Source organism: Typopeltis vanoorti, chromosome 8 (genome assembly GCF_054136105.1).
Source record: "Typopeltis vanoorti isolate ZY-2024b chromosome 8, IOZ_Tvanoo_1.0, whole genome shotgun sequence".
Lineage (NCBI taxonomy): Eukaryota > Metazoa > Arthropoda > Arachnida > Uropygi > Thelyphonidae > Typopeltis > Typopeltis vanoorti.
The window spans coordinates 35,871,744-35,943,832 of NC_143556.1; positions in this window are offsets into that span (position 1 = coordinate 35,871,744).

The following is a 72,089-nucleotide window of genomic DNA, read 5'->3' on the forward strand; positions in this document are numbered from 1 at the left end:
CAACATCCCAATAAAGATGGTAAAAATAATTCATGCTTAGCGACAGACATATGCAAATTAAAATAAACGGAATTATATCAACCAGGAGCAAAATCCAGGCAGGTGTACCAGAGGACTCTTCTAGCCCTACTTCTATTCTCACTATACTTAGCTGACATCTCACAAAACCCAAGAACAACTATCACTGCATTATATGCAGACGACATAGCAATACTAGCAAGATCTCTCAGCTCCTCCAACTGGCAATCAGAAGACTTCAATGTAATATCAATACACTGGAGAAGTGGCTGACAGACTGAAGGATCCAAGTAAACCCCCCAAAAAAGTTCAGCCATACTATTTTCCAGAAAGAAAGTACTTAGCAAAAATGACATTCGTCTCTTAGAAGTTAAGATTCCATGGCAGACAGAAGTCAAATATCTTGGAGTGCTACTAGATAAAAAAAACTCCAATTCAGCAAACATATCAAGCTCATAGTCTCGAAGACATCCAAAGTAATTGCTAAGCTTTACCCCATGATCAATCACAGAAGCAAACTCGATATACAAACTAAGTTACTTATCTTCAAGATGATAATACACCCGGTCATCACCTACGCTTCACCTGCATGGAGCCATACCTCTGAAACAAATATCCTAAAATTGCAGAGAATCCAGAACAAATGTCTGAGGATGATTCTGAACGCCTCATGGTTTATCAGAAACTCCCAGATCCATAGAGAAGTCAACATTCCTTATATTTCTTCCCTTCTCCATGATCTAGCAGGAAAGTTCTGCACTAAGACAAGAAATCGCCCAAATCGGACTAGTTGAACACAACTAATCTTACTGTTCTCACAGGGCGAGCATAACGCTCAATAACACGCCACACAGGATTTCCTCTACAGACAAAGATAAGAAAAGCATATGTATGTGCTTCACCCATCCAGCTAGTAACGTTCTGAGTATATGCTGTGCGTTATGCGAAAGCGATATTTGTGAAAAAAAAACATTAGTTCCAAAATTCACAACTAGGGGAATTGTGAACACCAAATGCTTAGAATTTTCATATCACGCAACTCGGCAGGTTCCAGGACTGTTTAAAACGATGGACATGGACTTTTTTCTTTCATTCTTGTTAATATCGTAAACAGTGATGGCAAGATCTCTCAGATCTTGCCACAACGTGCTTTGCTCGAAAAGCTGAACTACCTAAACAACTGCAATGCTGTTGCCGCACTACGCAAATTTCTTCATCTGAATAAATGTCGACGAGGTCAACTATCTCCATGTGCTCTTTGACGAATGATTAGCCGTTTTGAAGAAACGGAATCGTTGGGAGTTAAACCTGGTAGAGGTAGCAACTTCATTCACTTTTTGTGAGTTGATTGGTTTGCGATCAATTCACATGAGTAGCGCCCACAGGAGTTTGAAAGTCGATTGACATTCGCTTTAACATTCCTTACTCGAGTGGAGTTGGACGCTGTCCGGCTGTGAATGATTTTATGGGCATATGAGGCTCACTTTCATATGAACGGAGCTGTGAATACTCACAATTACCGGGTATGGGCTACGCAAAACCAGCAAGCGATCCAACAAATTCCTTTGCATTCTCCCAAAGTTACTGTCTGTTGCAGATTTACAGTTCGTTTATCATTGGACCATTCTTCATTGAGGACATTCACCTGTTGGGTCCTTACTTGCTCAGTTACCCGAGAGGAATCCCGATATGATAAACAATTTTGTTGTGCCCCAGTAGAGCCTGTGCATGTATTCAGTTATTTTCATACAGGATGGGGCCATTCCATACATCAGTCGATCCATACAGGAGGTTTTTCGAGAACATTTCATGGAAGCCAGAGTGATCCGCAGTGCGTTTTCCACTGCATGGCTGCCTCTTTCATTTGATCTGATCTCCCTGTGACTTCTGGTTGTGGGGATTTCTCAAAGACGAGGTTTATTGGGATCATTCTGATAACTTGCGTGCATTGAAAGACAACATTAAGGTAACATCCGTCCTAAACAGCTGCGTTCTGCCGTTGAACACTCTGTGCAAAGGAAGCAGTTTGTGGACATACCTGGAAGGACAGCAGATTGAACAGTACAACCCGTGAATACATAATGGGAGAAGTGAATTAAAAATGCGTTATTTATGCTTGTGTCGAATTTCTACTTCTTACATCACAGATACATTACATCATAGAAAAGTTACCATATCTACATCATACAGCGCTCCTTGGTGGTGAAATTTGGAACTACTCAGGTATCGTTCCCTCATGGTGCGCAATGTATTTTTGCAAAGTTTCGCATTATTTCGATCACTGGGTGGCGCTGCACAAGGTCTTAAACAGGGATATTTTAAATTTAATCATTCTGTATTTAAGTTTAATGTTGTTTATGCAGTTAATCTCTTTTTCATATATTAATATGATTTCATATGATAATAATTATAATCTAATTAAATAACCTATAATTATCACATAATTAAATTCGTTTAATGAAAAAAAAATAGAAACTATGACAATAAAATACTTCCATATCGAACACTGGCAGTTACAATCTGAGGTTTTAGTTCAACATGGTAAACATAATATAGAAGAAAATAGCGAGGTGTGAATATGGGTCACACATTCAAAGGATTGATAACAAAAAAGTACGCGATTCCTACAATCGATTATAATCTTTTCTTACCACATGAAATATGACTTATGTATAAAATAAAAATATTTCTAAATTTATTTGGGAAAGAAAGAAAGATAAAATGTTAAGCTATGAAAAAGATATTGGAATTGAACGAAAGGGACTTGAATATTTTAAATATCAAACCACTTCATGTAAAATGTGATACAGTCTACAGTATTTATAAGGTAATATTCATCCTTATTTGATGGTATCATAACAAAAATCAAAATAAGAACATCATAAACGTACCATTTGATCATTAAAAGCACACAATGAATTCTAAGACTGATATAATATATCAGTCTTAGACTTCAGAAAGAAGAAACGGCTCCCAGATATTGTACAAAAAGAGAAATGGGCTAATTCTAATTGGAAGCTGGCATATTCAACAAAAAGAAACCTCGTCAGAGTTTTCTTTGTGTTGGCTTATCTAATGATAGGAGTACAACATTTGACGTTAATTTATCATGCAACGTGATTAGATATAAGACTTTTATCTGATAACAATAATAAATATAAATTACTCCTGTATATTGTAAGAGAATGTAGATATCAACTGCGGAAAATAACAAAATAGCATTTTTTATACGGGGTAGCAGTTGTTTTCTCCACAAAAACTCGGATTTTTCATCCAGGGTACAGGCAAATCGGCCAAGAGAACACACGCAATTTACAGACAAAAATATTATTGATGTTGGTGGTGGACGGCAGATAGCATTTTTGTTGATGGTAGTAGTGTTGTTGGTTGTTGGACAACTGAGTAGGGGTAACGGTGAGATGTGTGTGTAGTGAAGTAGAGTGCCCTCTTGCGACGAGTCCTTGGACTCCATTGAGATGTCATGTTATAATAGAACTAGTAATAATAGTAATATCTTTCAGAATATTCCATAAGTGTTCGTGTGTAGCAGTAAAAAGTATCAAAGTGCTCAAAGTTGAAATATAATCAACAGCACAAAAATATCATCATTAGAATCTAACACCCTCTAGTGGTGATAACGAATATTAATCTTTATGTATTTACTTGGGATATGTATTATGAAGAAACATCATATTTTTTATCACGTTAGCTCGCGCGCACACACGCACGCACGCACACACACGCACGCACGCACGCACGCACACACACACACACACGCGCACACACACACACACACACACACACACACACACACACACACACACACACACACACACACACACACACACACACACAAAGATAAACAGTTTTAAACCTGCTTCCTATGATTTTTTGAGTTTCCTATAAAATAAACATCTCAAAATGTGTTACAACCTTATGAGAGGAGTTAATCAGAAAAAGTTCATGCTTAGCTTCGACTGACGTGTGTTTGATTACAGAAGATGAATTTTGCTTCCATCAGATGTGACTTCTTTAAGGTTAGCGATACTTGTAAGGTGTAGAGAGGTTTCTTGGCAAGTGGTGGGGGTAACAGGTTGCCTGTGGGAATAGTGAGTGGATCATCTACGAACAAGCTGGGAGGTCCGATCAGCAGTGTGTATATGGAGTGAGACTTCCACACTGAATGCCCGGACTCTGGTCATTATCCACACAATAACAATAAAATTTATGCTTTGTTCAGGGACTTATCGCAGGCTGCCCAGTCAACCTGAACACTACTCCTTTCTTAATATGATGATTCACTCACCATTTCCATCCACTCTATAGTTCACTCATCTCTTTACGCCTGCCACTGTTTTCTCCACCCTGACACAGGATTTCAAAGGGGAGGGTGATTTTCTCAGAGAAAATCTTTCTTATTTTCCAGAATAAGTTTTTAAAAGGATGTTACTTTAGATGTAAGAAAAGAAATTTCTATTACGGTACCAGACTCTTTAAAAAGGAAAAAAAAAAGAAAATAAATGAGTTAAAACCGTACACAAAAATATTTTTCTGATCATCTACTGGAAAACAATAAACAACAAGAATTATAACATTATGTTATTCCGAGTTGAGTCACGACACCGGTTCGAATTAAAAATTTCCTAAAAAACTGTGCAAATTCGCAAATTATACCAAATTATGACTTTAAGCCATTACAATGGCACTTCATTTAAATAGATGGGATTAAAGAAGTAAATTTCTGCATTGAGACAACGAAGACCCATAAACATAGTAAAAAACTGTGCATTTTAAAATGCTATTTTAATTGCTAAAAATCTGAAGAAAACAAAAAGGAGATTATATTTTCTTCTAATGCGATAACGGAGATATGTCAGTATGTTTTCTTTATATATTTTAAAAATGAACAATTCAAGATGATGGTCTATCCACAGCTTTTCTCTTTTGATTGATTTAATATAGTATGGCATAGATCGAAAATGGGCAAAAACCTTTCGATAAAGTACATAAATAATAGCTGTTTGGGAAGCACTGGCATTCAATATTTAGTATCTGGGATAATTACTAACATTTGTTGGACTATTTCAATTTTGGTTTCAATCCGATTATTTGTAATAACAAAATTTGGGGAATTGCTCATATCTATAAAAAGTTTAAGTTATAAATTCTATTAATAAGTAAACCAATATAAGTATAATAAAAAAGGGCCCCGGGTTCAATTGTTTTACTAACAAATGACGTATTTATAGGGGGGAAAGCTGATGAAAAACATACCTTTTTTTATGACACTCTCTTCCCTTCTATGCTTATATTTTCTTTACAAAAATGATCCCTTATTTGTCTTTCTTTGTTTCATTAATTTCCCGTTTTTAACATTGTTCTATCCCACACTTAATTAACCCTAAATGTGAGACCACGTAGCACAAGTGACATGTTCATTCATGGTGACGCATCGAGCAATTGGCCGTAAAAATTCTAGGAAACCATTCTTTCGATAGACTGGAGGCACCCTGAGATGATCATAAGAGGATAGGTAGCATAAATAGTTTCATTAGCGAATGAACACAATGAGTCTCTTTCGACATCCGATAATCACCAACCTAAAGATCGCCAGAAGCCTCTCCTCCCCCTCTCCCTTTTCCCTTAGGAACTAAACTTCACCCAGACTACTGGCCATCGAGTACTATAGAAACAGACCAACATATCATATATTGATAATAATTGTCTTTCGAGAAAATTTAAAGAAGCCACACTAATGCTTAGGATCCCTATATAGGGAAATAAAAATCAAGGCTTGATTTTACATCAAGTGTGGTCTGCTTTCATCAAACATTTAACTGCCACGGACCTAGGATATAGCACGCGTGAGCCACAAGACGTGGCAACAACTAGCAATGTTCCATCACGCATACAGTAACGAATATATCGGGCATTCGGGTTTCTCAATTATTTGACAGTTGTAAAGTTATTAAAAACATCTAATATGCGTAATTAATTGTCAACAGGCTTTTGTTGTGTAAAACTTTTATTTATCATTACCCTTGATGATGTAAGTCTTACGAAACTTGTCGGGTTTTTTAAGTGTTTATTTTTAATAAACTCTTTATATAAATATGTGGTCTCAATACAGAAACCTATCTACAAAACAATATAAAAATATTTAAAACATTTAAAAGTTTAAACAGTCTTAAAATTATTTATAATTAAAAACAAGAAGGAAAAGTATACTGCATAAACGTATTAGACAGTGTACAAAATTGTCGTTTAAGTACTTGCAGTGTATTTGGCATAAAAGGAACTGTAAGATTTTGTATTCGATCAGGTATCAAATGCCTGTTTATTAAATCTGTATGAGGCGAAAAGATTTCGGATTGTTTATTGGAGAGCTTATTGGAAGCCTGAAGTGGCTTGAAAGAGTTTCATGTTTGGTCTCCAGAGCAAAGTTTTCCCAGATTATGAAAGGGAATTTTCAATTATAAATAAACGAATAAAATGATAAAAAATTTTGCAAAAAAATAATTACTCAAAAGCATGTGATTTGTTAAATATGAAATGAGAAAAAAATAGAATTTCATGAAAACGTATAGTTTATATTGACCATCTCGATAATACCGATACTTAAAATTTTTAAAATTAAATTTTAAAATTTTAAATTTTAAATAAATTTGATTGCTTCAAAATTTGAATTACTTCAAAGGGAAAGAAATTAAAAAAATGTACCTAATCGCTGAAATGATTAAACTTTAAAAAAAATAGGATTAAAATTGTTTTCCTTGATTTTCAAAGCTATGCTTAATTGAAAAAAAAAAGAACAAAAACAAAGCCAACGAGAGAGAGAGAGAGAGAGAGAGAGAGAAGCAAGAAAGCTAAAAACTAAGATCACTGGCGCACTGTAGAAAGAGGTTTTTCCTTTTGAATAACATCCTCTTCTTATGTTTGCTTCTGACTGCATCTACGTATGAGCATGATATTGGAAAATCTTCCCCTAAAGGCTTTTCTCTGTTCAAAATCCAGCACAATACCAGCAGGACATCCCATTCGAAATATCAAAGGCGGAAGCCGCTGGTTGTGGCTGACGTTTGTCTCAGCTCGTTAAAGAAACATCTCAATTGAAAACTGAACCGTGGATCGAGATTAAACACATTCCCTTAGGCATGAATAGAGATAAATAAGTAAATAGAAGCAGTCTCCACAAAAATGTAACAAAAGAACGAGAATATTAAATCACCAATCAAGTTTTCGGTACACATCTACGAGATATTGTAAATCAAATATGGCGCCGCAAAGCACTCTGGGATATCAGGATACGCCAAGGTAAAATATTTAATATCGCCTAGAAAAGGTTTTTATCCGAAATCCACATGCTTTTGACTTTTATTTTATTTAATTCAAATAAGCCAAATCTCTGCATTACGTCACACTTGACTCATAGCACGTTCAAACTAAAAATGTGGATTTCACATCACGTGCTATCCAATTGTTATGCTCGTTATTTTTTTTTCTTTTCTTTTGCATGACAATGATTCTAAAGTTGTTTATTTCAGTTTTTGAGCCAACTATAGTAGAGTAGTTTCTCCAGGAGAGCTCTGGTTGTCAGCGATAAGGATGGTGAAATGATTTAAACAACAATGGTGCGAACAGGTCCGTAAAATAATATTTGAGGTTTCTGGAGTCACATTGTTTTGAAGAGATAAAATTAGCTTTTGCCACTGCATCGGTTGCTTCCATTCAGAAAAATCTCTTTCCTCTCTTTTAAAAATATGCGAAAGAAAACTGCTATTTCATAATCAGCAAGTGCAGCACGCAAATACGCGCGCACGCACACACATGCACAAACAAGGAGCAAAGGGGAGTGGTTCTTCATGTGTAAAAATACGACGTACATCCTTCTAGAAAATTATTCCACACAACGTATTGACTCGGCTGGAAAAGTCTAAAAGTCTGATTTGAAATTCTTCTGTGAGCAAACTAAAAGTTTTTTTTTTTTTTTATCTTTCGTTTTTTTTTTAAGTTAGTGGCGAAAAGAATAAACTGGTTTGAAGAAGCACATCTTGTTCTGATTGCTTCCAGTTTGAGAATCAGAGTTTGAGATGAACTGTTTGTCTATTGAGGTGGAACAGCCTTTTCCTCGGCGATCGTTAGAGAATATTTGCATCATGAATGAAGGCGAGTTTAGCGCGTTTAATACATCAATAAGTTCTACACGGACAGCTTATTTTAATAACATTTTATTCAAAAATGCCTTTATAAAAAAAAACTTGATTATATTTACTTCATAAATATAACTACATCATTGGAAATTAGTAATTTTGCGATATTCTGATACTTGTTTTTTTTTTTTTTTCTGAAGTGATTAAACCGGAGATCCCGGAGGTAAAGGGAAAATAACGGAAGCAAATAGATTCCTTAACAAGGAATAAAAACCGGAGACCCCTGAGATTTTCAGAAGTCTAATTAATGTAAAAGATTTTTATAATTATGCTGATGTCTCATTTATCTAAGGGCTGAAACATAATTTCCCTGAAGGAAGTGGAAAATTAAGGAAGGTCGCGTAATCTAGAAATATTCAAAGACATTTTAGGAATTCTTCTGATGTCATGGGTGGAATTTACATTTTAAAAAATGCAAGCAGTTAAAATAAAAGCTTTCAGAAGAAAACAGATGACGATGTTAAATTATTTTTTAAATAGGTAGATATTTTTAAGAGTGAGTTCTGTTTGTAAGGGATGCAAATCAGAAACCCCGAAGGTAAATATGGGTCTCTAGGAGAATGGAAAATTAGCAAAGGTAAAATTCTCTCAATATTCAAATATAAGAGCTACGAAAGGTAAATCAAAGTTTGGTAAAAAAAAAAAAATCTAAACGCTCTTTCAGAAATGGCATTTGTGAGAAATGGAAATAGAGCTTAGAGTAAACGATAGGAAGGCTTACTAAAATGAAGGGTCCTTTAAATATATAATGATTTTATAGAATCGATGTTTTGCGAAGGGACAAGATAGACGAAAGGAAATGCAAGAACTGACGAAGCTGAAAGAACTTAAAAGATAGCGAATGAAAACAGTAAACAAACTAAAGTGGAATATTCTCTAAGTATGCAGATATATTTCACGAGAAACGATCTGTTTGCGAGTGATAGAAGCTGCAGATTCCCCGTGGGAAGTTCAGGATTGATGAACGGAAGAATTGAAATCCATGATTCAGGAGGGAGAACTAAGGTAGGCAAATGATTAAAATGCTTATTCGAATGAAAGTAACATGCACGTGCAGTTAAGCTATAGCAAATAGCTTTTATTCCACGTACACACACACACAGATGAAGGAAACATTATAGCTTACCAGAATTGGGGACTCTTATTCAATATCATTAATTTTGTTAAAATATCATTTTTTATATATGATATTATATATTATATATGATATGATATATAATATAATATAATATAATAAATTCCGTCTGATGATACAGCTTTCCCCCTTTATACGGGAGTTCACGGTACCATCTAACCCCCCAAATTTTATCCGGGCTCTGGAACCGGCTTAGACTGACGAATCAGACCTATGGCTGGGTCAGTATTCCTGACTGTAATCCGTGTGTGCCCTCGGACCGGTTTGCTTGCTTGCGGGATGAAAAACACCATATAAACTGGCGGAAAAACCCTGCTGTCCACACCCAAGACCGGATAACTTGGCTATGGCTAAGGAAGATCCTTGAGCTTCACACGTCGTTGACGGGAATCGAACCTAGGACACTCCTTCCCCAGGCATATGGTTGCGAAGTGCAAAGCCACTAGGCTAACCGCGCGGACATATAATATACTATAATACAGTAATCCCTCGATTAATGCGCTCCCGATAAGTGCGTAATTTTTTTGCGATACCCAAATTTGATTAGTGCGCCTATACAGATCTTACAAATAAATGTTACAGATTTTAAAAATTTTCTATTCATTTTTTTGGCTAACTATTTTAAAAAATCACTCACCAGAATGCAATAATTTAGTTACCGATTTAAAACATTTCACAAAGTCATTTTTGATGGAATACCACACTAGTTCCATGTATACTATATTCAAAATTTTTACCGCCAAAATTTATATCGTCTGCTATAGTACGCCCACAGATTCGACACTTCTGCGCATGTCGCAAAAAGGAGAATCCATTCCGATAATAGGCTAATCAATCCGTCTTCTGGGATGAGTTGTTTATTATTACACGTCGGAAAATTAACTCCTCTTTTATGAACATTGTAGTTTTTAAAGTGGTAACTTTTTGCTTGTATAACAGATGGGAAATTTTATCTATAAACACGTGATTTCGCGTGTTGGCGACCAATTCGTACGTCCTTCATTTCTTTCTCCCATTCAATGATGACGTCCAAGAGTTAATTAAATCTCATTCTGAAGAATTGAGTGATTCCGACCTGCTAAATTTAGATGCACAGCGGGAAGATCCCGAAGAATATGAAGAAAATTTAACCACTGATAGTCAACCAAATGAGATTTCACAGAAACAATTTGAAAATATTTTTCGTACAATCGAAGTTTTTAAGCAGCAATTCTTGCCGATCCTGATGAAGAGAGAAGCAGTTAAATTTGCAGAAGAGTAGAAGAGGCAACAGGGCCGTACCGTCGGTTGTATGAAAAAAAAAAAGAAACAAAATGCCCCCCAAACTACGTTAGCTCAATTCTTTGTTAAGAAGTAGAATAATAAAATTTATATTCTGAATACGTTTTATTGTTTTTCAGCTTCATCGTTTTTCCTTTAACTAGGCCCTGATACATACCTTAATTCTTTTATAAAAAATGAAGGTTCAAGAAAGAAATTTGAGGAACGATTATACATTTTCCCGTAGGTTATTATATTCGATTAGTGCGTTTTCGATTAATGCACCTGTTTTAAAGAACGCATTAGGTGCACTAATCGAGGGATTGCTGTATAATAATATAATATAATATAATATTAATTCATTATATATTATTATTAATTCAATTTTTCATACTTCCAACTCCATGAACATTACAAAAAACCATAAATTAACACATGAAATAACGACAACTATGAAGTTTATCCTTATAAGGACTGGCTTAAAGGGGCGAAGCAAGAATGCTTTTCATCTTCCCCGTTATCTGTACAGGACAGTGTAGGGATAAGATGTTATTGAGCTATTAAAGCTCTGATCATGGCAGGAGGGTAACAGCAATAGCCGAGCCTCAGTTAGAACTTCATTGGCTACAGCATTGCCATCCATTACCCTCCAAGGGTATTGGATTGAATGAATCAATCACCGCATTTCGCGGTCGATTGATTCATCCAGGGTCCAGCATTGCTGTCCTTATAGTCCTTATAAGGACTGGCTTAAAGGGGCGAAGCAAGAATGCTTTTCATATTCCCCGTTATCTGTAGAGGACAGTGTAGGGATAAGGTGTTATTAAGCTATTAAAGCTCTGATCATGGCAGGAGGGTAACAGCAATAGCCGAGCCTCAGTTAGAACTTCATTGGCTACAGCATTGCCATCCATTACCCTCCAAGAGTATTGGATTGAATGAATCCAACCCCATTGCTGTCCTTAGTTCTTATAAGAACTGGGAGATGGACTGAGTCCTTGATTCTTTATCCCGTCATCTGAATGAAGTAAATCTGTGTGGATGGAGTGTTATTGAGCTAAAAAGCTCTAATCATGGCTGGGTAACGGCAATAGCCGAGCCTCAGTCAAAACTTCATTGGCTACAGCATTGCCATTTGTTACCCTGGAAGTCCTAAAAAGGACTTTTTTCAAAAACCTTAATGATCCTAAAGTCTGACCTATTCCTCCATTGCTGTCCATTACCCTCAGGGTATTAATCATCGCATCTCATGGTCGACCAATTCAGGTGTAATCATATATTTTAAAATTTTTGAAGAAATATTTCAAAAATATAGTTATTAAACATAAATTTTATGTAAAATATAAGTTTCATCATTATTTTTTAAAAAATAAAATTTATTACAAAAATAATCATGAAAAGTGTCTGCAACTATTTTTATTTTTATTTATTTATTTATTTAATTTTTTTTTCTCAAATTAAGTAAATGCTGACGCTAAAATAAACAGCCTAATATAATTGAGATATCATGATCTATTATGAATATACTGACATCTTTTTACTTTAAAAGCTGCAAAAAGAGTAAAACAGATTTGCAATATTAACTGTATTTCATGGAGTGAAATATCGAAACTCCATTCATAGTTTATTGGTTACAAGTCGCGTGCGTTTTGACTGCCCTCAGGACTAACGGTGCCATTACTTTTTCTAAGAAATATTGCATATCTAGCGTGACCATATTCCGTTTGATGGGCGATAGATGTGCAAGGAAGTAATCTCCTTACAGGTTCGAAACTGCAATATTAAAATAGAAACATCGTGATTGGGCCTAGCAGTGAGCCACAGTCCACTTTAGGGTCACGCAATCCTATCGTGAGCGGGGACGACACTTTATTCTGTGGTCATGAAACGGTAATTTGGCAGAAGATGAAGAAACTGATACTACTACTATACGGATGGGAGTCATTTGAAAAATGCCGTGACCTCTAAAGCAGTATAGAAGCAGGTAATATCATGTGAAGGAAAGGTTAAAATATGAAAATTGTTCTGTGGAAGAAAAAACATCTTTCGATATACTATCTGGAAGATTTCCAAACGTAGATAATACTATCGTCGAATCTCCCATTGTTTAAATATTGAAATACAATAAGGAATAAATATTACTACATGCCCAACTGAAATGTTGATTCCATAATTTATAGCTATTGTTATCATTGTAATAAGTACGTTATTTGAAATAATTTGTTATCCACGTGTAGCGTGCTATTTACAACTTGCTCAATTGTTCATGCTCCCATTTCGCGCCTTTATCTCTGATGACGACGTCATATTTAACATCAACATTCAAACAATATATTAGATTAAAAATTTAATTTAAATTAAATGGCATCTAAATATTTTACCGAAATTTTAATTTAATTATTTGATTGATACTATATTTATTACATAATTTTAATTTAAATAATGCTTTTTTGACTAAATAAGATTTTAATTTGAATATCATTTAAATTTCATCCGATTTTTTATAAAAACAGAACACACAAAAATTCAATTTTGTTTTCATTTTTACTTCTTAACAAGTTTAGAATATATTAGTGTTAGTTTTTATTATTTCTTATGGTTTCATATAGAACTATTTATTATTATCTTCAATGAAACTAAAATAAAATAAATAAAAAAGAATAGAATATTAAAAAATAATTAAAATAAATAAATTACACTTAGTTTTTATATAACACCAATCTTAAAATCTTAAGCAAATATTTGAAAATATAAAAAAAAAGGACGATTAGTGATGACAGTGCCATCATGTGGCATTAGTAGAAATTAAAACAAAAATTTTGAAATAATAAATTGAATTCACTTATCTATAAAACTGCTTTCCAATAAATTCGAACTACGAAAAAAATATGAATCAACCGCAATCCGTTAGAAGAGCTCCATAAATCCAACTTAAAATTTGAAGGGAAAAAAAAATAGACCGATGAACAAGTCGACTCCTCCTCTCCCATATCCATGGTAACCACTTTGATTGTTTATCTTTCTTAGCGGATTAGCCAGCTAGCTCTTGCTATCAGAGTGCGAACAATTTTCTAACTTGACACGCAAAAGATGAAAAAAGAAAAAAAAAAAACCGAAGAAGTTGTTTGAGATAGAAAGTTTCATCTCCCATCTCTCTCTCCGCCTTTGCTTTGCCCACCAACCGGAAGTTGAAATTAGTGCACAAAGAACGTGCCACGTGCTGCAGAAATATCACCAGGCAATCAATCATTAAAGGTTGTCGTGGCAAGATTTGTTACGTTTCGTGGCTCCATTGAAACTCACGGTACCGTAATACGACCAGCAAACTGTCGAGAAACGGGCCAGAATGTGTCAGAAAGGCAAGAGAAATAGTTACAGCTTCATAAGAGAAAACTCATTTGGGAAACCCTCTATGGGCATTTGATGGGCAAATTTGAATTACGTTTCCCCCAATTCCCCACCTACGAACTGATGGGGTGGAAGAAATCCCCAAGAGTCATACGCTAATGAAGGAAAGTGTAAATGTCAGAACACAGTTTGCATAACTACTTAAAAGTAATATTAAATACATCAAGTAGGGTACGTTAATAGACATCTAATACTAGGCGTCTCAAGACATATTAATTTGATTAACTAAATTTAATGTTTATTATAAATACTAAGTGGTTCATTTTTTAAGTTTAGGCAATTTTTATAAATAAGTTGAAGCCGTAAGGGAGAGATTTTTCAATATGGTCTCCATTGATAATCTTTTCTTTTCTTTTTTCTTTTGTAGTTAAAGTAGTGCAACAAACGGGTGTGAAAAAAACAAGCATTTTTCTGACAGGACACATTCAAGTCACGTTAATATCGTGCTAAGAAGTGATGCTATCACTTAATTGCTTTAATACCTGAGTCATAATACTAGAAATGTGGGTTCAAATCCGTTTAGGAAGCGCAAACCATTAAAAAATCTTTTCCATTGAAGGTGAGTGCAGATGGAAGTAAAGATTTCCGTAAAGTACGGTTTTTTTAAGCTATAATTCAAAAATTGTTAAGGCTATAATTCAAAGTAATTTCAAATTGCTGCATAGTCCACTGATTTTGTTCTTTACATCGTAGCACTCATTACATGGAGGTTATAACAAGCAACCTGGACTTTTGGACTTAACAATTGAGATGCTATTCCTTCTTCCATTGTATGAATATTTGCGACTGGGAAATTGAGAAAACTGTGTTAATGATATCTAACGGAACTGAAAAAAGGAAATACAAATATGTTCAGTTTGTTCTGAAAGTCCCGTACGCGAATAGTCGTAGTGGGAGTTGTTGGTGGTTCTTTCATTTTATTCAAATGATCTTGGTACTTAGATTCATGTCATGGGGGACAGGGTATAATCTTCAATGTTTCCCAGTTACATCGCTTTAGAAATCATATGAAATGTTTTGTCAAGTGATTTATCGTATTATCATGCGCCATAAACATCAGTGTTTAACAGAAGTATCTGTTGGGGGGGCTGATTTGTTTGGAATTACAGTGAAAACAATAAGACTATGAACTTCCAGTTGCTTGCCTCTTAACGGAGATTATTTTGGCCACAGAAAGGTTTGATAACTCTCCTCTTTATTCTTTAACATTTTATTTCTCTTTCGTAGGACCAAATCAGTATCACATCCAGGGGCGGCTCGTGCATAGGCACTACGGAACTGCAGCACCCCCAATGTTTCTCGATATATAAATATATTCATTAATTTATTTATATTTGCTTCATATTTAATTTTATCATCAACAATCCTATACAATTCTCTTATTTTGTATAAAAAAATAATAAAAATCCATCTTGTAGCACTTAGGAGGGCGAAGGACGCTAACAACACTGTGTTTACCACAGTGTCATATTGCTACGCGTACAAGCATATGCACGTCATAGTGAGATGCAAGCTATTAGCGTAATGCGGCACTGTCTGTCGCGCAGTTCCACTGTTGTTTATATGCAGTTTGTGCCAGTAGTAGAGTTTATACTTATTGTGTTTACTCCGTCTCTTTAAATATTTGGACATTTAATTACAATTAAAGACATAACATTTGTTATAGTTTTTATTTTACAACATTATTAGGGTTATGATATTGGATTGTATTTTTAAGTAATTTTGAATTATACCAAACTGTATAATTTTATCAATAATAAACAATATTTTTTCATGTTTAATTTTTTTTTCTTTAATTTTTAATTTTGATATTTTATCCAAACACGTATACACTGTACTTACAGTATGTGTATGTATATTTCGAAAGTTGCAACACCCCTACGATTTCAAGCCACGAGCCGCTACTGATCACATCTATGCAATGAGTCCACCTACGAAAGGATTATCTCTTGTCCTACATTTGTTACCATGTTCTAGATCTCCAAACAGTTACTGACGATTTTTATTGTTACAAATTAAAAAAAAAATTACAAAAGACACGAGCGCTGCCCAGATGTCCGTATATTTGTCTTTTATTAGTGCATTTGATAAAGGTTTCACTGGCCTGACAGCCGTTTTGAACTCGCTGGTTCTCTTCAGAGATCAGGATGAATCCTTAAGAGAGCAAAAATTTTCATTCAATACCAAACCAATCCTAAGTCAGTGAATTGTATTTTCCATAAGTGAACTCTCAGCCGAATTATAAACATTTCGGAATATACCAATAAAACATAAATCCCACCTTTAACTTATTTTGTGTATTTTGTCGATTGGTGTTCAGTACTGCAGATTCTACGTCATTCCAAATATGGCATATATCTCTTGTTCGTGTTCATGCCAGAGGGACAGCAAAAAAATTGTACAATTCCTAAGTTCCGAATTGTTACTTTAAGTGGCATTTATTGGCAGCTGGTCCCTTCTCCATGTAGAAGAAATGTATCACGCTGAACGATAAATTGGTGATGAGACTACTTAAAACATGAACGAACTGATGCCAGAGATGTGAATAGATCTGATTGGCTAAGAACTTCGTCCATTTCGGACAACAGCGCGGATGCTGTCATCGAAAACAACAGGGGGTGAAAATCAATGTCGTGGACGATCTCTACATTTACGAAATCAAAGATGTCTTCGAAAACTGCCGGCATTACAAATGATAATTACTGCATGGGGGGGGGGAGTCTAGTGCGTTTCTGTTTTGCCTAGGACGCACTTGATTCGACCGCCACGTTTGCAGATGTTTTCCACAAACATCTCTTTAGGTGGTCGATGATCTTCATCTCCTGGTGTGAGAACGCACTAGAATTATTGGAATATATAAATCTTATCTCACTATATACAAACAGAGCTTTATTTCAGGTCCTTACTGGCCTAAAGGGACCACGCTATAGCTATCAACATAAGGCTGATGCAAACAGATGCTACACTTCTTCAAGCAATAAATAGATTCTCTGTTGTCAGCCTAATATTACTGGCCATTCGCTGTTTGAAGACATGTGGCTATCATCGATATAATGAATTATTTGAAGACTTTTTCATGCTTTCTTTCTAAACTCGAGAGCCTTCAACTCTTATATGTCTTTCGTTATTAGATTTGATCCAATAGCCATCCTGTTTGTGCTTTCCCACTAATATATATATTTTTTCTCAGTTGATCGGAGAAGTGTTTTTATTTTTTTATTTTTTTTTCCCGTAAGTTTTAGACGTCACGGCACTCTATGCGTTTCGTCTGTGGGTTTAATGGCGTGGGTTTTGCCTACCTCTGTAATAACAGTGGCAAACCCATTTTCTTTAGATTTATTTTCTGTCTCGAGGTTTCCGGTTTATGACATCTCCCGTCACTACTCGCTTTCAGTTCTCTCCGATGACACGTGTTTCCATGGCGACGACATCCCCGGGAACAATCTTATATAGTCTCCATAGGATTAAGACACGCTCTTATAAGTCTACAGGGTATTCTAATGGGGGGAGAACATCCCGCCTGTAAATCCGCCCGGGTTGGATAACAAACCACAAATACATAAAAGAGATTGAGGGAAAAGGAAGAGGGCTTGGGATTTCTACGTATAAACATTTTTAAGCTTTTTTCTTTTTGTGCAATCTTATGAAGTTTTATATTTGTACCAAGCTTACGTATATCATACATATTCGAACTACATACAGTCTTGTTTACTGCACGAGTTCTCAATCCTATCTGCTTCAGTGTAATTAATCTGCAATCATCATATAGGAAAACACTACAAATGTATTAACAATGTAAAATTGCATATTAATTCAACAGATATATATGCAGAATATTCTCACAAACATTTGCCTGATATCGGCCCTTCTGTCATATGCATTCTCTACATTTATGCTTTGCAACAATTCCACTTGAAATGAACAGATTTTGTTGATATTTAGAATTAGAAATATTCACAACATTTTCTCCAATTGTCTGATTTATGGTTTTTCGAATATGCTTTTTATATTCCCCGTTGTCTGATACCTAGGATTCAATGAAGGGGGGGGGAATTATGAGCTTTTAGCTCGCCCTATGAGGGCATGGGAATTATGTATCTTCACTCGATATTAAAATGGCTTTGGGTCTTTTATGCTTATGGAGATCTTTGTCATTGTACTTTGCAGCTTGTTGTACCAGTTCATTAGGGTGTGCAGTCGTTTCCGAGAAGAACTTTGCTGCTAGAGATTTTAAGAAAGAGGAGATATATGGGATATTTGTGTCCCGATGAATCTGAACGTTTCTGACGAACCAGGGAGTATTTATCATTCGTAAGCATTTGTTTTGCACTCGTTGCAATTTAAGAATATTAACCTTGGAGGTATGGCTCCAAGTTGGAGAAGCTTATGTAATTATAGGGCGAATCACCATCTGGTAGCGTAGCAGTTTGTTTCTTGTGTTTAATTTGCTGTGTCTCTTAATCAAGGGGTAGAGTTGGGAGATGGCTTTAGACACCTTTGCATATATGTTCCTAATATGGTTGTTGAAGCTTAATCTTTTGTCTATTAGTATTCCGAAGTATTTGGCTTCCCAAGGATTTATGGAATTAAACAGAAGGATATCCCCTTTGGGAGATGCTAATCTTCCGGTGAAGAGTATAGCTGTACTTATCTGAGGATTAACTTGCAATCTCCAGTCAGTAAACCATTGTTCTAGTTTTAGAATGTTATCTTGAAGTTTTTTTGGTTATAAGGTATGGATGAAGTGATCTAGCTAATACAGCCATGTCATCTGCATAAAGGGTCATAATGGATGACATGGGGTTATGTGGGATATCTACCATATAGATTGAAAATAGAATCGGGGCCAGTAAGGATCCTTGTGGAATCCCGGACAAAATACGACGTTGGGTTGAGACTGTTCCATTTATCTTGATCTGCATTGTTCTGTCATCAGATATGATTTGATTAATAGTATTATCTTCAATGGAATGTTAGAAATAATGAGTTTATATAACCGTCGATAATGGCAAATTTTGTCAAAAGCTTTTGCGATATCTTGGAATACGGCGTGTTGTCTCCTGTAGTGATGTATTCGATTAATCTGTGAATTTGTTGGGTGCTGCTATGATATCGACGAAATTCAAATTACTTTTGTGGAATGATTTTTAATTTGTCTACTTAATCTTAGAGTCTGGAGATGATGCTTTTTTTCCAGCAATTTTCTAAGAGGGAGGAACATATCGCATTCTGAAGATTGCATAATATTAGTAACATGTACAGTAGTTTTACGAGGTAATAATTTGATAACTTTGTTTGTGATGCCAACAGGACCTGGAACTTTTTTATTTTTGAGGTACTTAATGATGCCAATGATTTCCGATGGTAAAGCAGGCGTGATCAGGCTAGAATTATTGTCAAATTGTTTTAGTGTGCATCTAACATGGCGATGAACTCTGTATACATGGTTGATGTTTAAGTGTTTTCATATGAAGGTCTGCACTGCTTTTCCAAATTCCTTGATATGGCTTCTGCTTTTTCAGAATCCCTGTGTACAAGTCCCAGATCTAACTGGAGAGGGCGAAGAGATTTACTCTTGTTTCTGATATTTTTAAGAGTTTACAGATGGAGTGATCAGTAGGGGTAAAATATTATATTTAGATGATATCTGTATTTATTTTTCCATAGTTGATTTCTGTGATTTTTGAGAGCTTCTCTGACTGAGCTATTCAGTTTGTTAAGGATTTTTTTGTCTTGAGGAGCGCGTGTGCTATGATGTCTTTTTCCTTGCTTTTTTTTTCTCTCTTATTAAATTCATGATATATTCTGGAAGACGATTGGACTTGGTGGCAGCTGTAGTTTCGGTGATTGCTGCTAGAGCTTTATTTATTTGATTTGTTAGTTGTTTTATTGCTATGTCAACTTCTTCCTTTGATCTTATACAGGGTACAGGCCAATGCACTCAGGAAGTACTTTAGATAATTTTTCCCAAGCTATGAAAGAGTGGGAGGAGAGACAGTTCTTGTTTTCCTAGATGAAGGAGAATGAGGTTGTGAACTGACGATAGTTCATGTACTGATATTTAATATTCAGTAGAATGGCAATATCTAGGATGTCAGCTGTGACAATAGGATTGTGATGAGTTGACTCGATGGGCCCTGTCCCAACAGCGTAATTAAATCCTCTGTAACTGAAAAGGATGCGACCGTTCTTATTGGTGGATTTGCTGTTCCAAGATGGATGTTTCAGCACAGATCCTGCCATGAAGGTGGTTATTCACCCTCTTAAAAACATCTTCATGAGACTGGGGAATCGAAGCTTCCGATAACTGAATTTGAGAAAGAGAGGTGGACTAATTATTTGTAACTATCCTCTTGTTTTTTGGATAGTAAATACATCCTCTATAATTGGCTGAGTGAGGGCCACTGCAGTTGGCACATTTGGCCGAGATAGGTTTGGACTTGTTGTAGGTTTTAGTGGGGTGGCCTTCATCACATTTTAGGCATTTGTAATCAGCTTTACAAAGCTTTTGTGCATGACTGTATTTCTGACATCTATGGCACTGACCCGATGAAGCATTTTACTTAAAGGTTCAGGTGTGATCTTGAGCCCACAGATTGATGTTAGATAGTAAATATGTTTGAAAGAGTTTTGAATCTCCACAAGAACTAGTGGCATCGGGCTCTTGTCAGCTCGTAACATTCTGCTAACCTTAACTGGTGGTAGGTCGTGGCAGATGTGCTTCCGTGGTGATGTCCTCTGACACTCCTTGGAGCACCTTTATTTCCTTGAGTTGAGAGAGAATGTATGGCATTCTCCCTCAACTCAAGGGAGAATGAATACCGAGGTCATTCATCTTTTTAGTTAGTTTATGATAATCTTTCAATGTGGCTGGCTCGATCTTTCTGCCATCGTTTACATTTTTTGTCTCTGTAATGGGCTGTAATCTAGCTAGCCTCCTCGTGGTGCATCCTGGATAACGCCAATTGAGGTAGAGCAATTTGGCAGCCAGTCTAACACTTAGTTCTCCTGGCTAAGGCATGCAGTCAAACGATACTGATTTTTCTAATTTTATTGATGATGCTGACAACAAACTGGGATTTAGCCTAAGATGTGTCAACTGAATATCGAGAGAATTAACAGAGCAAAATGTGACTATATCTGCAAAATACTACAAGAAAATAACGGACGTTGTGCTTCTTCAAGAAACATATGCTGAAAACGAAGACGACCTTAATAGAAGAGGAAAAATAACTGGTTGCACTCTGATTGGTGCTACATATCACCGGAATTATGGCATTGCAACATATATCAAGGATGATATAGAAAATGCTTCTGTCCTGACAACGAGATGTGACAAATACCCATTTGTGAGTGTGAAAATTCACAACATAACAATAGTCAATGTCTATAAACCTCTTTTAACATCATGGTCTATAGATGTGATACTTACTTATCAACATCCAACAGTATGGACTGGTGATTTTAATAGCCATCATGAAGAATAGAAGTACCATGATAACAACGACTGCGGGACTACCCTCGTTCATTGGACAGAAATAAATAATATACACCTTGTATTTGATGCCAAAGATAGAAACATCTTTAGATCATCAGCATGGCAAACAGAGTCTAATCCGGACTTCGGTTTTGTTTCAATAAACACAGAAGGGCAAACATTACCACCAAAACGATATGTATTTTCTAACTTCCCACACAGTCAACATCGACCGCTGTTACTGGAAATTGGTATGACACTACCTACAGCAAGATCCTTTCCACGACCGCGCTGGAATTGTATTTTAAAAAAAGCAAATTGGAGAAATTTTGCGAATGAATTGGATAAATATGTTCGGTGGATACCTGCTAGAGTTGCAGAGTACAAGAGATTTGTAGGAGCAATCATATCAACTGCGAAAAAATATATCCCTTGGGGTTACAGAAAAGATTATGTCCCAGGATGGAATGAAGAGAGTGAACATCTCTATAGAGAGTTCCTAAAAAGTGAAGATCCTGAAATAGCAGATGAATTACTACATAGCCTGAACTCATCTCGAAAAACAAAATGGATTGATACGGTTGAAAACCTTGACTTCAAACGATCAAGTAGAAAATCTCGGAATCTTCTCCAACAACTATCCACAACTAATCTACCTAAAAGTTGTGGATAGTTGATTAGCTATTTTCTCATCTCCGCTGACAAAATAGCTAATCAAATCGTTAATATATCAATGGCATCTAGGGACCGTGAACATACCAAGAAAGTTAAGAAAGAACTTAGAGCTTTAAAAATAAATGCCCCTGCTTTCTCACAATATGCCTCAATCTTCACTATAGATGAAATAAAAGCCGTCATAAAAGATATCATAGCAGGCAAGGTCCCAGGCTTTAACGATGTCCATCCTGAATTTCTGATTAATAGCGGGCCAAATACTATAAAATGGCTCTGTGAATTCTTTTCTGATATATTATTGACTGGCCGACTACCTAGCCAGTTTAAGAAGTCAAAAATAGTTGCTATTCTTAAACCTGGAAAACCACCCCAGGAGGCAAAAAGTTACAGTCCAATTGCTTTATTGAGTTGCACCTATAAAATGTTAGAGCGCCTTCTGCACAACAGATTGTCCATACCAATTAGGCAGCATGTCCCGATTGAGCAAGCTGGTTTTAGAGAAAAACGTGGTTGCTGATCAAGTGCTCACTTTAACATCATACATAGAAGCTGGATTTCAGAAGCAAGAAAAAACATCAGCTATCTTCTTGGACCTAACAGCAGCCTATGATACAGTATGGCGTGAAGGTCTTCTATACAAATTTCTTAGCATTGTCCCATGTAAAACGGACTGCACACTTAATTTCCTCCATGCTCACTGAACGTTTCTTTCAAGTTATATTAGGAAATAAAATGTCCCGACAACGAAAACTTAATAATGGTCTTCCACAAAGGTCAGTATTGGCACCCTTACTTTATAACCTATACGCATATGACTTGCCTGCTACCATCTCACGCAAGTTCTGTTATGCTGATGACACTGTAATTGCCATTCGACACAAAAACATGAGTCAGGCTGAAGACGTACTTACAAAAGATCTGAAAACTATAGGTGAATATTATAAAAAATGGAGGCTCCAGCTCAATCCAGACAAAACATAAGTATCAAGCTTTCACCTTAATAATCACATGGCAGATGTCACTTTACATATCTTCTTTGAAGGATGTTTACTACGACACAATAAGTTCCCAAAGTACTGGGGCGTTACCCTGGACCGCACGCTCTCTTACAAGCAACACCTAACAAACGTTTCTGCTAAGTTAAGAACCCGTAACAACATAATACAAAAACTAATAGGCACGACATGGGGAGAAACAGCCGATAATCTGCGGATTACTGCTCTTGGACTAGTTTTCTCTGTTGCCGAATATTGCTCACCAGTGTGGCTAAATAGCACACATGTTAAACTTGTTGATAGCCAACTAAATAATACAATGAGACTGATTTCTGGCACAATTAAATCAACGCCCACACACTGGCTTCCAGCTCTTAGTAACATTGTTCCACCGAATCTGCGCAGGACTAACGCTCTCTTACAGGAGTATAAGAAAATCTTGGAGAACACACCCCTACCAATACATTTAAATCTCCCAGACTTAAGTGTACGACGATTGAGACCAAGACATCCACCACTACAATTAGCCCAACTACTACTACATTCTAACTTTGACTTGAAGCAAAAGTGGTAAGAACAGTGGGAGAGCCATACAGATGACATCACAAAATTTTCTCTCAATGAATTACAAGAAAGTTTTGATGCTTGCTCACCCCCCCCCACGAAAATCCTGGACTCAGCTTAATAGAATACGAACTGGTCATGGTGTATGTGCGGACATGCTTTTTAAATGGGGTAAACGACCATCCCCGCATTGTGATTGTGGAACTCAGAGACAAACTGTGAACCATATTTGTGACTCAGTGTTATCACAGAGCATATTCAGGAGACAAATTGGACTTTTTAAGTGCTACCCCCGAAGCCATGAACTATCTGACCAATATGGATGTAGCCTTTTAATTTTATTGGTTTTTAAAATGACTTTTGACTTTTAATTTTATATGTTATTAAAGTGACGGTGTATTGTACTGCATGTTTTGATATTCATGCCATACGAATAAATAAATTTGTCCCTGTATAAGTTATCTGTAGATCTTTCATAGTGGACTTTAGAGTCGTTCATTTGTGCATTTCCCGCAGGATAATCGGAGGTACCTTCTCTCTTTGGGAGAGATAGAGGGGTCAGTAATGGGGACGTCTTCCTCCATACTGTTGTCCCTGTGCGCTTCTGCTGCTTTGCGCACATGTACTTCTTTACATGTGTGCAAAACTTACACAACTCCAAGGGAAGAAAAATCACCAAGTCTAATTTTTCTTCCCCTGGAGTTGTGTATTCTCCTTCCCTGTCATAGAATACAGGTTCAGGAAACCCGGCCACTCTACTTCGAATTTTTTTCAATAACTTTTGCAATAGTTTTAATGCAAGTTTCCTATCTAGTGTTTCAATGAAATCATTGGGATCAATTTCGGTCATATTTATCGACTTACCTGAGATTTTTTTTTCTTTTGATACGAACAGCTTCTTTGAACTATCACAGTATAAACAATATACGAACTACATTATTTACTATAAATTAATGTAGAAAGAAACACAAACCTCCACCATCCGAAAACTTGCAGGACTCGAAGTCAAGTTATATTTCAAAACGTCTCTCTGTTCTTCAATAACTAGTATGACTGCAATACAAATAAGGAAAAAATAACAAAAAAAAAGGATAACACAATTTAATAACCAGTGTGACTGCAATTCAAATAAGGGAAAAAACAACAACAACAAAAATGGATAACATAATATTTCAACAGAATTGCCAATCCCCATGCTGGGGCGGCTTTTTCTCTATATAATAATATAATATATAATATAATAATAATATAATAATTAGTTCTTATAAGAACTGGGCGATGGACTGAGTCCTCGACTCTTTATCTCCCGTCATCTGAATGAAGAAAATCTGTGTGGATGGAGTGTTATTGAGCTAAAAAGCTCTAGTCATGGCTGGGTAACGGCAATAGCCGAGCCTCAGTTAAAACTTCATTGGCTACAGCATTGCCATTTGTTACCCTGGAAGTCCTAAAAAGGACTTTCTCTCTGTCTCAATAATTTCCTTATCCTTATAAGGACTGGCTTAAAGGGGCGAAGCAAGAATGCTTTTCATCTTCCCCGTTATCTGTAGAGGACAGTGTATGGATAAGGTGGTATTGAGCAATTAAAGCTCTGATCATGGCAGGAGGGTAACAGCAATAGCCGAGCCTCAGTTGGAACTTCATTGGCTACAGCATTGCCATCCATTACCCTCCAAGGATATTGGACTGAATGAATCAATCACCGCATCTCACGGTCGATTGATTCTCGTCTGTCTCAATAATTCCTTATATCCTTATAAGGACTGGCTTAAAGGGGCGAAGCAATATTGCTTTTCATATTCCCCGTTGTCTGTAGAGGACAGTGTAAGGAAAAGGTGTTAATTTGAGCTATAAAGCTCTGATCATGGCAGGAGGGTAACAGCAATAGCCGAGCCTCAGTTAGAACTTCACTGGCTACAGCATTGCCATCCGTTACCCTCCAAGGGTACCAATTTTAGTCGCCTCGTACGACATGCATTAGCTACATTGGTGCTATTCTTATCCCGGCAACCACACGGGGAACCCCTCTCAATAATTTTTAACTTGGATAGAACTATGTTTTTATGTTATACATATAATCTTTCGGTGTATTATTTGTACAATAGAAATTTAATCTTTTATTAAGAGTTTTATCTATATTTGTTTGAAAGTTTATTTATAAAATTAATTTATTTTATTTTTTATATAAAATAAATATTTATAATAATTGAACTAATTTTAGAAATATAAATTCATCAACCTGATATGAAGAAACCGCTAATAAGAAAAAAAAAGGACTTTGTCTCAATAATTTTTATTGGACTGAATGAATCAATCACCGCATCTCACGGTCGATTGATTCTCGTCTGTCTCAATAATTCCTTATATCCTTATAAGGACTGGCTTAAAGGGGCGAAGCAATATTGCTTTTCATATTCCCCGTTGTCTGTAGAGGACAGTGTAAGGAAAAGGTGTTAATTTGAGCTATAAAGCTCTGATCATGGCAGGAGGGTAACAGCAATAGCCGAGCCTCAGTTAGAACTTCACTGGCTACAGCATTGCCATCCGTTACCCTCCAAGGGTACCAATTTTAGTCGCCTCGTACGACATGCATTAGCTACATTGGTGCTATTCTTATCCCGGCAACCACACGGGGAACCCCTCTCAATAATTTTTAACTTGGATAGAACTATGTTTTTATGTTATACATATAATCTTTCGGTGTATTATTTGTATAATAGAAATTTAATCTTTTATTAAGAGTTTTATCTATATTTGTTTGAAAGTTTATTTATAAAATTAATTTATTTTATTTTTTATATAAAATAAATATTTATAATAATTGAACTAATTTTAGAAATATAAATTCATCAACCTGATATGAAGAAACCGCTAATAAGAAAAAAAAAGGACTTTGTCTCAATAATTTTTAACTTGGATAGAGCTATGTTTTTATGTTATACATATAATCTTTCGGTGTATTATTTGTACAATAGAAATTTAATCTTTTATTAAGAGTTTTAGCTATATTTGTTTGAAAGTTTATTTATAAAATTAATTTATTTTATTTTTTATATAAAATAAATATTTATAATAATTGAACTAATTTTAGAAATATAAATTCATCAACCTGATATGAAGAAACCGCTAATAAGAAAAAACAACAACAATGATTTTATTCCTGTTGTTCATCAGTTGTTTATTCCTATAACATTGCAGCGTACGTTTCTCTCTCTTTCTATAGCAAACTTGAGACCAGAATTATTTTTTTTTAGCGATTTTGCTTTACATCAGCCTCTACTCCATGATAACAGTATTCTGTATGGGAAGAGCTGATTGTATTAAGACAACGGGAAATAAAATATTAATGTATACAATGAACTTTTATAATAAAACTGCTGGTATTGTTAATGTGAATTTATTTAGGTTTCATCCTTTTCTTTTTGTTAGATAGTAGAGAGGATGGGGGTGATTAGTAAATGAGACGGGCGACACCCTTCTAGTCTATTGCATAAACACGTTGGCTCATTTATAGCTTTTTAACTCATCCTTTCTGTGTAGGAGATGTACAGAAATAACCTTTGATATACCTCATAAAAATAAATCTGCAGCTATAAATGGGGTGTTCATGAGATATATGGGATATAACTCCCATGAAAGAATGCAATTTTACACACATATAACTCGATGTCAGTCAAGTCGTAATAGTAATGATGCTATTTGTAGCGTCATCATGGAACTAGCAAGATAGTTAAACTTTTTTTTTTTTTTTCAAAACCTCAGTTTCTAGATGGAACCGGACTTCGTCTTAAAATTGCGTCAAATGTTAATTAAAAAACAAGAGGTTATGATTCGAATCATTTTATTTTACAAAAAAGACACTTTTTTTTAAGTGAGTAACAAGTTTTACAAGGACCCACGAGTTTATCTCTGTAGATAAATGCATTGCTGGTACAGTTGATCGTATGATACGCATATTGCCATACTAACTCCATAAAGTATTGTTGTTCGATAGATTGGGTGATAAATGAATATTGGTTACGATATTTGCTTCACAGATGCTTGATGCATCGATTCTTTTCGTCCTGTTTTTTTTTTCCTCATCATCATCCACGGATTCTAGTAAGGCTAATTTATTTTGCTATTTCTACCGTCCAATTACCTCTCTGAATTTTCCTATAATAATTAAAGTCCCAATTGTGATAACATTTGCTTCTAAGGTAATTTCAAAGTAGTAGTTTGCCGATCTAAACTCATTAATTTTTTTTGTCCCCCACTACCGTGTTCATTGGTGTTTTCGTCATGGATCGGGTTAATTAATTGGTTCTAGGCGAAGCAACCCAGAGATCATTAGATTTTCCTTTTTTATCATAGATGAGATTTTTTTTTCCCTACGATAATAGTCGACTTCAGTGGCTTTAGAAAAATGAAAACATTTGCTTAATTTTTTATTTAATGTTATCAGAAATAGATGCTAATACAAACCAGTGAGGACCACAAATGTTCTCTATACACATCAAGTGGATTTTGTTTAATATAAATAAATAATTGAATATTTTAAACCGTGCCCTGGTTTAAATGTATTTTTGCAGAAATCCAATTGCCGAAAAAAATATACTCGGTATTTGCTTCTATCTAACGATGCCCAAAAATAGCAAAAGGAAATTGGTAAGATACATGATTGCTTTTTTGTTCCGGAACTTTGTTTTTCGTAGTTTAAAAAGGTTCTGATTTGATTACCAACTCAGCTTGGAATTTCCAAGTTCTACTGTCTTGTACGGAGCATTGGAAACATCTGTTCTTTCACCAGAAATTGAAACTGTAGATGTTTTTACTCCAAGAATCCACAGAATAAGAAGGAGATAGTAGATGATGTTTGCACATCGAATAGAACTTGGCATATGAAACACTGAATGCAGCTGCGAGCAGGTATGAGGCATAAATCTTCTACAACATACAAGTTGTGAATAAGCTCTGAGCTTACCTGTCTGTAGATAGAATGAGCAATGACTGCACGAGCTGAGAGTAGTCATTAAACGAGTGGGAGGAAAGTTGAATGGAGGCAATTTATTCGTATCGTTCACCTGCTTTGATACTTCAATGTTATGAATTCGCATAAGACTTCTTTACTTTTAGGATTTTGATAAACATTAACTAGATGATTAAATACTCATCTGCCTTGTGTGTTTAGCGATGATATATCTATAATGAATCCACGGCTAGAACGTGTTCAGTCTACAAAATATTTTTACTTATAAAAATGCAGCAAAATATATTTAATTTTTATGAAATGTAATTTGTACTCTGAGATCGAGGTTATTTTCATCTTTTAAAAATGTATATTATTTTGTTCTAATTTCATTGAATATTAATTCTATATAAAAGTATTATTATTATTATTACGTGACACCTCTAAGGAGTCCAAGAATTCGTCGAAGGAGGGCGCTCCACTCTACACAACCGCCATCTACATTACTTATGTCTCTTCTGTTTACACTACACACAAAATTCCTATCTATTCGCTACGTCATTATCCATTGTTTACATACAACGCCATCTATCACCTACCAGTAGAATGTTTTGTCTAAATTTTGTCTAGGATTGAAAAGAAAGGTAAATCCACTTGGCATTAATTTGAAATGCCCAAAGAATGAAGATTCTGAGAAATGCACTGATGTTGGAAGATGATTTCATATTCCAAAATGTCTACATGTTAAAAAGCACTGTTGGTGTGATCACCTTTACTAAATACTTAAATAAATTCTAAACATGTCTTCCCAGTACGTTATTAGTGAAGAGCTAAGGAAATAGGAAAGTTCAAAAGAAGCAGATTTTTGGTTGACGAAGACCACTTAGACTGTCTTACAACAACAGAAACAATGTTGGTTGAGTTAATGCTTTCGTACGAAAAAAAACAAAACAAGGATTATTTTTATTGCTATTTTAGAAATGTTGGTCCTAAAATGTTATGTGGAAATAGATTTTCTAATGAAAATAAAGTGAAAGACGGAGTACATACTTGACTGCAGGAACAACCAAACATTTTATTCCGAGATAGTATTAAGAAGCTTATGGACCGATTTAAAAAAAATATTCAGAAAAGAAAGGGAACTACGTTGAAAAATAATATAGAAGTTTGTACATTTTTACCTTTCTAGATGTCATGAAAAATAAAACACTGCCTGTTACTCTTTGATGTCCTTTTATAGTGGGGTTTGTTTGACCATAAAGAATATAGAAGAACACCATCTTAATTTGGAGTGGTGGAATTATAGTTTGCAGCATCGGAATCTGCATAGGGACACAGATAATGTGTGTGTGTGTGTGTGTGTGTGTGTGTGTGTGTGTGTGTGTGTGTGTGTGTGTGTGTGTGTGTGTGTGTGTGTGTGTGTGTGTGTGTGTGTGTGTGTGTGTGTCAAAAAGTGGGATGGGCACGTCTGACTTCAAAGGGCATCTGCTTGACATCGGCACATACATGCGAGAAATAAGGGTCAAGTTTCGGAAGACTTCTCAATCGTATTTCGTGAAAGCATTGATACATTTTGGATGATAATAGGATTTAAAGTCCCCCCCCCCAAAAAAAAAAAAAAAACAGATGACATCGATGAAAGAATTATACTGATAACGAAGGTATTGAAATTCCAAATTGAAATAACATGGCATTGTTAGTATTGAAGATTATGTGAGCAGAGCTAATCTAAGGTGATATTGTCATTAAACTGAGTGGAAGAGGAAAAGTTAGAAAACAGGTGTTTAATGCTAAGAGAGCAGACAAAAAGCACGGAGGAAGACCGAGAGCTAGGTGGATTGAAACTGTGAGAAATGCCTGAGAAGATCAGAATATAAGATCTGAAAAGGCTGAAGTGCTGATAAGTCATAGACCGGAGATTAATAATAGTTTAAAACAAATCGTGTGGTACTGTTACATTAAAATTCGTAATTTTATAACATCAATTCCAAGTCCAAAAAATAGATATGTAAATAAAAGAAACGGCTGTGAAAACATGCATGAAAAAATCTTATAACAATAGTAAACGTCCCCAAATTTGTGTCTTTCCCATCACTTGCCATTTTATTAATATCCAATACTTTAAATACCTCAGTATATTTGGAATGCAATTCTTGTTGCATCCCAAAGGGATTTTAGAAATAAGGAAACTCTGAATCTATTGCTATCCATCACGATTTGTAATAACCGAGATTGTTACTCATATTAAACAATGTTACAGAACTGACATCTTTTGAAGAGTTCACTGTAGACGAGAATATAATAACTGAAGCAGATGGGGAGCGTACCATCGCAATCAACTTCGGCACCTGATTGTAGCTTAGAAATCCCGTGTTGTTTCGCAATTAGTTTACCAGAGAAATTAATTATTCAAAGAGAATCACTGTCAGAGTTCTTGACAATGCTGGACTTTTGATGATCTCCAAGCCGATAAGATGCTACACATTCATATACTTCACAAAGGTAAAATTAATGAATGATATTCGATGCTTGCGCATACTCACACAGTGCACATTTCAGCGAATAACTCAGCCAATCATGATGATAAAAATAGTCTTTTTATGCCATCTGGTGGCTCACACATGAAATGGTGGATGGAACTCTCTAAAGTTAAAAGTCCCAGATTAGGTAAGAATATTCCAAAAGTTCTGAGTTTTGTTGCATCTTTTGTTTGCTTGTGTATGGAACTGAAATATATAAATTCATTTCCAGAATATTCTTCGACAGAACCGATCATCGTATTAACTTTAAAGATGAAGAAAGCGAATTCTATTTTGCTTTCAAGAAAAAAAACATGCCCACTAAATTAGAATTTTCGTTTAGGGTATTAGAATAATTCTGTAATCACACACTTTTGCTTCTCAGTCAGTATAGACGAAACCCTTTGGTCGGAAAGACCTGGGTTCGATTCCCGTCAGTGACGTGAGGAACCTTTCTCTGGTCGTCTCTTTCGACGAAAGGTGAGTTAGTCGGTCTTATACGGAGGTAGTTTTTTTAACCCGGAAACTCGGGTTTTTCGTCCCCCAGAGCAGGCAAACCGGCCCGTGAACAAACATGGATTACAGTCATGAATACGTCCCAGCCATATGCCAGTCACGAGCCCGGATAAAACTTGGGGGAGTTGGGGAAAGCAATGGTGAACTGCCCTGTAAAACTCTCACCAGGAATACTTTGCGGGCAAGGCCTACGGCGGTCGGAAAGGGCTGAAAGGGGAAAACCGTATCAGATCATTACCATGATCGTTTTTCCTTCAGTTATTTTTTTTTCTCAGTATCTGATAATCAAATATGAAATAAATACAACTGATAATTATACGCCATATATGATGTTGTCAAACGCCAGTCGTTATAGCTTATTTTTCTATGCTTGGACAAATATACTTTGTTGCCAAAAATGTCCGGACTCCCCTATAACTGTAGCCTCGCCCGTATGATGCAGATACACGTTTTTAAACACAACATAAGCATAGTCACGTGGACATTAGCAGTGTAGTCTTTGCCGTCAGGATGAGTGGACGAAAACAGTAGAGTCCTTTCGAACATGGTATGATAGTCGGAGCTTACAAGTTCGGTTATTCGCTCCCAGAGATTTTGCCACATTGCTTGTGACCAGGTCTACAAGGTTATCGTGAAGTGGAAACGTGATGGAACCACCAAACCCTTCTTCCGAACTGGTAGGTTCAAGAAACTGACAAATTGGGATCTGCGAACTCTCAAGAGTGTTGCCACAGTAAATCATCAGTCAGCCTTAGCAACCATCGCAAACGACTTCATGAGTTCTGTAACGGATGCCAATGACAGAACTAGAAAGTGTTTTCCCCTGGATTTCGTGGTCGAGCTGCGGCTTACAAGCCCTTGATTACACTTGCCAATGTCCGGCGTTATCTGGAATGATGCAAACAACATCGTCATTGGACTGTGGATCAGTGGAAGAGGGACCCTGTGGAGCGATGAATCACAGTACACGATGTGGCAATCTGATGGACGTGGCGGATGACTGGTGAACCGTACTTACAGGAATGTCTTGTATTGACCATGAAATTTGCAGGCGAGGCGGTAGCATAATGGTCTGGGGATGTTTTTCCTGGTTTTCTGTGTCCCATTGGTTTCTGTGTCCGGATCTTTAAACACTGATGCCTACCATGACATTTTGGAGACAACTAGTCAACATTTTGAACAATTGTCTACCATGACATTTTGGAATAGGATCTTTCTTGTATCAGGATGATAATTCACCTGCTCACAAAGCATGGGCCCTAGCTCCATGGTTTGAAGATATGGGGGTGTAAGAACTAAACTGGCTAGTCCAAAGTCCCGACCTTAATCCTATTGAACACGTTTGGGATGAGCTAGAGCGAAGGTTGCGTGTCAGACTTACACGCCCAACTACCACTCGTCAGCTGTTCGCCATACTACAGGGGATATGGAAAAGAATTCCAGCAGCAGTTTACCAGAACATAGTGGAGAGCCTACCCACCAAGAGTAATGGCTGTTATAGTAGCGAAAAGAGGCCCGACCTCATAGTGATAGCAACGCTGTAGCGAATGGGAAATAGGCAGTTGCTGTCCGGACACTTTTTGCAACGCAGTGTAAATCAGTACCTTAGTTATTGCAATTGTTATTGCAATTACAGATTTCGGTGTCCTGGTACATTATTGTAAAACGCATAGTTCTAATAAAAATGACTTAAAATGATTCATTTGCTCATTACTGTTTCACATATAATTATAATAAATTATTTGGTGTCAGATTAAGAAAAAAAAATGTAAATTATTTTTAGGGTTCTGAAATTTTAGGAGGCAGGCGTAGTTTTTTTTTTTTTTTTTTTTTTTTTTTTTTAAGAGTAGAGCGTCTTGCTATTAACTCTCTTTCTCTGTTGACGAAGTTCAAAATCCATTTGAGGACCGAACATAAATTCATCCCAACAGTTGTGATAACTTCTTCCTATTTTCTCCAGCTGCAAGTATTTCCCAAACAGGTATCGATTGTCACATTCCATTTTATGAAACGCACATTCGGGTTTCCTGCTCTCATTCTACTCTCCCAGGGATGCGATATCAGCTCACTTTACTGAGCATACAATTTCTTCATCTTTAATTCATGAAGATCGACTAGGGGATGAATGGTAGCCACGAAATACCACATTCTTTGTTGCTAGAGAATTTTAATGATTCCAACTTCATGTTAGCTGTAGGGAGAGAATCAAGAAAGAATCGGGGAAGAAGGAGAAATTAAGAATCAGTACTCTCGAGAACCTACGTATACATTGGTATAACAATATTTCTGTTTTCCTTAATTTGAATGAACAAATCGAAATCGTTCTGTTTTTGCTGTTAAACGGTATTTGTTTAACGAACAGATGATAATGTGTTATACAATCATTTAAATTAACGTAAATTATATGTAAATTAGACTTTGATAAGTAACTGGAATCTACATGGGATATTACATGGACAAACGCAGGTCCGAAAATCTCCAAGTCGGGTGATGTCCAGCAAAGATGTATATCGGTTCATTGAACTTTATTGTCTGTTTTATTATCAACGTCACATAGCATTTTACTAAATCCATACTTCTCCTTAAAGTATGGATTCTGCACACACACAAACGTCGATCTTGAAATTAATCTGAAAAGTGGTACGCCCAACTAAGTCAGTCTGAAATTGTGGGTATCCATCGATATTGGCTATAACTGAAAAGATTCCATCAAATGACGTAGGTTTTAACCTATCTAACTAAATTGGTTTTTGATTTAAAAAAGAGGAAGTAGAAATATTAATTTAGCTACGAAAGAAAAGATCTGAAACTATCTGAGCCACTTTGATCCAGAGTTCCTACCTCTGAGTTCAAATATAATAAGAGATATCCAAATTTTATGATACCAGGCCAAACATATCATTACACCAGCGATGTGAGGGCTACAATGAGACTAGATCTGGGTAACCAATATACATTTTATCTATGGATGACTTCTTAATTATATATATTGATTTTGAAAAAAAATCAACTAACGCCTTTTATTCCCTAATAGGGAGTAGGCGAGGCCTTTATACCCTATCTAGCTTTTTGGAGACTGAGTGGGCAGTTCAATCTCCACCGGTAGCCAATCAGAGATAGCTGGCCCATGTCTATCACTAATTGTAGCAGCCACCGATGAAGAGGCTGGCAAACAGTGCTGCCATCTCTTGGTACCTAATCCTAACAAGATATGTCACTGTCTGAAATAATGTGGGTACTACGGTCGATTTTCTTGAGTTTATGGGACGAAAAACCCGAGTTTCCGAGAGGGAAAACCCCCTTGCCTGTGCCAGAGATCGACTAACTCGGGAACCGGTCGAAGATAGGCTTAGAAAAAGTTCCTCCAGTCAGCGACTAGACTAGAACCTAGGTTTATCTTCAATTAATTTGTATTATATTAATTTATTAATTATATATATATATATATATATATTAATTTTGTCTTACTTCTTTTTAAAACAATAATAATTGAAATATTTGCTAGTAGAAGCTTCTTGTTTTTACATCTTTGTCGTGAAGCTTTTAAAATCTGACTGATTTGTTCTCACAGACTATCCTGACTTGGCCGAACTACGAATTAGCGCTAATCAGATGTTGATCGCACGGTGGTTCGCTTTTTATGAATTTTAGTTAGTGCAGTGCAGCTACTCACACCAGCACGTTGTATCCAAAATACAGATTAATCACGAATATATTTATCGACAGTGATGATCCTGATGTTTCTGGATGCAGTGTTTTGCGAAATAGGGAAAAAGATATTCTCTGATTATATCAATCTCGAGGGTTTTGGTTACAGGAAAGACCATACAGTTCCTTATTCAAGTCATAAAATCTAGGGGATCTATTCCTCATAAGAAAGGGAACAGTGAGAGAAGATATATGTGCGTGTGTATGTTTGTGTGATCAGGTCATTTTTCTTTTAATTTTTATTTTTTATTTAATTATTGATTATTTGTTTGACAACTGAAAACTGTCTGAGTAGAAGTTAAAAATTCCACAATATATTAGTAAAAAGATCAAAACGTTTATTCAATCACAGTCTTTAAGCTGTGGTTATGACTTCCGTTTACTTTACGAAAATCAGCAATAGGTCCGAATAATTCAACAGACTGACTCAAGACATTGTAGGATGCTAATCACCTCACAATTCGGTAGAAAGAGGGTGTCATTAGAATAATCTTCAAGATCCAGCTCTTCAATTAAATTTTTGAATTGCTAATATATCTTTTGCATCTGTGTAGATAGAATTGACAATTTTTAGAACCGTTTTCTTAACCTGCCACACGTAAAATACGTGTTAGAGTTATATTAGCATTTTCCAATATTCTGTCGTGTATTCTTGCCATCTACATCAAGAGTTAATTGCTTTTTTAATCCCAACTAAATGTTGGAAACAATGAGCAAATATCTTGAATATTGTGGATGAAGTTCTGAACTGAATGCTACACTGATTTTTAAATCAATATTCAACTCTCCCAAAATCCTTAGGTTTCAGAATGCACTATTCTGTCATGTGACCTAAAATCGAAATTTTAGTTATCACTCCACGAAGTTTTAAATTATTTACATCTAACATTTTAATGACTTCTATATTCTTCTTCGGTGGACGTTTAAGCAAGAGATTTGTCTGACGATATAACGAAACACCTCAGTCGCGATATCATCTTTCTAGTTTAACCATGACTTCCGACTTACTGAGGCGAAAACTGTGAATGCATTTGCTCTTAATGAAGTTTTAAGTTACCAACTTTATAATGAGCAAGTGATACATTGCAAATATGACACAACGGTAGTCCATATTTATCGGTGAATGCAAAAATCTTCTTATTCAGATTGATTTTCTTCTTCGCATCTTTTTTCGTTTGTCATATTAACCAATGATTTGAGTTATTTCTATGATTAATCATTTGTTATATTCATAACTTTCGTCAGATGTAAGCTGTTCAGCAAAGTTGAAGTGAATAGAATGAAATATGACAAGGTAGAAGAGATGATTATGCAGCAGATTCCAGATTCGGTAAACCAGCACCTCAACTATAAAAGATATTGGGTAGTTCTTACTCGTTTGCGGTAGCATAGCAGAAATAGGTGAATTGACGAATGATCAGATATGATCAGATATGTTCAACAGAACAGCGACAATGTAAATATCTGCAGAAGAAACACAAAGGGGTCTATGAAAAGTCGCTAAAGAGAGTTTGTAAAAAAGCGCCCATCAATCAACCAGATTACTCTGGTTTGGTCTCCATAAAATGCCGTCAAATATGAGAGCAGTTTTTACAAGTTTTGGTGGAAATGGAATTTATAGAGAGTAAGACTGGACTAGCAAAGTCTTAAGCGAAACAGGCAAGTTTTTATAGAAGCTGAGGATGCTCTAGAAGAAATGCAATTATGCCAGGAAAGGCTAGGAGTCATTCCAAGAAGACAGAGAGAACTGATGTTGAATGTAAAGATGAGTTTTATCAAAAGTATGGGAAGAAGAAGAACTAAGGTGTTATTTGAGAAATTAATTATGTTTTAGAAGCACTGAAGGTGACCAGGTTGTTATAGCTCCATTGCAGAATGGTATGGAGATCAGTGTAGGAACTAAGATAAATTTGAAGCTGCGGATGTTTGAATACTGCAAGGTTAAGTCGTAACTCTCTCATCTGCAATACTGTGAATTGGTTTTGAGATCAGGGAGATCAAATCGTTTATGTATATGAGGAAGAGAGTGGCTGACATGGAGACCTGAGGAACAACTGCATTAATCAAAAAATCTAAAGAGTGAGCACCCTCCATCATTATACTCAGTGAACAAGCTGAGAAGAATCTAACAGTCCAATTAAAAGGGGAGGAAAGAAGACAATTAGACAGTAAATTGTCGAGAAGTCCTCGATGCCAGATTGTATCAAATGATTTTAGAATCTCAAGTGTAACAGCTCAGATTTCTCTAAACTCTTCCGTGGCGCATATCCAGAGGTACGTGACGCATGCGAGATCTGCTGTGGATCTTGATTGATGAAATCCATACTGGCGGCCACTTATTAATTGATAGTTCTCTAGATATCAAAGAAGTGTTTTTAATTGGATGTATACGGGCTTGCTTTTAGGTTGTAGAATGGATACTACATGAGTATAATATCGCGTAGTTCAAAAAGAACAAGTGTAAGTTCAAGAGCACACCTCACCATTGATGGAATACCATAAGGACCAGAAACCTGATGGAAATTCAGATTGTTCAAGATACTGCTAATGTTTTTCTGGCAGAAGATCACAGGAGGCAATGTGATGTGCCAGCAAAAAGAAAGAGAGGATTTTCTTGGTCTGTGTAGGAGTTGAATGAGAAGGATAATTCCAGGAGGTTAGCTTTATCTTTAGGTGAAGTTGTAGTATTACGATCTGGATGGCAGAGAAGTGGGTCCCTCTTAAAAACTGTTGGAAGCAACTTTCGACCACAGATGGTCGAAAGTTGCTTCCAACAATTTTTAAGAGTGACCACAAAGCACTATCATTGGCTGCTATATTTAGCCCTTTCAAAGTTTGATTTTAACAGGGATAATAATAATAATAATTTTATAAGTCATCCGTACTTTATGTAAGATGTGAATGAAACTGAAGTTTTTGTCTCAACATGCGGTAAACGTTTTTTTTTCTTCTGGTGGATTCCTTTGAAAACCATGTCTTGGATATTGGGTGGGAATTTTGAGCAGAGTGGGGAATGAAGACTGTCATTCCAAAATGGATAATTTTATTACGTAGTCTCAACAAGTATCTGGATATAGTTGACGGAAGCAGTCTGACCATGGAATAGAGGAGTAAAAAGTCTTAGAAATCTTCCCACCTTAAAATTATCGTAGTGCAAAGATGAAACTTGAATGAGATTGTAATCTGAATTAAGAGAAACATTCACCTGAATAATTTACATAAAAGGAGCTCTGAAGAAAAGATCCAGAGTGTTGAGTGAATGGAGAACTTTGTCAGGAATTCTAGGTGAAAGATGACCTTGATGCCTTCCAGCTTGGTCAGTAAAACCGAAACAAACAGAGCTGTTTGGAAGCTATGACATTAAAAGTCACCAAGAAAGATAACAATGTTAGGGTAGTTGAATTGTAGGACATCAAACTTCAAAGGTAAAAAGTCAAAGAGGTGAGAATGATATTCAGAATTAGGGGAAGGAAAGCGGGAGACAGCAGATGAATGATACACAATCAGCCAGAGAAATCTTACTCTCCCAAAAGGTCAAAATGGGAGATTCATTATTATGTATCATCTGAAAATAAATATCTGATCGCATGTAAGCGCAGATGTCACCCTTAATGTAGGCCGCTGAAACAATAAAATAGAATAAATTATTGTATTTATTATAAAAAAATGCCTAACTAGTTTTGTCTTACTATGAAGGACTCCATCTAGTGCATAAAAACAGATAAAATGATACAGAGACACTGCATCTTTTTCTCCGATTGAAGCTATTCTTGTTATTCATGTTAGAGACGCTGCATATGAGAGATCAGAGCTTCAGCTATGTTTAGTGATGTCCTAAATTCTGCACACCCTGACGACAAACAGTCTACTAGATACCTCGTGAAATGGGACACATCAGAAGTCTTACACCCATGCTACGACTAGATTGAAAGGAAGATATTAGAATCTACGGAAATAGTTCAATCCTAGCGAATTTAGATGACAGTTACAGCTTATCAGACAACTTAAGAGAGTGTTATTCAACTGTAATTCAGATATGGCGAACATAAGACCATCAAACTCACACATTCGACTATACCAGGGTGTAAAATTGTTGTTTCAGACTATAGCAATCCATGTTTAACGTAATGATAATTATCACTGTATTCCTTAATGTTTATTTTGTGTCTGTGTATCTTTTCTTCTGTTTTTTATGCGTCTGATGAAGCCCTCTAGAGTAGAATAAACCAAGCTGTGTACTTTTTTTGAAACAAGAAATATCAGTTTGCTATATTTTCGTGTTGCTTCAGCTAGTTTAATCATAAAAATATTAAAATGTCTCAGTTAACAAAGTCTTAAAACATCTAAAAGCTTAAATTAAAGCTCTGCAATTCGGGAACCCTCAATACTCAACCGCTGCTTCTCCGTGTTGAGAGATCACAGTTACGTTGGTACGAGCACCTGTACCAACGTACTGGTCAGAATGCCACAAGAGAGGCTTTCTCAGCAGGCCCTCTTTGCCAAGCCAGAGGTTGGGAGGCCACGTGGAAGGCCAAGGATTCGCTGGATAGATTATATGCAGGACCTTGGGTGGATACGTTTGGGAATCCCACCAGAACACCTGAGCTAGGTGGCAGAGGATCGTGACCATTAGAAGTTCCTCTTGCAGCTGTTGCCTCCACAACCCAATTAGGAGAGGTGGGCCTTGAAGATGTATGTGAGGAATTATTAGAAATATTAGAAATTTCAATATACAATGTAATCCGTTCCAGGATTATCGTCGTTATCCATGGCGCGATTCCCCATAAGATTTAGTTGAAAATCGATTAATTTGTTCCTGCTCCTCCCCACAGCTATAGTACATATTAAAAATGTAGATAAAACTCATTTAAAATGTCATAAAATATGGTAAATATCATTTATTTATTATACAATATATGTATTTCAAAAAAATTAACATTAATAAAATGAATTGTTCATGAAAACAGTATTTAATTATTAATCTTCACCAGAAGGACAATTGGGCTCACTTCGGAGTTTTTTGACAAATGGACCTGTAAAAAACATGTCTAGGGTTTTCTTTTGCCTCTTTTTTAAAATGTTTCTGAAAAACTGCATGGATTTTTCATTAAATCGATCTGCAGTTCTGATAACCTCAGATTTGTTTGGATTCGATTTCATAGCAACATTTTGAACTTCCTCCCACTCTGCTAAAACATTTTTGATTTCAGTAGTCGTAATTTGTTCTTTATCTGCATCCTCATCTTCAGGTGAAATTTCCATTTCCTTTTCTTCACATTGCTGCTTGAAAAGTTCTTTTAGCTCGTCAGTAGTCAGTTCTCGGTCATGCATCTCCAATAATTCTTCAACATCTTCTTCCTCTACTTCCAAGTTAAGATCATGAGCAGTTGCCACAATATCCTTTACCAATTTGTGTCCTTCATTTGAAGTTTCTTCATTACGAAAGGAAGGACACAGTTTCCTCCATGCTGTTTTGAGACATTTCATTGTTGCTTCTTGCCAAGCCTTTACAATTAACCTAATTACTATGACAATGTTGAATTCTTCCTTCCAAAATTTTCTTAGGGTTATGTTGGTAGCCTCACACATTTCAAAGCACCTGGTAAAAAGTGCCCTTGTGTAAAGTTTTTTAAAATTTGCAATTATCAGCTGATCCATAGGGAATCAGAGATGTAGTCTTGGGAGGAAGAAAAATCATCTTGATAAAATCTAATTCCTCTGGTAGCTCTTTTTTCTGGTATGTCCAGGTGCGTTATCCAAGGTTAAAATGGCTTTTAGAGGCAGATTGTTTTGTTCAAGATAGGCTTTGACAGTTGGTCCAAACACTTCGCAAACCCAGTCTCTAAATTCTATTCTTGTGACCCAGGCTTTGCTGTTAGACTTCCACAAAACACCGAGATTGGATTTAGAGACATTGAACTTTTTGAATGCTCGGAGATTCTCTGAGTGGTAGATTAACATTGGTTTTACCTTGCAGTCTCCACTTGCATTTGCTGCTAAAAGCAATGCTAACCTATCATTCATTGGTTTATGCCCAGGAAGTGTTTTTTCTTCTTTTGTGATAAATGTCCTGTCGGGCATTTTCTTCCAAAATAACCCAGTCTCATCACAATTGAAGACTTGTTGAGGTAGGTATTCTCCTTCTTCTATAATTCTTGTAAAGCTATTGACAAATTTATCTGCTGCTGCTTTGTCAGCACGAGCTGCCTCTCCGTGTCTGACCACACTGTGAATTCCTGTTCTTCTTTTAAAGTTTTCAAACCAACCTCTCCTACCTTTGAAATCATCATCATCTACCTCTGAACTTGATCCCGAAGTCTTCTTTTTCAAATCTTGATAAATCTGTTTAGCTTTCTGACAGATTGCATTTTGAGATGTAGTATCGCCCGCCAGTTATCTTTCTTTGATCCAAATTAGTAATAGATTTTCCAGTTGCTCAAAAAGAAGCCCTCTGACATTCAATCTTGAAGTTCCCTTAGCAACCTTAGCTACCATAAGTTCTTTCTTAGCCAAAATGGTTGATATTGCAGAATGACTAGTTTCATATATTCGAGCTAGCTGCATAACTTTCACACCTTCATGATGTTTTGCTATTATTTCTTTCTTCTGTTCAATAGAGAAAAGTTTTCTGTTTTTTTTTCCCCCTCACTAGCTTTCTATAAAAAAAAAGATATACAAAATACGGTATTATTACAACTTGTACAACACTAAGACAAGCGATACAAAGAACATATCATCATCTGAAAATTTCAAAAATCAAAAGTTCAAAAAAAAAACTTTTTGAAATAAAAGTTAACAGCCAAATTAGAAACCAGCAATTTTTGACTTAGTGCATTTTGCTTGTAAGGTGACGATATTAGTTACAGCACTTACCGTAACATACACTGATTTGCAGCTTATAGATACAACGATTATTATACAGATGAGATTTGATTTTGCCTTTTAATGGTGAACGAACAGTGACACTCACCCGCCGATTTATTGTCTATATGAACCAACACAAAAAATAAATGCTTAAATACTCATTTTCATCATAAAACGCATTTATAACCACAAATTTTAAAATAAAGCACTACAAGAAAAGAAACAATAAACGGAAAGCGTAATAAACAGCTGGCTATGATGGGTCAAACATATCTGAGCTTCACAGCTATGCCGCGTGGCTGTTCTCAATTCGACAATGTCTTCCCGCATAGCTGAGTGCGATTGGAAAATTCCGGTTTTTTAGATCGGATAGAGGTTAACATAATCGAGAGTCGTTAACCAAAAGATTTTTTTCTTACAGCCACTCATCGTTAACCAAGTACGTCGTTATCTGAGGCCGGCGGTTGCATGGAGATAGTTAAAGTTATAGTACTAAAAGTATCCACATAGCATAATATTATAGTTCTTGTAAGGACTGGCTTAAAGGGGCGAAGCAAGAATGCTTTTCATCTTCCCGGTTATCTGTAGAGGACAGTGTAGGGATAAGGTGTTATTGAGCTAATAAAGCTCTCATCATGGTAGGAGGGTAACAGCAATAGCCCAGCCTCAGTTTGAACTTCATTGGCTATAGCATTGCCATCCATTGCCCTCCAAGGGTATTAATCACCGCATCTCACGGTCGATTCAAGATCTCCATAATATTATATTATATTAAAGTCCTTATAAAGACTGGCTTAAAGGAGCGAAGCAAGAATGCTTTTTATCTTCCCCGTTATCTGTAGAGGACAGTGTAGGGATAAGGAGTTATTGAGCTATTAAAGCTCTGATCATGGCAGGAGGGTAACAGCAATAGCCGAGCCTCAGTTAGAACTTCATTGGCTACAGCATTGCCATCCATTACCCTCCAAGGGTATTAATCTAAATTCCATTCTCATCCTATTATATTATATTATATTATATTATTGACAATTGACATTTATGTCTTTGGGGGTGAAGCAAGATGCTTTTCATATTCCCCGCTATCTGTTTTGGTTACAGTGAAGGTAAAATTTATGAGCAGATTGCTCGCCCTGAATGGGCATGGAGATTATAGTTAACTAAAGGAGGCTAATATAGCTTTTGGTCTTCTATATTTGAATATGTCCGTTGGCTCGTATGCTGCAGCTTGCTGAACCAAATCGTTGGGATGTGTGGACGTCTTTAGGAAAAACTTGGTTGCTAAGGATTGTAGAAAAGAGAAAGTACAGGGAATATTTGTGTCTCTGTGGAGTTGATTGTTTCTAACATACCACGGGTCGTTCAGAATCATTCTCAAACACTTGTTCTGCACTCGTTGTATATTATATTATATATATATATTATCCTTATAGTCTTTATAAGGACTGGCTTAAAGGGGCGAAGCAAGAATGCTTTTTATCTTCCCCGTTATCTGTAGAGGACAGTGTAAGGATAAGGTGGTATTAAGCAATTAAAGCTCTGATCATGGCAGGAGGGTAACAGCAATAACCGAGACTCAGTTAGAACTTCACTGGTTACAGCTTTACTATTTTATTAAATGATATTTAAATATCTATTAGGTGTATTAAATATTATTAGTTATTTTTTTTAAATGATAAAATATTTGATTATTAAATAATTTTAAAATTGCTTATTATATATTTCTTATAATTTTATATACATTAATTAAATATCCTATGTATTTAATTAATATAATGCAATGCCCGCAATCGTCACATACATATATATGTGAAGATTGCGGGGAATAAAAAATAAACCAGTTAAATGTTTTATTTCCGGTTGTATACTGTGGTCTCAATTGGGCGACAGTCTGCCATTGAAATATACACATCCCGGCGCCTTCTTGTCTTTGTCTCCGGCATTTCAAACAGTCATAGCAGAAATTTTTTTATCGGTCGCAAAAGAGGGGATCGTAAAGCGAGCGGTTGTAAAGCGAGATATACTGCATCAGGTTTTATTAATATTTATTTATTCAATAAATATGTGAAATTGTTTTATTATGGGAATTTAATACATGCCATGAACTTTGTACAGGAAAAGCGACTTCGTTCTTCTCAAGAAATGAAGTAATAACTGGAAGAGCACATTTAAAGGGACATATTCTACTTTTCGAGAAAGATCGCAGTTAATATCCTATTATGAAAGCAAGAAGGTGTTGTAAGTTTTCTTTCATCTGGGGAGTGAGTTATTCAGCTTTTAGACAGCGGTACAAGTATTTTACTCCTGCAAAACAAATAAACCTCAGGCAATACACGAAGTTGGTAAACCGAATACAATGACGCCTGAGGCAAAGAATAATTTTTCCGGTCACTAATCCAATCAATAATCAGTATATCATTCTAACAAAATCCTTACTCGTTGTTGAAATCGACCAGTACGAAGAAATGAATTGTATAAACAGTAATGTCATGTGGTTACTGGAATCGGGAGATTTCCACTTCAAATAATGTTTTTTAAGGATATTTTTATGAAATTCACTCCTCCAAGAAAATGATTATCTGCTAAGGAAATAAGATAACAAAAACATTTAACAAAAAAAAAATAAAATAAAATAATAACGTAATAAAATAAACTTTCTCTCTCTGTCACTTTCAAAGGCAATCATAGAGTTTTCATCGATACACAAACGATTTGCATTGAACTGCATATATGATTAGTACTTATTATTATTTTTTTATTATGTGACGCCTGTATTGAGTCAAAAGATTCATCGAAGGAGGGCCTTAACAGCTCTCTATCTCCGCTACTCAATCCACCAATTACAAGGAGCTCCAACTACCATCATCATCTACACCAACGCCATCTACAGACACCACCACTAGTATTTTCACAGACAATCACAAACATCCATGGCCACAGCGTGATTCGAACCCGCTGCCTTTTGGTTAGAGAGCGGATACGATGACCACTCGGCCAACCAGGCTGGCGGATGCAGACATCTAAAACACTAAAACACCTCTTAACAGTATCAGAATAAAGCCAATGAGAGTAAAGGGGGGGAATTTGAGGTTAAAAATGAACTAAATCTTTACTGAGCTATTCTAACTGACTTTCTCGCTCAAAATGATCGCCTTCGAAACATGCTCCAACCCACATATAAGTCTTCTGAACTCTGAGGATAATCAAGAGATTGTGAATATCCCGTTTTGCTAACTATCTTCATGTTTAAAATTTCTAGAGAAGTCATAACTCTGACAGACATTTCAAATTTTCAAGGTCAAATTGAAATCCTGATATGGTGACGATTTTTTTTTTACCTGGTGTGAAACTATCACCATCGACAGGCATGACATTGTAAGAAATCAGCGTTTAGTCTATAGATCGAGATTATTTCATTATTTAACCTTTAGTTCACTCACTGTACTACATACGATTGATTTACAACTTTTCATTGAAGGAATGTACATTAAAATGAAACAAACAAGTAATAATAATAATAACGAACATGTATCAGAGTTTGCCAAAGGAACATTGCAAAAAACTGCCAATAAAGCTCTAACCAGACGCCAACAACAAGACAGCACTTTGAATTAAAAAAAAAAAAAGACTTTTTAGTAGCTCAAATTGAAAAATCAAATTAATAAATGATAATATCATTCGGTAATTTACAAAATGATGTTGTTAAATGCAATTGGAATATGTATAATATAAATAAACAAATCCTCCAATGTCTTTTTTATTGGCTAAAGGGGTCGTAACTTTTAGAAATTGCAGTCCCGTCTCCACTGTCGTCATTATAGATAGTTCAATTTATTTTTAGAGAGATGAGAATACAAGAGACAACTTACATACACCATCTTTTGTTCTTAAACCTAGTTCCAACGAAGATTAACTAAAACAGTCTGAAGAAAAAGGTTAACTAATAAAAGTATACAGCAACAGAAATCAACACAAATAGCACGTGAGGAATTTACTTAATTATAATGAGTATAAGACATATTTATGATTACAGTCACAAGGGGGCGTGCATTAAACATCACTTTTAGTGATGTCATTTGCAGCAATCTACTAATGTACAAATATTTCTTCCAAAATATTCATGCAGCTTTTAAACATGGCGTTCAGGGGTTTGGAGAGAAATCTAAAGTCTGCCAAGTCCCTGAGTATTTCCTTATCGATTGCGAAATACGTAATCAATTGCATCAAGCTATGCTGAATATTAAATTCCACACATTCTTAGTGGGTGGTTGTCGTAGTTATGATTAATGCGTAAATCAGTAATGTGGAAGGGCTGACTTGGGCCACACGTGTCAGCGAATTCACAGCCTGGCGGAAACAAGGAATGTCATAAGATTCCCCCCCCCCCCGCTCACTCTAACAGGTTTTCTTAATTCCGCAAAATAGTTTCTCAATATACAGTGGCACTTTATCAATATTTCGTTTAAATGTTTGTGTTTTGTCTTTTATTCATCTTTTTTTTCCCCTTTCTGTTTTCTCTATTCTTTTTTTTTTCATCTTCTTTTTTTGGATTTATTTTCATTTAAAACTTTATGTGTAAATATAAATATCTTATGGTTTTGTCTTTGCTAGATCAGATGTTTCTGTGCTGCGTATGGATGTTGGTGTTCATCCACCCTCTAGTATTGCCTGTCCGCTACATTCCCTTATAAGCAGGTAGCGTGACCTTGCGTCATCAATTCTACTGTTTGCTCCCATCATTCACTAGCATGGATGAGTGAGTCGGTGTGGTTATCGACCACATGTTGGCAGAGCGAAGGGTGCAGAGACGAGACTTCAATGGGGAAGCAGAAATAGTACTGAAACAACAAGGAGTTACAACAAAATTTGGAAACTCTTCGATCTTCAAGTTGATTTTGTTAGCAAAAACGAAACGAAAGCAGCCATTGGTCAGTGTGAGAGCGACAACTACTAGATATTATTTAAGGATAATTAGCTATATCATTTTGAGTTGAATGTTGAAGTGGAAACAAAAATCACAAACGTTTTCAATTTATAATTCGCACGACAGTAATTTTAATTTAATCACTACTCTTACTAGATCAAAATCCAACTTATACACCAAAACATAACGTAACATCTTTCTTAAAGTCCTTATAAGTACTGGCTTAAGGGCGAAGCAAGAATGCTTTTCATCTTCCTTGTTATTTATATCTATAGAGGACAGTGTAGGGATAAGGTGTTATTGAGCTATTAAAGCTCTGGTCATGGCAGGAGGGTAATAACAGCAATGGCCGAGCCTCAGTTAGAACTTCATTGGCTACAGCATTGCCATCCATTAGCCTCAAGGGTATTGATCACCGCATCTCACGGTCGATCCTATTCCTGGGCCCATCCTGTCCAACTTCTTTCTTAAGGACGCAGGACGCAGGACATATATGGCGCAGAGGGTGAAGCTTGACGCTTTTCATATTCCCTGTTGTCTGTTTCGGGAGCAGTGATGGGAGAGATTTGTGAGCTATTTTAGCTCGCCCTGAGTGGGCAGAAGTGGTTATTCGTCGTTGGGTGTTAGGATGGCTTTCGGTCTTTTATGTTTCCAGTAGTCATTACCGTCATAGTTTCCGGCTTGTTGTATCAGTTGGTTTGGATGCGTAGATATCTTCATAAAGAATTTTTCTGCTAGGGAGCGCAGTAGTAGAGAGATGTAGGGGATATTTATGTCCCGGTGGATCTGGGCGTTCCTGATGAACAACGAGGCGTCCAGAATCATTCGCAGCCATTTGTTCTGTAGTCTTTGTAGCTTGAGGATGTTTGTCTTGGAGGTATGGCTCCAGGCTGGGGAGGCGTATATGACTGTGGGACGGATCACTGTCTTGTACAGTAGTATTTTATTAGTTGAGCTTAGTTTGCTGTGTCTGTTGATCAAGGGGTATACCTGGGCGATAACTTTTGAAGCTTTGGTGCATATGCTCTTGATGTGCCTGTTGAAGCATAATCGCTTATCGAGAAGTATTCCTAGGTATTTTGCTTCAGTTATCCAGGGAATTTTAGAGTTGAACAGGGTGAAGTCTCCTTTGGGGGATGCTCGTCTTCTTGTGAAGAGTATCGTTGTACTTTTCTGGGGGTTTAATTGTAGTCGCCAGTCTTTAAACCATTTTTCTAGATTCAGGATGGTGTCTTGTAGTTTTTTGGTGACGAGAAGTGGTTCACGAAATCTGGCTAGAATAGCCGTGTCATCAGCATAAAGGGCGATGGTGGATGTGAGAGGATTTTGAGAGATGTCTGCCATATAGATGTTAAACAGGATCGGGCTAACAGTGATCCTTGAGGAAGTCCAGCGAGGATTTTCCGTTGGGCTGAGACTGTTTCATTGATTTTGACTTGCATCCTCCTGTTGGAGAGGTATGATTTGATCAGGTGTATCATGTTTAGTGGAAGGTTCGCGATGATAAGTTTGTAGAGGAGGCCTTGGTGCCAGATCTTATCGAAGGCCTTTGAAATGTCTAAAAGACAGCTCCAGTGTGTTGATTCCAATTGAATCCTGTGGTAATGTATTCTACCAGTCTATGGATTTGATGGGTGGTGCTGTGATTTTGACGGAAGCCGAATTGTTCTTCTGGAATGATATTTAATTGGTTAATGATCTTGGAGTCTGATGAGGATGATTTTCTCAGCTATTTTGCCTAAATTGGATAGCAGGCTGATGGGACGGTAATTTTCAGGTAGGTGTGGGTCTTTGCCTGGTTTGTGAATTGGGATGATGTCAGCTATTTTCCATGACTGGGGGAAGTGCTGCCATTTGAGGATGGAGTTTATGATGTTTGCCAGATGTGCTATGGGTTTACGTGGTAGTGCCTTGATGACTTGGTTAGTGATGCCATCCGGACCTGTGGCGTTTTTGATTTTGAGATGGTTGATGATGCCGATTATTTCGGTAGGTGACGTAGGCATTATAGGACTTGGATTGACATCGGGACGATTTACTGTGAACCTGACTTTTCGATGGATCTTGTATACGTGGCTGATGTTTGGGTTATCATATGCAGGACTGCATTGTTTCTCTAGGTTTTTTGCTATGGCTTCGGCTTTGTCAGCATCTGTATATGCAAGGTGTTGTTCTGCTTGCAGAGGGGGGAGAGGGATTTGCGCTTGATCCTCAGGTTGTTTAGGAATTTCCATATGGAATGATCTGCTGTGGAGATGGAGGTGAGCTTGTTGTCCCATTGTTGTTTCCCGTGGTTCTGAAGAGCTTCTCTGACAGATTTGTTTAATATGTTGAGGGCTGTTTTGTCCTGGGGAGCACGAGTGTTGTGATATCTTTTTCTTTGTCTGTTTTTTCCCTTATTAAGTCCATGATTTCTTCCGGGAGACGATTTTGTTTGTGGGTAATCGTGGATACCGTGGCTGCTGTTATGGCTTTATTGATTTGATTGGTGAGGTTCTTTATTGCCGTGTCTATTTCTTCCTTGGCTTTTATATGGGGAACCGGACCAATGTGTTCTGGTAGCACTTTCTTGAGTTTCTCCCAGATGATGGAGGTTTGGGGGGGAGGCGACTGATCTTTGTTCCCTAAGTGAAGTAGGATTGGGTTGTGGTCTGATGATAATTCGTTCAGTGCTTGAATGCTGTGCTGGTATTTGATGTTGTGTAGGATGGCGATGTCTAGGATGTCGGCTGTGCCAGCTGGGCTGTGGTGGATTGGTTCACTGGGTCCTGTTACGACAGCGTTGTTTAATCCTGTGTAGCTGAAGAGGATACGGCCATTTTTATTTGTGGTTCTGCCTTTCCAGGAGAGATGTTTGGAGTTTAAGTCCCCAGCAACGATGATGGATTCATTTGTGCCTAGTACAGCATCCAAGTCAGAAAATAGCAAGGTCTTAGCAGGGAAGTTGTAGGCGGCGTAGATTTTAAGTCTTCCAGTTGAATTTGTGTGGACTTCGACACCGGTGAGTGCTAGGTTGGAGGTTGGGGGGGTGAGTATTCCATTGTGCCTGATGCAGTTCCTGATAAATATGGCTGTACCACCACCTCTGTAGTCCAGTCGGTGGTTTCTGTATAGTGTGTAGCCTCTCAGTTTAGGATTGTCTGCAGGTCTTAGATGAGTTTTATTAATTAGGATGACGTCAGGGTTGTATCTGTGAGAGAATTCCTTAAGTTCCAGAGTCTTGTTTTTTAGACCATTGGCGTTCCAAGCGGCGATCTGCAGTGAGTCTGGGAGTAATCTAGTTTTATTCATTAACAAGTATTGATAATATGATTTGAGTTTCTTTTAGAAATCTTTTTGTGGAGTTTGGTGAAGGGTTTGACTTACTGAAGTCTTGAAGCATGTTTGCCAATGAGGCTGTGATGACTGTTGTCATGTTTGGAAGAATTTGGTCCTGCTAGATATATTTGGATGAGCGGGCAACTTCGGCATATGTCCTGCTTCGACGGTGGCTTTCCAGACTGTTGGTATTTTCCACTTCAGAGAGCTGGTATTTTGTTGTCTTTTGTTGCTTGTCAGGCAACTGGGGAGCAGTCAACTCAGGTGCCTGTGGGCAGGGCTCAGAGATCTGTTTCCTTTTGTTGTCTGTTTTATTCTTAGGGTAGTGACTGCAGCCTCTGTAGTTTGCCGGGTGGGGGCCCCCGCAGTTCGCGCATTTGGCTGGTGAGGTCCTGGGTTTTAAGCAGGTTGCTGTGGGGTGGTTTTGCCCACATTTGAAGCATTTGTAATCTGCTCTGCAGAGTTTCTGTGCGTGTCCGTACTTCTGACATCTGTAGCACTAACCTGACGAGGCTCATTTTCTTAGTATTTCTGTTGTGATTTTCAGTCCACAGATCGTTGTTAAGTTGTATATGTTCTTGTGTGTGTTAGGTATCTCAACGAGTACTAGGGGCATTGGACTCTTGTCAGCCCGTAGCATTCTGCTAACTTTGACAGGTGGGAGATCGTGGAGGCAGAGGTCTTCAGTAATTTCATCTGTGCAGATGTTTTCTGTTACTCCCCTGAGTACAACGTTTAGGTTTTTCTCCGACTTCAGTGAGTAAGTATGATATTTAATATTTGAGTCGTCCATGGTTTTTGTGAGGAGACTGTAGTCGCTTACTGTGGTAGGCTGGATTTTAACTCCGTCGTCTACGTTTTTTGCCCAAGAATAGGCAATTTTGTGGTTTTGCATAATAGGCCTAAGGGCCGTCCAACGTTCTTTTTCTCGTAGAACAATTGGGGGAACTTTTTCGTTGTTGGGAGTGGGGAGGTCAGTGTTGGGGGCATCTTCTTCCATCCGCTCGTTTATCTGAGTCTCCGCTGTTTTACTTTTTTTCCGTGCATGGGTTTCTGTAGCATGATTTGGAGTGGTAGCAGAGATTATCAGGTTCATCTTCCCTTCTTCCCCTGATGTTGAATTGTCCCCTTCTGAGGAGTCGTCTGTCGCTGAATATAGGTTTAGAAACCCTGGCCACTCTACCTCAAATTTCTTCATTCTTATATAGTTCTTATAAGAACTGGGCGATGGACTGAGTCCTTGACTCTTTATCCCGTCATCTGAATGAAGAAAATCTGTGTGGATGGAGTGTTGTTGAGCTAGCAAGCTCTAGTCATGGCTGGGTAACGGCAATAGCCGAGCCTCAGTTAAAACTTCATTAGCTACAGCATTGCCATTTGTTACCCTGGAAGTCCTAAAGAGGACTTTCTCTCCCCTCTGTCCAAACATCTCTCCTTCTTCATGAAGACTTTGAATTTCACTATATACAGGGTGTTCGGGATAAATTTGACAGTTTCGTAAGGAAAAAGAAAATCTTCTTTGTATCTATTAAATTTAATGAATTGACAAAAAAACATTACAGGCAGAGTTAATTACAATACTATCAACAAGATTTACTCAAAATAACCACCATTAGCATCGATCACAGCTTCAATTCTGCTTCGGAACCTCGAACAAGCTGATGCTACAGTCTCCCTGGGAAGGGCCGCAAAAACTGTTTTAATTTTATCCATTAACTGGGCTTTTGTATTACTGGAAGTGCGATTGGTGTCTTTTTCAACTGCGCCCCATACAAAATAATCCATGGGGTTAAGGTCTGGGGAGTTTGGAGGCCAAACATTTGGACTGGTGAAGTCGTAGAAATTTTCAGACAACCATTTTTGACTTTTCCCAGAGGTGTGGCAAGGGGCCGAATCCTGCTGCCATACATACGGCCTACCATTGGCTACCCTTGTTATCCAGGGCTTGACTACAGTTAGCAACTCCACGAACAAAGCCCGAATTCCAATGCCAGGGTTCTTCAACACCTGTTCCTGCAGATTTGCGAGGAATTCTGCTGTACGAACGCAATCAGATCGTCTGCTAGGGATCTTTCTTCTTGCTACATCCTCGTAGTCACCATTGCAAGTCTCTAGTTCATGCCTGATTGTTTTTACTGTATTCAGGGAGCATTGGGCAGCAGTCGTAATATCCTTATTTTGATGGCGGGCACGAATCATCATGATACAAGTTATTCTCTTCCATGATTCAGGTGGGTTCCAGCTATCCATCCTTTCTGACATCTTGTATATGAATGAAGAAGGGTCCAAACTTTTAAATGAAGAGAAGTGTGTGTTAATACATGTAACTTACGGAAAAATATAATTAATTATAAATATGTCAAATTTATCCCGAACACCCTGTATATATATTTATATTTTCCCTTCCAATCTATGTGTTGAATTTTAATCACTTTGCTTTAAAGTGATTAATTAATCCATCAATTACTAATCGCATTAAGCAGGAATTTCATGTATTTTTTCATTGCTTTATAAGTTTAAAATTTTAAGGTATATAATACAAAAAACAAAAACATATATAAAAATATTTTATCTTGGTAAATAAATTAAATTTTCGATGAGAATATTAAAGATACACTATTATTTCTTACAAGAGAAATAAATTAAGACAAAAGTTTTGAATTTTTACAGAGCTTGCCAACTTGAAACCATTTAGGCTCTACATCCAGGTTTTGTGCGTAGATTCATTTTATTTTAATATTTTTCTTGTCTTAATTTTATCGTAAAAATATAAAATATATTTTTATGTATTTTATCTTATCAGGTTATTTTAGGTTAAAATTTATTTTTATTTGATAGTTTTAATTATTAAATTCATTACCTAATCTTACGCTAAGAAAAAGCGATCATTACTTTTGTGGTGTAAGTGCAGATATTCACTTTATGAGAATTGTTACGGGGTATGTATTTTCGGTGGGTAAACTAGACATTATGAAAAAAAAAATGCAGATCCCGTACGTAAACATTACTTACGCAATGTAATGCAAAATACTTGGTCACGCGCGTCACCACGTGTTCTAGACAGCTATTTAAGAATGCTGCTAATCAGTAATCGTCAATGGCGTTGATCACAATAGGAAAAACAAAGGATCTTTCGAAATTCGATAAAGCGCTTAATTTAGGTGCTTGCCTGGCTGGAGCCGCGATCTTGAGAACAGCAGAGCTGACTGGTTTCTCAAAAGGTGAGATATCCTGGGTGTTTAATCTATGGAATAATAACAGACATTGTTGGTCTGAGAGGCGTAACTATAGTCCTAAGACAATCTGTTAGGAACGATCACCTTCGTCTGAAAAGGCTTGTGCGCACAAACAGAACTTCCTGTGCGTACGTAGCAACTGACAGAAACATTCAATAAAGGCTGTTTTCCCAATCCATATCTCACCGTCTTATGCGGAAGGAATTGAGGAGAATCAGTTATTTGCAGTCGCATGCCTACACGGAACCCACTGATTTCTGCAAAGAACCGGGAAGTTTGTCTACAGTGGTGTCCGGAACCAAATGACTGGACAATGCAAGAGTGGAAAAAAGCCATGTTGTCTTCCGACGAGTCACGATACACCTTGTACGATAGACAGAGAGTTTGGCGAGAGTCCTATAAAGCAAATCCAGCTTTCGTTGTAAACACAACTCAAGGTCTGGATGTGGTGTCATGGTGATATTACTAGAAGGTCAGCTGTCCTCCAGGGAATATTTTAGCATTGTTGCCGATTAAGTCCATTCTGCAATGTTGACTTTTAATCCAGCAGGTGATGGTTGTTTCATGGACAGCAACAGTTCATTGTTCAGCAGTGGTTCAGCGAGCATCACAGCGACTTCGGTCATCTTTCCTGACCACCACAAAGTCCTGATCTGTTTTTCTAACAATGGGTCATGTTAGAAAAATCACATCCTGGAGAAAAGTTCTTTTTCGTAAAAGAACTTTTCTCCCGGGTTTTCTACGTCTACTTATCTGTAGACGTAGATGCAATCCAACCTTAAGGAATCTATGCTAAACCACATATTTGTTGTAATTCGGTGGCCGGTATGTGTAGAACCCCAAATAATGGACAGTAACTCCCAATTCTAAACCTTGCATGATAGTTGATTTCATGAAAATAACTGATGAAAGGGCTCAATGGTAAAGGACTTAACTGCAAAGGTAACCTGTAATGTTATCTTTCTCAATATTGAAATATTGTCAGTTTTCTTAACTGCAGCTTGTTTTCTTAACATGATTATACTGCAGCTTGATTCGTTTATCATGTTATAAATTTTGAATATTATGAAACAGATTCAGCATTTCTTTAATTTTTTATCATCTTCATAGTAATTAGAATGGAAACCATAAGAGCCGGTGCTCTTTTTGTAGAAACCATCTCGTACATCCATATATCAATATGAACAAATAGGATTCTAACACTATAGTAATGGGAAATTTGTTATTACTTACAAGCCATTTCCTTGGTGATTTTTGATCTACGTGTGAATCTCGAATCTGGACCTTTTTAAGATGCTAAAAGGCAACACTGATATGCAGCGTGGTCAGTTTCAGTATAAGGATGAGTCAATTATAACCTCCCATTTACTTCCGGCAGTTGAGTTAATTTCTTAGACGCTGATTCCTTATCTATTCTAATCCAGGTAAAACTGAGTTCCTATTTAGAAATTATTCAATACTGATTGTTTTAGGCATTTCGTTTAAAATTTTGACCTAAATTTGAACAACTAGATTTGGTTTATTTCATTGTTTCCACTATGTTCTTCTACTTTCAGATTTCCGTACATTAATTTGTCCTACCATTTTATGATAAGGAAAGTCTACAGAAATTTATAATCCCTTATTTCTACAAAGCGACATTCCTTTTCCATTTCCATTTACTCTGATTTTTTCTGAAGCCATCTATGTGGGAATAAATAGGTTAGCATTTTTGCAATTATTCCAGTAATGCTTCCACATACAGAAATGCCTGGTATCGTTCTCATCCAACAGTGAAGTCGTTTAAACCTTTTGCTCCCTTGACTGTAGCAAAGACTGACATTAACTGATATTCTAACGTAAGGAAGCTAGTCGAAGATGCACCGGATGCACCAGCATCCGAGAGGCATGCAAGTTTAATTTAATATCATTAAATATAAGTGAAGGACCGATGAATTAGCTTACGTACGGAGACCATCGCCTTTGAAATTTTGGTTCTATAGATAATCACGTTTGAATTATCTTGCGCAGGGATATGATCACATCCTAATCATCTTGCGTAAGAAGATAATCAACTTCGAATTATCTTTCGCCAGATGTTTGTGAATGATCTCCCATGTAGAAGACTCTCATCCGCGAATTCTGATGCATCTTTTTTTTTGTGATATTTAATGTTAGCGAATTTCATTCTCGCATATTGTTAGTCCATGTTTTGCTACTAAATTAGATACGAAATAGATTCAAATAAAATATTTTTAAAATAATAACAAAATAACTATTCTTTAAAAATTATTTTATTTATTTTTAAACCCGAGTTTACGGGAGGGAAAAATCTTCACCTCCGTATAAGGCCGAAGGTCATAAACAGGACTCGAACCCAACCTCGAACTCGAACCAAAGGGATCGTCTAAACCAACTAAGCTACGAAGGTTCCTAAGAGATTCAAAATATCCTGGTCCAACGATGCAGTGACCTTCATCTATCTTTTGATGTTGTTAAGAATATTTTCATATTCACGAACCTTCGGGATGAGGCAGCACTATGTTTCCGACAATCTAAGGACAATCTTTTCCCTCTTCCTTTTGTTCTTCAAGGATTTAGGCTTGCACAGTACTTTGGAGACCTAATAGGAGTATTTTACTTAAGTTTATTTTCTTGGATTTGGAATTTATGCTTAACTTTCCTGAGATTCTTGTAAAAGCCATGGATTTTCCAGCCAGATCTGAGGTCTTTCTTTTGCTTGGAATCATCTACTTCTGAAGTTTCGATGCTGCTGGTTAGTGGAAACACTTTTCAAATCCTTTATGTACATATAGAAACTAAAAACAAATTGTAGAACCACGTCTTTTCCCGCAGAAACTGCGGGAAAAATTACTAGAATTAACGTTTCTCGTATAAATGATTTTTATTATGTGACGCTTCCAGGGAGTCCAAAGACTCATCGAGGGAGGACACCTACTCAACATCTCTGTCTCCACCACTCAATCCATCAATGAACCGCAACTACACCAACACCATCTACCGCCCACCACTATTATTTTCACAATCATCCATGCTCACAGCAGGATTCTAACTCCCAGCGTTTTGGCTGGAGAGCTGATACGCTAACCACTCGGCCCACAGGGCCGGGAAATATTTGCGTGATGTCTTAGATATTTCCACTTGCTTCGACATCTTTAATATTTTTCCTATTTCTGCTAACAATTCCTCAGTATTTGCAACAGAAGCCTATGTGATGTATTTGTCTGAGCATCCATACCCTCACCAGTAAAATCAATTTCTTCAACTAATGGATCAGTGGGTTAAAGGAAAAAAAATCTTTAGTCACTTTCTACATTATTTTATTCTATTCTTTTAAATTTAGTGGTACTTTACCTTCATGCTGATGGTTTTAGCTTTCCCAGGACTACTTGCTGGACACCAGAAATTTCAACATAGTTTTTTTTTTCCTTTAATAATTTGAATATCGAATTGAGTTCGCAGATTTATTCACACACACGCCGCGTATACTTGAGTATCATAACTGCTGCATTTAAAAGCAGGATATTAATTAAAAATATTAGGATAGTCTGCTCCAAGTGAGGAAACATTTGGAGCAGACCTTTGTTACTGCATTGTACTCAACCAAAAGGTGCCGATCTCCCTAAAGGACGTTTGGAATAACTTTCGCATATTGATATAACATTTTCACCAAAGACATTACTTCTAGAGACATCTTATCTCCTAAATTTTAAATTCTTCTCTATTCATCTCGATCTATTGAGATCTTAGTGTGATTTCCTATTTTAAACATTGAGATAAATTAATTTCTCAACAAAACAACTAAAAGTCAAGTAATTTTACTAATTACAAAGCAGAACTATTATTAATTGATTATACATTTAGAATTTTATTTGTTTAATTATTTAATGCATGTATATCATTAATTATAGTTCTAACTGGACCATTATCATTTCATTAGTTTTAATTCTATATATCATTATACCACGATCTTAGTTAAACTAATATAAGTAGAATATTATCTGGTTTTAAGTATGATTATGAATATTTATCATTATACCTTAATTAGAAGATCATTAATTTGGTGAGTCCAAGTCTCTTATGAGAATAAAAGTTGCGCTGAAATTCAGCACAGAGAGACAATTGACAATTGACATTTATGTCTTTAGGGGTGAAGCAAGATGCTTTTCATATTCCCCGCTATCTGTTGTGGTTACAGTGGGGGTAAAATTTATGAGCAGTTTGCTCGCCCTGAATGGGCATGGAGATTATGCATCGCTATAGGAGGCTAATATAGCTTTTGGTCTTCTATATTTGAATATGTCCGTTGGATCGTATGCTGCAGCTTGCTGAACCAAATCGTTGGGATGTGTGGACGTCTTTAGGAAAAACTTGGTTGCTAAGGATTGTAGGAAAGAGAAAATATAGGGAATATTCGTGTCTCTGTGGAGTTGATTATTTCTAACATACCACGGGGGGTTCAGAATCATTCTCAAGCACTTGTTTTGCACTCGCTGTATTTTGATAATGTTAGCATTAGAGGTGTGGCTCCAGGCCGGAGAGGCATAGGTGATTATAGGACGAATCGTCATCCGGTATAGTTGCAATTTGAGTCTGTTGTTTCTATTAATTAGAGGATAGATCTGAGCTATGGCTTTAGATGCCTTTGTGAAACCAGACTTGGTGTGCTGATTGAAAGATAGCTTTTTGTCGAGAATTACACCCAGGTAATTTGTTTCTGTCTGCCAGGGAATTTTAGTATTGAATAGTAACACATCTCCTACAGGAGACACTGGCATTTTTGAGAAAAGAACGGCTGAGCTTTTCTGGGGGTTGACTTCCAATCTCCACTTAGAGAACCAACCCTCCAGCTTTAGAATGTTTTCTTGAAGCTTTCTGGTAATGAAATGGGGTCTGAGAGATCTGGTTAGTATTGCCGTATCGTCCGCATACAGGGCCAAAATGGAAGTCATCGGATTGTGCGGGATGTCTGACATGTATATAGAGAACAGCAATGGAGCCAGTAGAGATCCCTGCGGCACTCCAGCAAAGATGTGGCGCTGGAAGGATGTAGAACCGTTGATTTTTACTTGCATTGATCTATTCTGTTGATATGAATGGATTAAATGAACCGTTTTTAGTGAGGTACCGGCTGAGATAAGTTTGTGCAGGAGTTCAAAATGCCAGATTTTGTCAAATGCTTTGGCTAAGTCTAGGAAAACAGCGCCTGTGCACTGGCGCCAGTTGTAGCTGGTGGTGATGTATTCGAGACATCCTCCATCCTAAACATCCTCCCTAAAACCAAACTGTCTTTAGGGAGGATGTTTAGGTCATTTACTGAAGTTTGGAGTCGTGAGAGGATGACCTTCTCTGCAACCTTACCCAGATTGGAGATGAGACTGATTGGACGATGATTTTGCGGTAGGTGTGGGTCTTTGCCTGGCTTATGTAGAGGAATTACGTCAGCCAGTTTCCAGGTGGAAGGAAAATAGTGAAATCTTAAAATTGCATTTATTAGACTGGTCAGGTGCACTACTGCTTTTCGGGACAGAAGTTTAATCACCCGATTAGTAATGCCGTCTTGCCCAGGAGCTTTTTTCTTCTTTAATTTTTTAATAATGTCATATATCTCAGCAGGTGATGTTGGTGCAATATGGTCAGTGCTGGTGATAGGAAGTTTGAGTGAGTGTCTAACCTTGCTGTAAATCTTATATATGTGGTCAAAGTCAAGGTTTCCATACGAAGGCCTGCATTGCTTCTTTAAGTTATGCTATAACTTCTGCTTTGTCTACAATGGAGGATAACTTTTCATCCCATACTTGGTCTCTATGAGCTTTGAGTGCATCTCTTACTGCGCCATTTAATCTGTTTAGATTTATTTTATCTTGTGGTGCACACGTGTTACGGAATCTTTTCCTAGTTCTCTCTTTGTCTCTGATCAAGTTTATGATGTCTTCAGGCAAACGATCTGGCTTGCGGGCGGATTTGTAGGAGGAAGCTACCTTTATAGCAGAATTAATTTGTTGTATGAGATTTGTAACTGCAGTTTCTACTTCTTCTTTTGTGCGTATATGAGGAACAGGTCCAATCTAATCTTTGAGTGCTGCTGACAGTCTTTCCCATGCAATGTAGGAGTGGGAAGTAGGACACAGGTATTCTTGACTTCCCAGCTGTAGTAGAATTGGATTGTGATCGGATGATAGTTCATACATAGATATGATGCGGTATTGAAGTTTAATATCCTGCAGGATAGCTATATCCAGGATGTCAGCAGTGCCGAACGTACTGAGATGAGTTGGTTCGGTGGGACCTGCCACAACAGCGTTGCTTGATCCTAAGTAATTGGAAAGGATGCAACCATTCTTGTTTGTGGTTGTACAAGTCCACGCAGGATGCTTGGAATTCAGATCCCCAGCAATAATGGTGGGCTCTCTGATGCATAAGATGGAATTTAGATCAGAGTGAAGTTGAGATTTTTGGGGAGGGTTGTAAGCTGAGTAGATTTTCGGTTTGCCAATCGAGCTGGTGACTACTTCCACTCCTGTGATCTCAAGGTTAGTGGTTGAAGGATTGCTCACAGAGTGGTGCTTAATGTGGATTTTAATGAAGATGGCAGTGCCGCCGCTTCTGTAGAGTAGTCTGTCATTTCTGTATAGGTGATAGCCCCTTATTGTAGGATTGTCTGAGGGTCTTAAATGAGTTTCACTGATTAAAATAACATCTGGTTGATACCTATATGTGAAATCTCGGAGTTCCAGAATTTTGTTTTTGAGGCCATTTGCGTTCCAAGCAACTATCTGAAGAGATGCTGGAATGAGTTTGTTACTATTCATTTATGAGAGCTGTGAGGATGACCTGCGTTTCGCGAAGAAATCTTTTAGTGGAGGTTTCAGTAGGGTTTGATAGGCTGAAATTTTGTAGCATGTTTGCTAGTGAGGCCGTAATAACAGCAATTAGGTATTTAGGTGCTGTTGGTTGATTTTGTTCTGGAATTGGTCTAATTGTATGGGTCACATCGGCATAACTTCTTGTTTGCTTTTGGGTGTCTCTATTATGGGAGGTCTCCAACTGTGGCCGCTGAGTCCCCGGTTTTGATGTCTGGGCGGAGGAGAGCTGATTGATTGCCTCCATCCGTCTGTTCTTTGGGTGCTGAGTACATCCTTTGTAGTTCGCAGGATGAGGGCCACTGCAGTTGGTACATTTGGCCGAGGTGGTCCTCGGCTTTGTGCAGGTATTGGTTGGGTGGCTGTCTCCACATTTTAAACATCTATATTCCGCTCTGCATAGATTCTGGGCATGGTCAAACTTCTGGCACCTGTGGCACTGCCCAGAAGATGATCTTTTACGGAGTGGTTCCGGTGTGACGATGAGACCACAGACTGTTTTTAAGTTGTAGATATCCTTGTATATTTTATGAATCTCAACAAGGACTAATGGCATGGGAGTCTTGTCTGCTTTGTACATTCTGTTGATCTTGACTGGAAGCAGATCCTGCGAATTTAGGTCAGCAGCTGTTTCTGCTGTGTCAATGTCTTCACAAACACCACGAAGGACCACTTTTAAGTTTTTTTTCGGAGCTGAGACCAAAGGTATGATACTGGATGCCCCTGTTGTCCAGTTCTTTAGTCAACCTTCTATAGTCTGTCGCTGTTGCTGGCTGGATCTTTATGCCTTCATACATGTTTTTGGCCTTAATGAAGCCAATATGCAGATTGGACATTGTGGATCTTAAAGCTGCCACTTCTGCTTTTATCTAAGGATGATCGGAGGCAGCTTTTCTTTGGGAGAAATAGCGGCGTCCGAACCCTGAGAATCCTGTTCCATTTCAGTATTGTCAATGTGCGGTTCATCTGTTGTTCTTCGCTTTTTGCGTGCTCGCACGTCTACAAAGTCTGAAGGAGTAGAAGGCACCGATTCTAAATGATCTTCAGCGACAACGTCTGAGACACATTCGGGGGGAAACGTGTCATACAATTTCACTTTTCCCGGCCAATTATCACTCAGCAGCTTTCCTAGTCTGAGGAATTCCATGTATACTTCCTCGAATTTGGTCTCATTCAGAAGTTTTGCCATTTCAATAATTTAAAATGTGTTAAGACATAGATGGATAAAGAGTAGAGATTTCTCAGGTGTCCCGAGCAGGTAAAGATAATCCTGTGGACTTTTGAGGGTCCACTAGCAAATCCCGTAGACATTCTTAGGTGTCTACCAGCAATAAAATGTCACTATAAGAAACAAAGGCGATATAGCGGCAGTAGGCCTAGCGTATCGCCCTTGTAATTACAAATGACTTACCTGGATAAGGCATTATGGAAAATAAAGTGACTGTTTATGGTAGCAAGCAATTAACCACTATTACTAATGAATAAGCATAAATATAAATCGCTAAAAACATATCAATCAAATTCACAATTCATCATCAATAATACACGACACGAAACACTACACACCAGCCGCCATCTTTCCTCCTGCTCAGCACAGAAAGAGGACGCAGGACGTATATGGCGCAGAGGGTGAAGCTTGACGCTTTTCATATTCCCTGTTGTCTGTTTCTGGAGCAGTGATGGAAGAGATTTGTGAGCTATTTTAGCTCGCCCTGAGTGGGCAGAAGTGGTTACTCGTCGTTGAGTGTTAGGATGGCTTTCGGTCTTTAATGTTTCCAGTGGTCATTACCGTCATAGTTTCCGGCTTGCTGTATTAGTTGGTTTGGATGCGTAGATGTCTTCATAAAGAATTTTTCTACTAGGGAGCGTAGTAGTTTCAAGAGGGCGGGAGATAAATACCGGCATGATGGTAGTTGTTGTGAAGATTGTTTTTGATTTCAGTGGTGATTAGTGAGTTTTATATTTTGTGAATCTTCTTTGATAGAGGAATACAAGGTAAGACTTTGACTTTTGATGCAAATTTTCCGGTCTTGCCCGTTCTCTTCGCCATTATAAATAATTCTCAGGTAAGCATATTTGAATACTTTTAAACATGAACAGTTTAAGTCCCGACGACTTTGTCCAATCCTTGGATAAGAAGCTGGCGCTCGACCTCCTCAAAAAACTGTTGAAGAAATTTGAGGTAGAGTGGCCAGGGTTTCTAAACCTATATTCAGCGACAGATGACTCCACAGACGGGGACAACTCAACACCAGGGGAAGAAGGGAAGATGAACCTGATAATCTCTGCTCCCACACCAAAAGACGATACTGAAACTCACGCTCGAAAAAAGCGAAAAACATCGGAGACTCAGATAAATGAGGGGATGGAAGAAGATGCCCCCAACACTGACCTCCCCACGCCCAGGAACGAAAAAGTTCCTCCAATTGTTCCTAAGTGCGTTGGACGGCCCTTAGGCCTATTATGCAAAACCACCAAATTGCCCTATTCGTGGGCAAAAAACGTAGACGACGGAGTTAAAATCCAGTCTGCCACAGTAGGCGATCACAGACTCCTTATAAAAACCATGGATGAGTCAAATATTAAATATCATACTTACTCACTGAAGTCGGAGAAAAACCTAAACGTTGTACTCAGGGGAGTAATAGAAAACATCTCCACAGATGAAATTACTGAAGACCTCTGCCTCCATGATCTCCCACCTGTCAAGGTTAGCAGAATGCTATGGGCTGATAAGAGTCCAATGCCCCTAGTACTCGTTGAGATACCTAACACACAAGAACATATACAACATAACAACGATCTGTGATCTGAAATCACAACAGAACCACTAAAGAAAAGAGGCCAGTGCTACAGATGTCAGAAGTACGGACACGCACAGAAACTCTGAAGAAAAGACTACAAATGCCTCAAATGTGGGCAAAACAACCCCACAGCAACCTGCTCAAAACCCAGGCCCTCACCAGCCAAATGCGCAAACTGCGGGGGCCCCCCACCCGGCAAACTACAGAGGCTGCAGTCACTACCCTAAGAATAAAACAGACAACAAAAGGAAACAGATCTCTGAACCCTGCACATAGGCACCAGAGTTGACGGCTTCCCAATTGCCTGACACCCAACAAAAGACAACAAAATACCATCTCTCACAAATGGAAAATACCAACAGTCTGGAAAGCCACCGTCGAAGCAGGACATACGCCGAAGTAGCCCGCTCATCCAAAGATATCCAGCAGGACCAAATTCTTCCAAATATGACAAAAGTCATCATAGCCTCATTGGCAAACATGCTTCAAGACTTCAGTAAGTCAAACCCTTCACCAAACTCCACAAAAATATTTCTAAAAGAAACTCAAATCATATTATCAATACTTGTTAATGAATAAAACTAGATTACTCCCAGACTCACTACAGATCGCCGCTTGGAACGCCAATGGCTTAAAAAACAAGACACCGGAGCTTCAAGAATTCTCTCACAGATACAACCCTGACATAATCCTAATTAATGAAACTCATCTAAGACCCGCAGACAGTCCAAAACTGAGAGGCTACACACTATATAGAAATGACCGACTGGACTACAGAGGTGGTGGTACAGCCATATTTATCAGGAACTGCATCAGGCACAATGGAATACTCACCCCCCCCCCCCCCCAAATCCAACCTAGAACTCACCGGTGTTGAAGTCCACACAAACTCCACTGGAAGACTTAAAATGTACGCCGCCTACAACTCCCCTGATAAGACCCTGCTATTTTCCGACTTGGATGCTGTACTAGGCACAAATGAATCCATCATCGTCGCTGGGGACTTAAACTCCAAACATCTCTCCTGGAACAGCAGAACCACAAATAAAAATGGCCGTATCCTCTTCAGCTACACAGGATTAAATAACGCCGTCGTAACAGGACCCACTGAACCAACCCACCACACCCCAACTGGTACAGCCGACATCCTAGACATCGCCATCCTACACAACATCAAATATCAGCACAGCATTCAAGCACTGAACGAATTATCATCAGACCACAACCCAATCTTACTTCACTTAGGGAACAAAGATCAGTCACCTCCCCCCAAACCTCCATTATCTGGGAGAAACTTAGGAAAGTGCTACCAGAACACATTGGTCCGGTTCCCCACATAAAAGCCAAGGAAGAAATAGACAGGGCAATAAAGAACCTCACCAATCAAATCAATAAAGCCATTACAGCAGCCACAATATCCACGATTACCCACAAACAACATCCTCTCCCGGAAGAAATCATGGACTTAATAAGGGAAAAAAGCAGACAAAGAAAAAGATATCACAACACTCGTGATCCCCAGGACATAACAGCCCTCAACAGATTAAACAAATCTGTCCGAGAAGCTCTTCAGAACCACGGGAACAAACAAGCTCACCTCCATCTCCACAGCAGATCATTGCATATGGAAATTCCTAAACAACCTCAGGAACAAGCGCAAATCCCCCCCCCCCCCTCTGCAAGCAGAACAACACCTTGCATACACAGATACTGACAAAGCCGAAGCCATAGCATGAAACCCAGAGAAACAATGCAGTCCTGTATATGAGAACCTAAACATCAGCCATGTATACAAGATCCATCGTAAAGTTAGGTTCACAGTAAATCGTCCCGATGTCAATCCAAGCCGTATAATGCCTACCTCACCTAGCGAAATAATCAACATCATCAACCATCTCAAGATCAAAAAAGCCCCAGGTACTGACGGCATCACTAACCAAGTCATCAAGGCATTACCACGCAAAGCCATAGCAAATCTGGCAAACATCATAAACTCCATCCTCAAATGGCAGCACTTCCCCCAGTCATGGAAAATAGCTGACTTCATCCCAATTCACAAACCAGGCAAAGACTCACACCTACCTGAAAATTACCGTCCCATCAGCCTGCTATCCAATTTAGGGAAAATAGCTAAGAAAAGCATCCTCATCACACTCCAAGACCATGTCAACCAACTAAATATCATTCCATAAGAACAATTTGGCTTCCGTCAAAATCACAGCACCACCGGACAGATCCATAGACTGGTAGAATACATCTCCACAGGATTTAATTGGAATCAACACACTGGAGCCGTCTTCCTAGACATCTCAAAGGCCTTCGATAAGATCTGGCACCAAGGCCTCCTCTACAAACTTATCATCGCTTACCTTCCACTAAACATGATACACCTGATCAAATCATACTTCTCCAACAGGAGGATGCAAGTCAAAATCAATGAAACAGTCTCAACCCAACGGAAAATCCTCGCTGGAGTTCCTCAAGGATGACTGCTAGCCCCGATCCTATACAACATCTATATGTTAGACATCCCTCAAAATCCTCTCACATCCACCATCGCCCTTTATGCTGATGACACGACTATTCTAGCCAGATCTCGCCAACCATATCTCGTTACAAAAACTACAAGATACCATCCTGAATCTAGAAAAATGGTTTAAAGACTGGCGACTACAATTAAACCCGCAAAAAAAGCTAAACGATACTCTTCATACAATTAAACCTGCAAAAAAAGCAAAACAAGCTAAGCGATACTCTTCACAAGAAGAGGAATACAGAAAGAAATAGAGTGAAATGATAAATGTATTATTATGATATAAACATTTTAAAGGTGTGTTATTAGAAATTTACAAATAATCTAAATAATTTGGAACTTTCAAAAACTTTTATGTAAAATATAAATTGCATTATTATTTTAAAGAGAAATAAGATAATATATTGATAAAATCGATATAGCTTCGATAGATGGATTACTTGATTGTAACCATTAATACTAGTTATATTCTTCAAATGTAGAACCACTCTTCGAAGGATTGTAGCTAACGTGAATCCCAATCCCCCCAACTATCATAAGTATGTAAACTTGGTACAAAACCATAACAATTTACTTGGGAAGTTTTCTAATACTTAATTTTAAATATTTCAATATTCCCCTGTATGTCTGCAATCTGATAAGTTGCCTTATCTTTGGCAATGTACAAACAGTCCGGAACATTAAGTGAGATTGCCTGGAAAGAAATTTACCCTCACACAAAAAAGGCTCCTTCTTCTTCTTTTTTCTTTTTTTTCGTTTGTTTTTAACGGACATCAAAGCAAGCAAGATAGAAAACGAGAACAGCAACAGACTTGAAGCAAATTTATACCAAGCAAACTTGAAGTTAACGAAGTCGTAAATGCAAAATAACTTCCGATTTTAAACTGAATTTCTCACATTTTCCCCAGCTATTGTACATAGAGGGCGCTTTCTAAATCTATTTTTCTTTTGAATTAAGTTGTTCACCTAGCAATACGAAATTCTAGATAATAAGGGTTTGTGTCAAATTTATAATTTCTATAACAGATGGATGTAGAATTTATCAGTGGTAATATTCACAGTGCGTTGAAGTTTATATATTTTTATAATTTTAAAACGTTTTATCAGAAAGCAATCACCTCTAGTCGGCAGCATTAAAATAAATTAAGCGTTCGTAATTATTATAAAAATCATTAATGAGTGAGGTCTAATGTATATCATATAATCGTTATGAGCTGATTGGTTGATTAGTTTAAATTATATAAAGCGAATATAGATGGATGTCTATTAACTACGGTTTTTTGTTGTGTGTGTGCGTGCGTGCGTGCGCGCGCAGATGGAATCAATTTTTCGAGGAAAAAAAACGGGTTGTAACTTTTATTTTTAGAATTATACTCATTAAAATTATTTTACATTTTTGTCTTTATAATTTCAATTACAAAATAAAAGCATATAAGAGTTTTTAAAATACTTTGTGTAAGTAAAAAAATTATTTAATATTTATTTAATCTAATGTTCATATACTGTTGTTGGGCGGTCTTGTAAACCAGAGGTAGCCATTAAAACATTATCATCTTAGTGGTTTACAAGTAGGTTGCATTTCTCTTCAATTCCTTCTCCTCCTTCTGTTGCAATCTCTTTTACAAAGTTCGTTTCAAAGTAGAGATTCTAAAAGACGGTTTCCGGCAGAGAAGGTCTACCGTAAATGCTTGCGCAACCGAACAAGAGGCATATAAGGAATGCAATGCTGTCTTTGGAGAAGGAAGTCTTTGTGGTTTCTCCGGCTCGATGCAGTCTTTTGAACTAAGAAATAAAATCAGATATCTTGAGTGGGGGAAACTTGAAGATACACACAAAACGGAATGCAACTTAAATTTCAAGTGAGTTTGGCGGCTTTATAAAACTGATATTCGTAAGGACGAACAGAATACATCTCGGAGTGCAGTTGATAGAGCGAATGTTGAGCTTATTTAAAGATAGAATCTGTCTGAAGAAAAGGATAGGAAGCAATATTTACTAGCATTCGATTAGGTTTGTTAGCATTCGCTGGCTGACTTCGTAAAATAATGATAGAATAGTGAAGATGGAGATACCTACATCATTCGAAAATCCAGGAATTTTTCGTCCTTGTCAATTATAGCATAAATGTTTCACTATGTTCTACAGCACTGTAAGAATTTAGAATTCCTTTTAGTGGCATTTTTTAAAATTAAATAAATTGTTGAAAATTTTTCTCCTGTTGGGAAAAAACCATTGAGGGATAGATTTAATCCGGCAATAAAATCGGCCCTTCGAAGTCTTTTAAATAACAGATTTTTTTAAAAATCTTTCTTGTCACATCTTAGTACTCTATTTTTATTGTTATTTTTTGTAAGTTGAGAGGGACTATAATCAGCTTTGAAAATGTCAGTATTCATATCGCGTGTCAAATTAATCGGGCACGCGCGCAAACTGAGGCAACGCTTGAATCAAAATTAATGATGTTGGGTATCCAGCACAGTGATTTATAGGGCTGTCAAGGCTTGTATGGTAAATATTCGACAGTCACCTGCACCTTCTTCGTAAGCCCAATTCTCTTTTACCTGTGCGATTGGAGTTAAACATCTGGAATAATCAACTTGTCAAGCCATCCGAGCATGTTTATCGTCTACCTTTATTAACTTTGGCGGTTTTCTTCTCCAAACTATATTGAAATTTAAATTGGATATGTATCATGCCAGATTTCAGAGAACGTGCAAGTTATTTGTATTTCGTGTGTTTCTGTGTGCCAATGCTTCTATTGATTTCATTCCATTACTTAGAATATACGCTTCGATTTCAAGCAAAAAGGCAAATCAAATAAACACACCAAAGAGGATTAGTTCCGATAGCGTAAAATATTTTTTCAGATTGCTTTTTTTTTTTTTTTAAATCAAAACTGAATTTATCATCCTTGAGAAGTTTTTGAAAGACTAATCTAATAAAGGAAGCGAGCTTAACAGAATGAGATAAATTAAAATTCTTATCGGTGTCTATATTTCAATATTAGTTCAATAGTATTGAGTAAAAAAAAAAAAAAATCACTAGTTTCGAATTTTCGCCGCTAGGCGGCAGTAGTATTTTATCTATATCAGGGATGCTCAAACAACTTTAGGTGTGGGCTCTTTTTTTTATCAAATGGTAGAAATATTCTGCTTTTTTATATTTTTGTCAATACCGCCCTCTGTATTTTAATATTCTCTTGTGGACTAAAAAAATACGAAAGTTAAAATAATTTATAAGCGGTAGTAGTGTTATTAGGTTTTAAAAATTAATAATAAATTGATACCATTGTATATGTTTTAATAACGTCAGTTTAGAAAATTTACCACTAGAGGCAGTAGGGTTAAGTTATGCATAAAATCATCACCACTATCATCATCATCTTCATCATGCGTATCAAGGATTCAGGCCTAGCATGGCCCTGTTCCGGCCTTAGAATTCATCGTTTAAGAGGACTTCTAAGGCCGTTCTTGAATCGTTTAAGAGAACGTCTTGGTTTTCTTTTTCCTAATGGCTTGTACTTTAAGGTAATCTTTCTATTTTCATTCTTTGAACGTGTTCCAACAATTTATGTTTATATTTTTTAATTTTTTCTATTACTGGTTCTTGGTTTAATTCTTTCATCATTTCTTCATTTCTTTTGTGATCAAATAGGGTATACTTTGCAGTTTTTCACATAAACTTCATTTCTGCTGTTGTTAATCTCTGTTTGTCTTTTTGTTTTATTGTCCAGATTTCGCTTCCATACATTAAGACCGGTAGGGCTAATGTATTGTATACTTTTAGCCTGGTTTGTTTTTGAACTAGGTTTGGTTTAAATATAGAGTTAATTACACCTCATATTTTTAAATATTTTGCAATTTTTACGTTTATATCTTTTTCATTTTCATATGTGATCATACATCCTAGGTAGTTAAATGAATTCACCTGTTCTGAGATCTTGTTATCTAATACTATTTTAGTTCTTGCTCGATCTTGTCCTTTAAAGGCCATAGTTTTTGATTTTTCCGTTGATATTATCATACCATAATCTTTGGGTGTCTTATTTAGATCTAAAATAACTTTCGGTAAGTTATCTTCAGAATTTGTAATTATTATCTGTTCGTCGGCAAAGAGGAGAATGTTTAAGTTTACTGTGGGAGAAAGTTTAATTCCTTGATGTAAATTTTTATTCCATTTTATTATTATTTCATTTAAGTAGATATTAAAAAGAGTTGCTGAGAGGGGACATCCCTGTCGGACCTCTTGGTTCATCTCTCTCGTATACAATTGCTCGTGATTTAATCTTATTTGTATTTGATTATTTTCATATATACTTGTGATAGCTTTTAGGATATTATTTGGTATTTGTCTTTCTTTTAATATGTTAAATAATATGTTTCTTTGAACTTTGTCAAATGCTTTTTCAAAGTCAATAAATGCAATATGTGTTTCTAAATTGTATTCTCTTCTTTTCTCTATTATTAATTTTAGGCAAAAGGCCGGGTCTATACATGATCGCTTTTCTAAATCCATTCTGTACTTCTAAAATAAAGTTTTCGGAATATTTCATTAGTTTGCTATTTAAGATTCTACTGTATATTTTGTAACAGGAATTTAGTATACTGATACCTCTATAGTTTTTAGGGTCATCTCTATTACCTTTTTTAAAGATAGGAATCACAATTGCTTTTTTACATTCTATTGGGGGGGATACCAGTTGAATAAATTTTATTTAAAAATAATAAGAGTCTTTCTTTGAATTTTGTTCCTGCGTGTTTATATAGTTCTGAACCTAGCTTATCTTCTCCCGGTGATTTTCCGTTTCGCGTTTCTTTCAGGCCGATTTCTAATTTTTCTTTAGTTATTTCCTTTTCATTTTCGTTAATTGTTTGCCAGTTGTCTTTTTTAAAATATTTGTCTGTCCATAATTCTGTGTAGTAATTTAAACATTCTTCTAATTTCAATTCAGTGTTTAATTTTATGTTTTCTTAGGTATCTGCATTTAAGTGTTTCAAAATCTTATACATTGGGTCATATTTTATATAAATCTTGTTCTAAATTAGAAACAAATTTGTTAGATGATTCTCTATGTCTTTTTCTATCTTCTCTTTTAACTACGGCTCTAATTCTTTTATATTCTATTTCATCTTCTAATCTTTTACTGCTTAGCCATTTATGATAGGCGTCTTTTTTCTTTTTGATTATTTCTTTGATTGTAACATCCCAGATCTTCATTTTTTCCTTTTATTGAATATTTTGGTCTTTCCTAAGCTTTAATTTGCTGCTGCATTTAGTATCGTTTTTATATTAAGCCATTCTATTTCTATTTCTTCATTTTGTTTTATTTTATCTAGATACCGGTTAATTCTTTGTTCATATAGCCATTGTACATTTGTGTCATTCAATAGTCTAGTTTTATAAACAAATGTTTCAATTTTTCTTTCCGTTCTTGTTATTTGTAGCAATTTAGGTGGTAATCTTAATTTTATTTTAACAAGAAGTGGTCACTGCTTGTTTCATATACTCTGTGAACTCTAACATCTAGTGAAAATTTTGATGTCTTTTCATTTAATATAAAGTAATCTAATATTGATTTCCATCCTCTTGCTGCCCAAGTATATTTATGTATGTCTTCATGTTTATAGAAGGAATTCATTATTTTTAGGTTATTATAAACTACAAAGTCAATCAATTTTTTGCCATTCCTGTTTAGAGTATGTTCTCCATGTATTCCTATATTATTATTAATTTTCGTGTTTCCAATTCTTACATTTAAGTCTTCTGCTAAAATTACGTAATCATTTTTATTTATTTTATTATATATGTTCTGTTGCTGATTATAAAAATCAATATTATCCTGTTCTCTTCCTTCTTCTGGGGCATATAAACCAATTATTGTTAAATAGCCTCTATCTATTTTTATTCTAGCTTCTAATATTCTTTCATTCCATAATTTATAATGTTTTAACTGTTTTGAAAGGGAGTTATGAATCCAAAGCATTAAATAATTACTTTAAAAAATAATGTTAATTGTCTATTAACTTCGAGTTTTTAAGTTTTTTCTATATTTGACTATAAAATATGACTGAATTCATAATATTCTCTATTATGCTGTCTATTTATTTGAAATAAACG